At 35.4% G+C, this 63,558-nt stretch overlaps 1 protein-coding gene across 1 annotated transcript; it reads left to right on the forward strand.

Moving 5' to 3' along the window:
• Positions 1-30,057: 30,057 nt before the first annotated feature.
• Positions 30,058-43,830, forward strand: LOC124370824 (apolipoprotein D-like). Its single transcript, XM_046829124.1, has 5 exons — positions 30,058-30,189; positions 31,581-31,717; positions 33,410-33,504; positions 37,111-37,212; positions 43,680-43,830. Exons 1-5 carry the CDS (start codon positions 30,070-30,072, stop codon positions 43,826-43,828), a joined length of 603 nt encoding a protein of 200 aa, XP_046685080.1. The 5' UTR covers positions 30,058-30,069; the 3' UTR covers positions 43,829-43,830.
• Positions 43,831-63,558: the final 19,728 nt, after the last annotated feature.

Raw genomic sequence — 63,558 nt, forward strand, 5'->3', positions numbered from 1 at the left:
GAGCCCAACGAGCTATTGCAGATCAAAAAATCAAAACTGGAAGCCCCTTAATACAGTTATTGTGAAATAAAGATCCTTTACCAAAGCGCCAGTGGCGTAATTCGAGGTATGAGGCTTCTATATTTTAGACTGTTACAAAATAAAGTTAAATAAGTAAAATCACCTTCCAAGGTGTAGATACAGTTTTACGAGGTTCGATCACTGGAGTCCTGTCTGGATCAAAGTTTTATTATAAGGTTGTTGTATAATAGAACAAAACCGAATAGCTTGGTCCCTGGAATTGTTCAAGCTATTAGAAAATGTTTCAGAGATAAGCACAGTCTCTTTGGGCGGTCATTTGGCGAGGACCTTATGAGAGGCACCACAGCCAGTTCATGAACTGGCTGATGAAGGTAATTTTCCTTACTACTGGACAAGTTCTTTGTTTGAAAGTTATTTTTGGCGATGGAAGGATTGTGAAGGAAACAGGATTTTTCCGGACATTTACCATCGTTCAGTGAAACAAGAAATTAGTAACACTACGTTTTCGAGATCTGCAATCTGATCTCTTCTTCAGGTAAAGAATTAAACTAATACATAATATTACAAATTAGGTTAAAATAAACACATCATACCAAAGCGTAGTGGTTAGCCTAAGTCAGGAATCACAACCACCATGTTGTTTGTCAACTTAATTAACTCTAAAAACATGCACTTTAAAAAACCATACACAACACTAATCAGTAAAACTGAACTACAGAATACAGGTCACAATACGTCTGCATTCGTATACTATCCACCTACGACTGACCAGAGGCCACTAGCCAATGGCAATCGTCATGGCAGACAAAAACAAGATGGCGGAAACCTTTTTTTGTAAGCGTGCCACAACGCTTTCGTATGACTTTTTTTATTTTAACCTAGTTTGTAATTATATATTAGGTTAGTTCTTTAACTGAAGAAATCAGATTGCAGATCTCGAAACGTAGTGTTACTGATTTCTTGTTTCACTGAACGGGCAAATGTCCGGAAAAAAAATCCTGTTTCCTACTGGACAAGGTCAATTCAGGAAACATTTTAGGATTCACTACTGAAGGTCCTAGGAGTAGTAGCCTATTTCGTAAGCCAGAATATACTGCTAAACACAGTATTTTGGATTTTGAGAGGCTTAGGAGAAGAATCTTATTTGGACCCTCACAACCAGGTGATTCATTTGCAGACGGTATTAGGCAGACGCTCTTGGATCTTGTTGAAAGTACAGAGCTATGCAGGCTCCACTAGCGGAATTTGGGGTGCGCGGTACGCTTATATTGACGCGTTGGGAACTAAGTCCTTTATATACCCCATGTTTAATCTAATCTAATCTAACACTCTGTGAAACCCATATTCATTGCAACACCCCCAACATCGTAAGACTCGTTAATTCGACACTGGATTGTTTGTAATGATCAGCGGGTACTGTAGCTTTATACTGTATCGTATGAAGATATTTCTGTACCTCCTGATATGGATTAGGGGGCCAGCGTTAACGATGGTGAAGTCCTGGTGTGAACACTATCGGCATCTGTCAACGTGTAACCTGTAGGTGACATCTTGGAGAATCAATTCTATCATTTGGGAATACGTATACTGGCTGAAGACACCAATAAATATATTACGTAAAATGTATTATATAATATTTGAAGTAAATGTAGCAGATACTAGTACTTTGTTATACAGCCTAATAGATTGAAAACCTCTACCAAACCTGCGGTCCTGCAACGCAACTGTTACATACTGAATTTTCGTGTCCAACTTTTTGACTTAATTTGTCATGCATACTTCACACAACTCAAGGAAGTTGTATGACAGTTAGGGGTCAGGCTTCTGACACGTGGTTCTGTCACTGTCAAGTATGTAACGTCTGGTTAGATGTACTGACGCTGAAACTCTCCCACTGGAAGTTGTATGACAGTTTGGAGTCAGGCTTCTGACACGTGGTTCTGTCGCTGTCTAGTATGTAACGTCTGGTTAGATGTACTGACGCTGAAACTCTCCCACTGGAAGTTGTATGACAGTTTGGAGTCAGGCTTCTGACACGTGGTTCTGTCGCTGTCTAGTATGTAACGTCCGGTCTGTAATGTACTGACGCTGAAAGTGTCTCTCTGAAAGTTGGACATTCCATGTAAATATCTCTCAAGTTTCCTTGCCTTATTTTATTACATTCGATTCGAGTTTAAATACCTTCTGTAAGCTATTCGGAGTATACAAGTACCTTTGTATATATATTACATTAATAACAACGTGAACATGTATAATATCGAAAACAAACTGAGAGCGACGTTTACTGTAACATTTTCACTGTCCGGTTACAGTAAGAAATAGAGGTGGGTTTACTAAAGGTTTTAAATACTCTATAGCCGTTATACCGAATTAATTAATGAATAAATCTTAACCTGCAGAGCTGATAGTAACAATTTAGTATAACACTCTAATGTTAAGTGATGAGCCTCTGTCTGGGACGATTATCGCTGACAGATCCTTGTAACTGACACAACACTACGCAGGTTGTATAATACAGATGATTTAGTCTTAATATCCTTAATCCTGAACGCTTCCTTCTTAACATAGCAAATTACACAATAAAATAAAAGTTAAAAAAATACCTCGCTTTCAATTAAAGATAAATCTTGGCTCCAGGAATGCAGATATAATCTAGACTATGAAGATGCGGCCACAAATTGTTTCTGGTATGAGCCTATGTGAACTCTTAACAGAGAATAATCTGTCTAAAGCAATCAAAACTAATTATCTTTACGGCCAGACATTAATTATTAAAACAAAAAAATTATGGTTTCCTGTAAAGTCGGTTTTACGGGCAAAGATTTTACGTGACAACGTCTTTTTCTCGGTAGAATATTTATTGATATGAATATTATTAAATTGCACAATAGGAACAAAGAATTGAATGAAAATAAGAATTGCACAAATTTTAACTATAGAAATATATTTTGTTTACTAAAACATTGTACATAATTTGAAATTAATTAAAATTTGTTATTGTAAATGGTAAAGTTTGAATAAAACATTTACTAAAATTGGAATTTGAAATTCTTGCTAAACACAGTTAAATTCTAACTCCGCGCGTGGTGATTGGTCGGTTTAGTTCGTTTGTTTGGTCGCACTGTTATGACAGGTTAGAGGTTATAATTTGTTATTTTAAATGTTTGACTAGCAATACGCGCTGTTTCTTCTCAATCGACTGAATTACGATTGATTGCAGAGTGATTTAAACTAATAATTTACTTAACACTATCAACATTTGTCAATAGTATGACATAACCTATAAACTCAGTTTCTCAACTTTTGTGTCAATCTAACAATTAATCAATCAATCATAGTTTACGATAATGAAATATCAGTGTACAATTATTTACCTTTATTGTTGTAGTTGTTGTAAATGACGAATCTAAGCACTCCACATTTTCACGAATAAACATAGTTATCTGCGTTATCCCGTGCGGCGGACCCACAGTTATCTGCTTTATCCCGTGCGGATCCCGTGCGGCGGACCCACTGGACGGGCATCGTAACGTTACCGGGCGTTACACTTTTTCATGAGTGACTCCGAGCCGCAACCTAATTTAAGACGTTGTCACGTCAAAACTGCTTCACAAGAAGTTAAGCACGTAAAACATCACTACTGACGTTTTAACTATTAGAACTGGACTACTTAATTATAAATAATTTCAAAACATAATAAATTTAATAATTACAAAGAGTTCTTGGCCTGATAAATACTATAATAGGCAAAATTAAATAGTCACGGCAGGAGCTTGTGAGATTTTATTATTGCGGGTGAGACATGTCAATTTGTCTGACGGGATTCGCCACAGTTATACCGAAAACAGGGTTTAAAAAAAATCAAAAGTGGTTGATATCGTGGTGTTATCGCCACATTCTATATTATCATTTATAATAATCAATATACCATATAGATTGTATACTATTAATAGATAAATTCAAACTTTTGGATGTTGGTATGAATGTGTATTCTTATTCACACAAACACTACTAATAATAGTAAATTGAAATGTTACAAGCAGTTTGGACACTGGAATTACATACATGCACATTTAAGTTTCGAAATTGCAGTAATCTTGAAACTTCCTAGTGTTTAATTTACCATTTGTGAATATATTGGAATCTTGTGTTTCTTAATCACTACATAGAGATAAAATTAGGGCGAAATGCCCTTTTATTATATTCAATATTATTTATCCTATTCATATTAAACTATTATGACCCAATTATTTAGCAACATAAATTTAATAAGATAGAAATAGTTATATTACATAAGGTTCATACCCGACATAGTTTCACTAATAAACGTATTTACATAATTACTATCAGGAAAAGAAAACACAAATTAAATTATATAGTAAACTGAAAAAAACGAATATTTTTACGTTTTTACTAATCCTGCACACCATTATATCCACCATGCTCTCCAGGCAGTGTTTTCAGTGTCGATGTGAACCTCAGCCGGTTCAGCCGGGTTGATGAAACATGGAAGAGAGTTACTTTCTCGGTACGCTGTAAGGATGAAGGATTTATTGTGCATTGTAGTCCTGTGGTACGAGTGACGAAATATAGTCGGGCCAGAGCCGATATATCTTACGTTTCTTACAGCATTCACGAATTAATAACGGTTCAAAGTGCTGCGGAAAATTATAATTACTCGTAAGAATTGAGCGATTACAATATAACTGAGTAAGAATATATACACATATTTTGATAATTCACAAATAAGATAATTTTGAATTGATGTATGAGTTGTGGTGCGATGTGTTCAATTTTATAAATCGATTGCCAAGACATTGTTTATATAGTTAAAGTAAGGAAAAAAATAGAGCTTTACCAACAAGTGATACACGTAAGCGTGGTTTGCCGTACATGTTACACAAGACGAGTTTTCCCTCTACTGCGATTTGCCATACTAGTAGTACGCGTTAGTGAAAGTCTGACAGGTGGTGTTCTCTTGTGGAGTTCTTTTGAACTATTTTAACCTGAAACTTGTTATAATATACATCTAATTAGCCAGTCAACTCATAGTATCAGTTTTGGCTATTACTCTATATGGAAGATGATTTTACCCTCTACTGCGATTTAGTGTGTACGGTACGCGCAGTTGCAGTCTTGAGGAGTTATTGAATTTTTTTGTCCAAAAACTTGTTACATCACACTTCCAGTAAGGCCCCAGCATCAGTTCTGGAAATTTATTTGTGTGTTTTGTAGACGAAAATGAATCAGAAACAGGTTGTTGTTCAAACTTCAGTATTGAAACGCTAATCTTAGAACTTATTGTAGTCTTATAACAATAAAGTAAAAATAAACATTTATATATGTATATATATATATATATATATATATATATATATATATATACATATATAAAACCAAATAATAATGTTGCACTTTTAAAGCTACAAATTTTAAAAATACTACCGCAACAGGGCCTTTGTAAAAAGCTACAGACTTCAATTACGGTCAACGTACTGAAAAAAGCACTGTATTTTAGTTAAAGAGGAACAAAACAGTTTTTGCTTACAAGAGGCTATTAAGTTTCTAAACGAGTTCATTATAAAACGTATACCTCACTACAGTATTGTGGTGTATTTATACTCAAGTCAGTACTAACTTTATAACATAAATAGTATTCAAAATCCTGGTCTACGCAATTTATTGACAGTGTACTCACCCACTTTAGTATTGTTAACGTTGATCCCTTAATTACTATTTCATTCAAATAATAAAAATTATAGAGAACAACTATTTGATGATGCTGAACTTATGACTAAATTGTAATTATTAATGTTACTACAAAACTATATCGTTCACTACAACGTAAATAGTATTGGTCAAAGTATGGAACCTTGGGAAACACCACACATTATCTGGTTTTGATCAGACGTAGTGGTTCGTGGTGATGGGGGACGTGGGACGTGGGGGTGGTGTTTGATCAACACAAACCCCCTGCTGTCAACTACTAAGATAAGATCTCATCCAAGATATTACTGAATTTAAAGACACGTTATGTCTTATTTTGTAGGCAACAAAGCACTGTTAACAGATTCAAAAGTCTTTAGAACAATTAGCACAGTCTAAGCACAATGCGCACCAGTCTGCACCTCTTAACATGTGCATTATTGTGTGATTGTAAATGTTGAGTTACGAATTGTAAATTCGTCTCTAGCTAAGCTATGGAGCTAAGAATTTAATGTATTAATATATCTCTAGTAAAAGTTTGATACTTAAATCAACTTCTTGTACAACAATAATTACGGGATGGATTATTTAAACTAAATAAATAGAACACAGAAAACACGTGAAGGATCGCATACTCCATTCTTCATCATTAACTCTTATTTGAATCTAATATGATTAATATTGATAGCCTTTTCATGATAGAATGTTATGAAGAAAGCTCAAAATTGGAGTGATTAATGTTTTTGAGCACTATTTGTAGGAAAACCCGTAATATTGAGTGGATGTTGCATAAACGGAATGACCATTTATATTTTCTATGCAAATCCTTCGCCGACTGCTACTTATATTTGAAAGCAAGTCATAGAACAGTAATTTGTTCAGTGGAGGTCTGAAAGATTCATAAACAATGAGTTTATGGGTTCATTAATACTTGTAAATGTTACTTACGTATGTGCAAGGCCGGACGTGAGATTTGGATATGCAAAGGTTACGAACGTGTTAGAGCACGCAACGCTACAATTACTGTAATTCAAGTGCCCTTGGGAAATTAAAGTTTACGTGTTATGCTCCCATGCTTTAAGCTGTAAATAATTGTAAATAACAAATGTACGAGCAGATACTAATATTTGTATAAACAGTAGTTTTCTACTGGAAAAGTAGCAGTGCCCAACTATAAATTCCGTAACGATAATTAAGTTTGGACTTTGTAGAATAGCTTAAAGTGTATCTAAAGGAATAATTATTTTAGAATGATTACTTGTTTTAGTTATAAAAGAAACAATTTAAATGAATTTGGAAGCAATATTCTCTTAAACATGAAGTATTAATTCTGGGATGAAGAAGTCATTGATGTTTGTTAGCCTCAATGTTGTTTAAATAATATAATAAATGGGTCATTTATCTTTTTTAACAATAGCTATCTTTCGGTTATCTGTGTGATGCCCTACACCGGCCAGCACACGTGATATCAGCAAATTAGGTTAGCTATGGTAGGCCTCCAGTACTGTAGTAAAGCTATACATTTTAAAATGTTGATACGTTTTTATTTTCGTGTATGTATGCGTTTTATTTAAACGCTATTTTAACACCATTGATGACTATGCAGAGGAATTTAATGCATATTTATCCAAACAACCTGACTAATAATGTTTAAATTGAAACCGGTCTTGGCCCTAAAATAGATAAGATAACGAGAAACATGGGTTATTAAGGCAAGTCACCTCTTTATCCGAAAGTTTAGGCTCGTAGTCTAAAGTAAAGTTTATATTATTTAAAAAAAATTGCTTTAATTGTTAAAATAACAATTGGTGAAGAATGAAAGAGAGGTTAGAAATCATGTTGGAGGTTTTATTTCTCAGACAAAGAGTAAAAAACTCAAATGTCCTCGACTAATGCCCACTGCTGGCAGACAGTCACATGTGAACTAACACCTGTTTCTCCTCACAGTCTTTACGTGAGTTCTCTGCGTACACAGCGGCTCACTGCGTGTAGTGAAAAGGCATTAATAATGAGGTCGAGCGATACTGAAAATTACAATAGATCACTGTTTATCGTATTTACACGAAGGTTTATCGGGTTAACGTCACAGTCATCGGCTGATAAACGTCCCGCTTGTGATAAGCTGGTTTCCACCACACTGTGACGTCAGGGCTGATATACTGTTGTGTTGTCTGTGAACCATGGTTTGACAGCGGCGATCGAAAGTTCTATGATAAAATACGCGTATTCACTGACCTGACACGGCCCTCAGTAAATAATTGGCTGAGCGTTAGTGAAGCGTATCACAGCTGGGACTGAAAAACTTTCATTTTTTTCTGTCTATTTGTCAAAGATGTGGGGTAACGTAGCACAATACTAAAGGTCAAGAAAGTCCGAGGCTTTAGTAACAACAGAGCTCTAGATAACCGATTAATGACTTCCATAGTCCGTTAATAACGACAGTTGGTAGCATTGTACATACCTTGTTTAATTTTGAAACCTCAGATCGAGGTAGTAGAATATTATTAAAGAGAAAGTATACGGTCTGGACTAACTCCTACCCTATAAAATTACTAAAGCCTACGAGTGTTTTTCGATTCGGCTTACGACATACTTAACCTTATTTGGAAACTGCGCTGGTTAAGTCTATTCTAAATATTTATAATCTGGTATCAGTGATTTCTGTGTGGTTGGTGATAGCTCCTTCAGATTTGACTCTTTGATCACAAATTTGTTTAATTGTGTCTAGCATTAAAAATAATTTTTATTTGAATTTTGATCCCTACATATCACAAACCTTCTTAACAAGTCGCAGCTCAGTATATATTGCAATTATATGAAAGTAACGCATAAAAATTGAGTGTATTTGGCTTTTAATTTTAACAGGCATTGTGCTAGATTCACAGAGTGTGTTATGTAATTTAAAAGGCGTTATGTTGCACGTTTTTGTTTAAAATACTGTCCCCCCATTAAGCAAAAATATTTTACAATTGTATGTCATAGTTTAAAAATTGTGACTAAAACTTATAAAAATTAGTATCGTTGTGTAATTCTGTAACAACTAAATTAATTGTTGTATCCAAACACAAATAATGCATGATTTTTTAATAAAAAAGCAAGCTTAAAAAACTATACACACTCATATATTGAAATACCTTGATCGCCCCAATATGTATAAATGTTGAGATAAAAACAAACACCCACAACTTAAATAGCAAGATAGATTAATTTATAAAAGTGTAAAAATTAATGTATAAAACTTAATGTTTTATAGTGCCATAAAAATTGTAAACACTGACACGTTTTTTGGATTTAAAATTTTGTTATATACAAGAAGGTTTTAAAGTATAGCGGTTACAGATCAGTTTAATTTTTAATCCTTGGGGAAGAGTTCTTGAAAAACGTATAGATTGAAGGACATATGCAGTAAGACTGTAGTTATAAGCTGTTATTTTTGGCTGCTTTAAGGGTTATAACCTAAAAATTAACTTCTCAAGCACCAAAGAAAAGGATCTAAAGGATTAAATGGTTCTCAGCTAAAAACTAAAACAGAACACGCGTGCTACTGGCGCTGCGAGGTGAGACGACGGACACGGGTCCTTGTGTTCCTGGCTTTGTTGGTGAATTTGTGCTTTGTTCCAGAATCTCATTAGATTGCTGCTGTTGACCGTGTTGAACTACACAAGGGCCTCTTTGCGCGTAAATGTTTGAATTATCCGGGGCAACCTACTATGACCTTTGGTTTAAGTGAACCTTTGTTTAGAATTTCGGTTCTAAACATTTTTGTAAAATAAAAGTTTTATGGTTTTTGTAATAATAGTGTGTTTGATTGTTACTAGTGTCGTCGCGACATTCTGGCCTAACTATATATCAGTACAAATGCCTACGTGTCTGTTTAAAAATCGTATTTAAATACAGTTGATACCCAATTGTATGTATTTACTACAGAAATACTGTATGAGTTTAACACCATTGTATCTCTAGAGGAAAGCCAAGCCCACACAAGATATAAAGTGTACGTCTCTTCTTGTGATGTCACAGCAAGCGAATATTTGCAGCGCCACACGGCCCTCCAGCCTTCTCCTTTGTCATATCCCACCCTCTGTCTGGTTTATTATTACTTAACTAACTATTGAAAGTGTATATATATATATTTATATATATATTTTAATACGCTTTTCAAAGATAAAATACATTTGGGTGGGTGTTTGTAAATATTGCTACCTTGGAATTATGAATCGCCAACGAGAAAAACGGAGAATAAATACATTTATAAAAGAACTGAGAACAATCAAACACATTTTAACATGATTAAATTGTCTACATTATAATTCTATTTTAATCTTAGCATAAAGTATAATATATAATTAAACGTGTTTTAATACCTTTTAAATTAAATGGGGATTAGTTTTCACCAATAAAATAAGTATACATACATTATTACTCTTAAATCAAAACTGCTAACTTTCAGTATGATTTTTCTTATGTCACCTGAAATACATAGTCCTACGATTACTTCATCTCCATTTTAATTATTTATATTTTAACAAGTTTTCTTCTCAATCTCTTCCTTTCTCTGACACTCTCTATTTCGCGTCCTCCTCATGATTACCATATCCCTGTCTTTATTTTCGTTTTTGATCCTTTTCATTCTCTATCATTTATCACAATTTGAATCCAATTTAGCTCCTCTCCCTTCCCTTCAATATATCCCATTTTTCTTTCACCCATTTTCTACGCACGTTAAATAAAAAAAAGAAAGGTTCACACATAACTTATAAAATTTAAGTTTTTTTAAATTTTATGTTTTGTTAATTGTAAAAATGTTCTTTATCAAAACAAAATTATAATTTCTGTTTCGACTGAGTGACTGCTGAGAAAATTACAAATTTGTAATGCCTTTACGAATATAATAGTAGTTAACCAAACTACAAAAGTGAGAGTGTATAAATATTATTACAGTGCTCTCTATTCCCCTAACTCTCAATCCTCTGCGACCACAGAAATTTCTCAGTAACGAACAAACGACATCCATAACCTTCCATCACAGCTTGTCGCAACATGATTGGACATGTCACAGCTTGCTCAGCTCCTCTTACGTGTCACCACGTGCAGGTCGATAAACAGCGGACTATTGTCGATATTATTGTCACGCCTCCTGCTCAGCTGGGGCGAAGGGGGTGTACTCAGGAATCAAACGCAGCTCAGATTACAGCAACTTTATTAACTTAAACAAAAACACTTCCGAACCCACGGACACCACGCGTCACGACCATCACTAGGCTAAGCCCTACACTAGATCGGCCCTCAGGGAGCTCGGACGTCCGCTCGCGCCGGAGTCCTCTCACGTACACACCGCCTCGGGCGCTCACCTTGCTGACCTCCCCCTCCAGTACTTCCAGACGGCGGGAACATGGGCCCCGACGTCACACACCCCCAGCCAAATTAAGGGTGGTTGTTGGGGTGGATGCCCTCTAGGAGTTCGTCTTCTTCATTCTTCCAGGCCCTGGCAGCTGGTCCCTTGATTGTGTTCAGCTGGGCGGCTGGGTCACGTGCACAAGTTACCATGGCGTCTACCCTCACGTTTCGCCGCGTATCGCTAACAGTGTGGCTAGCGGTCGGGGTTCTCCAACAGTCAATAGTTGTCTTTAGATGTGGAGGAAACACATGGGGAACAACGACACTGCGGCAGCCACTTCTCAGGGACAGTCATTAATTACACTGGCACATAAAGTCTCTGGCGTTGGGACGGCCCGATCACACATAAAGTCTCTGAAGTTGGGACGGCTCGATCACGAGCCTCAGTCGTTCGCTCCCATCGGTACCGCTTCACTAATACATTTCCAGGGAAAGTTTATTAATTTTAATGTTATTCCAGCAACAGGCAATGAATCGTTCCTTACAAAGGTTTGCCTTCTACAAAAACATGTTGTCCTACGAGAGCCTATCTACCTACTCTAGTTAGCAATGTTTGCTATTGGTGTAATCGCATTTATTTGACAGAAACATTAGTTCATAGAAACTTACTCTTAAATACCCGCGGTGGTGTCCATTCCCTTATATTATACATTTATCCTTACGTGTAGGTATATTCGACATTTTATATTAAAAGTACATTAATCAACTTTACATGTCTTTATAATTACTTGAAGCGAGAAATTATAATTGTATATGAATAAATGAGTTCATGACACATTCCGGAACCATTCAGCTGTTCTGTGCGAGTCATACAAAACAAAATATATTAATCCTTTATATTGCCCTTTCTTATGATCTAGTACAATGACGATATTCCAACTCAAACATGATAATATTATTATTAGAACTATTTACCAAATTACTAACTAGTACATTAATCCTTATTATCTACCCATACTATAACTTACTATTGCAAAAACACTTTTTTTTATATATAATAACCTTACAAAGTGGATATTATTATAGGGACCCAAACTAAATAATTGTAATTATAAGTCCACGACAAGGCTATTCTAGATATTTGACATCTTCCTACTCATTAACATAGACAAGTGAAACAAACTATAGTAGGACATTATAAGCGTAACCATGTACTACAGGATACAGATATTTTACAGTGCAAGAGGTGGTACAAAGTTTTGTAACTGAAGTTGTGCACAGCGGCAGTGTCTACGTGACAAAAGTAGCTGTGGTCAGCAGTAGCCGTCCGGCCTCTCTGGTCACCTGACCTCTCGGGTCACCGGCCTGGCTCTGAGCTACTGGACTTCCCACCGGTGCTCTAAGACTTAGCATGAAATGACTTCGTTTTTCAGCAAAGCTCTTATCTCTTAAATTTTATTCTTTACATACATCTAACTACCTTTTAACATAACTACCTCAATACCACACAAGAATATGGTAATAGCTAACTATACCCGAACAACTTATAAGTTACTTTGTATGCATTGACAAGTTAATACTTGATTATTTTTATTCCCCAAATTACAAACAAATTACAAAAACAAATACTTATTTCTTAACATTGGTTAGCATAACCATATACAACATTTGGTTTCGTATACAGTGTTACAATCTTAGAAACTAACTTGTCAACGCTTAATTCATAATTACGTTAATGACAACTGGAAGAACAACATAAATTATTATTAACTGTTTTACATCAGTGTTATAATACAATAGGCAATTATATTTTACTAACAAATTATTATGTCATTGCGACGTACCAATCCTCTTAAACATTAAGTCTTAACCAAATCTAGGAATTCTAAAACTATTTCAAGGGTCCCCTGTATTTACAGAATAATTATGAGTTTACAATTTAATTATTATTAGTCAAAATCAACTTCTAACCATTCCACGCTGATATTGGCGTATGTATACGTACCGCTGAAAACAGAACATGTATTTCACCTAGTCAATCATAATAAACAGTTTTGAAATATAAACTCTTATATTAGCTAATACTCATATTCACTCACATTCACTCTGAGTGGCCACTCGGTTTTTTTCATTCAAACTTTCACACTCCCCACATTTTCATTCACACACTGGACTTACATGTTTACGAATTCATGATAACAATAATCTCCTGAAATAATATATTTTATACATTTTATTAATCATACACGTTCACAGTTATACAGTTTACCTCGAAGTTTACCTATGGTTACAACGATTACCTGGTATCCTTTATACCTGATCACGAACTTGGTCCCACCATTCAAGAGTGATTCTCAGCTCCTTCCCATCGACCTCCGTGATAGGTAAGTTCTTTGGCAAGCCATCGTCTCTGACGTCACGTTTGGCGGTCATCGCTATGTCGTCGCCTTTTCGTCTCGATACCTTGGATCTCCAGTTTACCCATAATCCCACGACGTACCGACAACCAATCAGAACCAATATTATTATAATGCCACAAAATAAATCCACAATAAATTGTTCCTGATTCGGGGAGAATATTTCATTTTCTGCTCTCACAAATGCTCCTATACCTAAGCCTACTAGATGGGGATTTCTCACAACAATTATGGTTAGTAAACAAAAATAAATGGAGTGCAGCACGGCTGACAGTGATGTATACATGTCCCTCTCCACTGACAAAACCTTAAGCGTCGGGCTCTCTAACTTTCTATGTTCTGAAAAAGATAAATTCCAGTGCGGCAGCTGACTAGGCCATTCGTTGTCTAAGCATTCGTCTAGTGTCTCGAAAGTGCTGGAAACATGATTAATTTTAGAGGTGATTTTCAAAGTTTTTAATTTTGACCACGAAGCTGGAAGTATGTGTGCCACATCTAACTTATCCGCTTCCTGCCTACACGGATAGCTTTCTGAAACCAAAATGTGGGAGTCAGCGACTAAGCTACAATCACACGGCACTCTCACGTGTAGTGCACCCAGGCTCTTACGCTCTGTTATCTTAACTGTAGTGTTCGAAGTGTATCTGCACACAAACTCTAAATGCTCAACAATATGGGTTAGTACATAGGTGAAGTCGTCTATCTGGGTGATAAGTGGCACGTCACCTGATACACATGAAAATACACATAGTGAGCTCAGCTCTTGTATGGTCGCACCCATAAATGTTTTTCTAGGGCAACGTGATCCGGACACAGCATCACCGGCGTATCTAGGGACATAGCATAGTGGATTAATATTCGGCTGACAGTGCTGCAAGGCTGCTCCCTGTATCACTACCATACTGTCTTCACTGTTAACCAAAAATGACGTTTCCTGCTTAATGGTACAAGTCTGGTTATTCCATGCAAAAGGTATTATTAAAGGGGTGTACAATTTCCATTGGGACGTAAGTTTCTTGATTGGAATCTGCAAATTTATTAAGATTGAGTTACCAGAAATTACACAATCAGCTATTTCTAACTTAAGGTATTTAGACACTTCCTCCACTGGTATCGCTAGGTCATAGCTGTCCGCTTTTAATGCAACTGTCAATTTTGTTAAATCCTCTCTTAGCTTATCTACAGTTATTATAGAATTCGGGATCTTCCCCTCTCGACATTGACTCAATATCTCTAGGCGTGTAACAAGTTGTAACAATTGTAACTGACGTACTGTATGGTGCGCGCTCACCTGTAACAAACTAAAACTCTTGTGATCATTTCTCTGTTCGATTGTGAATTCCTGCTTCTGAAATCGATCGATTAACTTGGTTATGTTAACGCCAACATCCACGACACGTGCGAAGGTCCTCTCTACTTCTGCACTGTAATTCTTCATACCTAAATTGACATTCTCTATTTCTGAAAAGGCTTCAGTTACTTGCTCACTTAAGCTATTTTCAAATTTTGACATTAAATATTGATTAGTGAATAAAGGTTTTAACTGTCGTTTAGTCGTTACTCCACAGCACCAATGGGCGAAATCTCCTATCACACTTAAACTCCTCTGGACTCTAGCAGACATACTATTAGACTTTACATATACATCGGGTTTCCCACTGAGGCTCGAGTTCAGCCATTTCACTTGCTGTCCTATTCTTTTATCGGCCTGAAGAATCCATGCGAACAACATACATTGAGGATCATTTAATACTCTGTTACAAAAACCATTATTCTGTGGCAGTGACAAATGAGCCATATCGACCTCTGGCAACACACTTTGATACACTAGAGGAACTGATGACTCGTACATCACCATCTCGGGTATCTCTTTCCAGTACACCCCTGTAGTTACAGATATCGGCACCCGGGTGTCGCTGTGCATCCCGGTAACTGCGACTGCAAACAAAATACACATACACGTAACTAGATACATCACCGCTATCTGGTATTCCATAGCCGCTCACCTCGTTCCTGTCTCTGTCAGGACTTAGGTACACACACAAGTAACACAATTAAACAAGAAATAAAATGTTAAACACTGTACGATAAATAGCAATTATTTGAAAATTATTAAATCAGTTCTGAGAATAAACGTACATGAATATATATAATGAACCACGATTATGGGACTCAGGTTGTCTTCAGTTCACTTATGTCCACGCGACACCGACACTAACCGAACTAATTGTCCTCAGCAAGGTCGTCACACTCTCCCCTTCCGTTCGAACTTTGATCTTGCTGACGGCACGTTCATAGTTCATTCACCGGCTATTTATTGTCGTGAAGCACACCGTCATGAGTTCCTCATTTCGTGCACTAATGTTAAGGTTTTACTACCACTCACTACAATTCACAATAAATTGGAAAGTCCAAAAATTGAACATGGTCCTACATTAATAATTATTAATCAACCTTTTACTAAATATTATTTACAACTACTTTTAGTACATTTTTTTTTTTTTTTTTTTTTTTTTTTTTTTACCATAACCCTCTCACAGTGTCCTAGGGTAGTACCGCTTCAGCCGACTAACGTGAATTGTGTCCTGGAACGGAGGATTCTTTCCTTTGGTGACTAGTATCACGTAGTTCACGTCCGATAGCTTAGCCTCGACCTGGTATGGTCCATACCATCTGTGTAGCAGCTTAGTCGATCTACCCTTCTTGCGGATGGGAGTCCACACCATTACTTGTTCCCCTGGTTCAAATTCCACATGTCGATGGGTCCTATCAAACCTCTGTTTCTGCTTCTTCTGTGTACCGCTGACTATCTTCTGTACATCTTCACGGCACTTCTGAACTCTCTCCAGCACTTCCTCGACTTGTGGGTCCTCTGACGCATGTTGGCGTAGGGACACGTCTATGGGGAGTCGTGCTTCTCGACCATACATAAGGAAAAAGGGTGTGTGTCGAGTGGTCTCTTGTACAGATGTGTTATAGCTAAAGCAAGTAAGGCTTACATACAAATCCCAGTCTCTCTGGTTAGTGCTGACATAATTCGACAGCATTTGGGCCAAAGTACCGTTTAAAATGTTCTGTCAGTCCATTACACATGGGGTGGTAGGCAGTTGTAAATACTGGTCGTATTCCCAATCCTTTTAACAATTCTTTCACCAAGGAGGATGTGAAATTCGTCCCTCTATCTGACAATATCTTCTTTGGGCATCCGAACTTACAGATTATCCTGTTTACTAGGAACCTCGCTGTTGTTTCAGCAGTCGTGGTTCTCGTTGCCTCGGCCTCTGCCCACTTTGTGGCGTAGTCTACTGCTACGATTATATACACATTCCCTTTCGCTGACCTCGGAAACGGTCCCAAGAAGTCCACTCCTATGGTCTCTAATGGCTGTCCCACGGGAATAGGTTGTAAGAGCCCTGCGGCTGCTCGTTTGGGTGTCTTGCGACTCTGGCAGTCCGGGCACGTTTTTACGTATCGTTCAACTTCCTTAACCATATTTGGCCAGTAGTATCTGCTTTTTATCTTGAAGAATGTTTTACTGAACCCCAGATGGCCGCCAGATAACGGACTGTCATGACATTCAAATAACACCTCATCTCTGATACTTTTTGGGATCACTAGTAACTTCTTGTGACCTACATGTGCGACATTCTTATTATATAGTAACCCGTCTTCAACCATAAAGCTCTTAGCCAACCGTCGATCTGCGCTAGCTGCTCCGTCGGGGTCTTGAACTGCTTCTATTATCCTCTTGCAATCGGGATCTTCTCTCTGTAGACTGGTGAGATCTTTCAGGTTAATTGCTAACATTGGGATATCATTGGTCTTGTCCTGATCCTCCGGATCGTCTACCCCTCCGTGATTCCTTGATAGACAGTCTGGTACCACGTGCAATCTCCCTTGCTTGTGTTTAATCTTGTAGTCAAATTCCATAAGTTTGAGAGCCCAACGGCCCAGTCTGCCCGATAGGTCTCTGTTCTTGTCTAACCAACATAGCGCGTGGTGGTCCACCACTATAGTAAACTTTCGGCCCCACAAGAACTGCCTAAAATGTTGCGCCGCCCAGACCACAGCGATGCACTCTTTCTCAGTTGTAGTGTATTTCTTCTCGGCGTCCGATAACCTTCGCGAACCATACGCTACTGGAAGCACTGTCTCTCCATCCTTTTGCATAAGGGCTGCGCCTACTCCTTGGTCACTCGCATCAGTGTGCAACTCAATGGGCAACTTTGGGTCAAAATGTCTCAGAATTGGAGCTGATGTTAGGCGCTCCTTCAGATCTACAAAGGCTGCCTCCTGTTCAGGACCCCAATGGAATCTTACACCCTTCCTGGTAAGATGGACTAAAGGACCAACTACCTTAGAGAAATTCGGCACAAAAGATCTGTAATAATTACACATACCAATAAAGGATCGCAGAGCTCTTAGTCGTCTTGGAGCCTCAAAGTCTTTTACTACTTGTATCTTGTCAGGGTTGGGACTTATACCCTGGGCGTTTACCGTATGTCCTAAGATCTTGACTTCGCTATACCCGAACGAACATTTGGTTGGATTAAGAGTCATAGAGGCTGATCTAAGCCTTTCCAAGATCTGCCTTAATCTGCTCAGCATGTCATCATATGCTGGTGCCATGACCAATACGTCATCGAGGTAAACCAGACAGCTCCCCCATTTCAACCCTGCTAGTACCTGGTCCATACATCTCTGGAACACCGCTGGGCTAGTCTTGAGTCCAAAGGGGGTACATTCCCACTCCCAAAGGCCGTCTGCCGTTATAAAAGCAGTTTTGTGCTTATCCTCCTCCTTAATTGGTATTTGCCAATAACCAGAGTTCATGTCGAGGGTGCAGAACCATTGACATCCGTTCAAGTATGTCAATATATCTCCAATTAATGGTAAGGGATACGCTAGATCTTGGATACATAGGTTCAATTTACGGTAATCTACACAGAACCTCCATGTGTCGTTCTTCTTCTTTACGAGTACAACTGGGGATGCGTAAGCGCTGTTACTTTTCCGGATGACTCCTTTCGTTAGCATTTCATCCACCTGCTCCCTGATAATCTCTCGCTCACGATGCGACACCCTATAGGGAGGTTGATGCACTGGGGTATCGTCAGTGAGCGGAATGGCCAGTTCACACACATTTGTTCGTCCTATTTGAGATTTCTTCCAGGCAAAGCGGTCTCTAAACTCTGTCAGCAGTTTAAGTAGGGCTTTTCTTTTCTCTGGGGATAATTGCGGATTAATATCTATGTTCGCCTCCTCAAGCTCGCTCTTTTCTTGTCTTGCTCCCTCGACTTCGCTGGTCGGTTCTTCTCGCAGTTCACAGATTTCATATACCTCCGCTAACACTTCGCCTCTTTGTAGGCACCTTTTATCATCTGCCAGATTCATCACCAATACTTGGTTAGGTGGCTCGGCGTGAGTCAATCCGTAGGGCACTAGAACAGATTTTTCTCTAAATATTCCTTCCTTTGGTTCCATAACTCCTAAAGTGGGCAACAAACCTTCGTACTTAATTTTCAGGAGTCTCTGACTTCTTGGAGGGAGTTCAGTAGAATCATCACATATTACTCTCGCCTGTATCTGTTGTCTTTCTTCAAACTGTATGTGCTTCAACCACGAGGGGTCTGGAGGTGGACGCAAATACTTGGCGTCTTTTTCCGCGCTGAGGAAATCTACTGAAATTTTTCTTCCGTTGGCGATTATAAATTGGGCTCTTCTCCTCGAGAAATCTATTGTTGTACCAAACTTCAGGTGGAAATCGTTACCCAGGATACAACAGTCACCCACTCCTTTGGCCACAAACACTGGGAACAATATCACACAGTGGCTGATTTCTAAGATAATTTCTATTCTACCCAAAATCTGTACCGGCTCATCGGTGGCTGTCTTAACATTCATTCCTTGTACTGCTTTAATCCTGTCTCTCACGTTGGCTACCAGATTCTCATCAACACAACTCACACAGGCCCCAGTATCTAATATTATTGGCATTGTCCTCTGATTTAATTTTCCTTTTATTTCCAATACTCCCACGGTTCTAACAGTACTGGCCTCGGGACGAGGGAATTCCTTGGGTATAGCGTGGGTAAAATCTCCACGGCGATACTCATGGCGTGGATTACGGTTGTATCTCCTCCATGTGTCATACCATTCTCGGCGCTCATGTTCTTGGCACAAGACGCTCATCCTCTGTTGTTGGGAGCTCATTCTAGCGGAACCACTCGCTCCCTGATTTAGTGGTTCCCTCTGTCGTTTCCCTGATTTCCTGAGCGACAGGCAACAGCATAATGACCGGGTCTATTGCACTGGTAGCATATCACTCGACCGTCACTAGTTCTTCCACGATTCGAGGTGGAGTAGGCTCCTCTTGCTCTCCCTCGGTTCCACCTTCCATATTGTTCACCATCTTGTGCTCTTCTTTCCCTCGGAACTTCGAACTGAACCCTTGGCTGTTGCTTATTGTTCTCAGTCATGCGGCCTCGTGTATCTCGATTCTTCTCCTGCTGTTCTAGAAGACGCATGCTTAACTTGGCAAATTCAGATGTTAAGTTTTCTAGTTTGCTTTCTAGCTCCTGTGTTCTTTCCGTCTTGGATGGCTGACTGGCGTTCCCTGTAGTTGTCGCCTTTGATGAGACTTCCCCCAGTAGGTGGTCTACCCGCTGTCCAGCCATGAAACGTGCGGTCTGGATCTTCCTTACGTTAGCCAGTAGGCTTTCTAGAGTGTCATTGGTCATCACCATCACTTTCTCCAATAGAGATGGCCTTAATCCTCTTAAAACATGTTTGATCTTAGTTCTCTCGTTCATTCCGGGGTCCACTTTTGAACATAAATTTAACACATCTTGTACATACGATTCTACGGGCTCCTCCTCCCCTTGCATCCGCATCCGCAGTCGGAACTCCATCTGTTCATCCCAAGCGATTGCTTGAAACGTATCCTTCATTCCATTCTTTACCCGCTCCCAGGTGATATTGGCTCCTAAAGATTGCTCTAGGTTCTCGTACCATTTCAGAGCTGCCCCTTCCAGGTAACAGGGGAGAATAACCAACATCTTATCCTCGTTCCAGCCATTGGCCTTTGCCACTCTTCCAAATTGGGCTAGATACTCCTCCACGTTGTCCTCCATTCCGCCCCTGAACTTTCCTGGAGTAATAACAGGCCCCTGGCTTCAGCCATAGCTTCTACTTCCTCTTCACCGTCAGGACCACTACCAGGTAGGGGAATTAAATCTACTTCAGCTACGGTTCTTACTTCCTCAAGATGTCTTTGGGGTTGTCCTGGGTCTTCGGGAACCTCACTAACTGATGTCAGCCTTGACTGACTTCTTGTTTTCACACTAAACTTGATGTTTGGGGACGACATACGATTGCTCCACCCTATCACGAATTAAGATTTAAATAAAAACCAAATCAGAACAAAATTAAATCAAAACAAAATCAAAATCACTATCACAATCCAAATAAAATCAACAATTTAAATATACACATTCCCCTGAACACAAGGGTTATTCAAAACACCACAACATATTAATGCCGCGACAGTCGTCGTACCAATTGGGTTTGACCTGGCCTACCCATGGACAAGCTCTCTTTTTTTTCTTTTCTTTTTTTTTTTTTAAACCACTTTATAACAACACAAACTATTTCTCAAAATTATTCTATTCACCAATAAAAAGAAACAGCTTTGTTTACATCACGGGTAGGTTGCCTCCCTTACCGGTACCTTGGTTCGACGCACTGTGGCTGCTAAGTAGGCTACTCTTACAACAACTACAAAATTATGTTCGGCTTACAAGCTACGAGAAAACAAATAAAATTATTTACTCCAAATTACACTTTGCTTTCAAAAGGTAACTACAATTATTTGGATCAAAAACTAACTTACTCTCTTGTTCTTTCAATCTACATTTTTTTTCAACTTAATCAATTTACTAAAAAAAACAATCCGAATTTTAAAAAGAAATATTCACTATTATATTATATTACTATTAAATATTATATTACTAACCTGGGATCGTTAATCCGTCTTTGGTTCTGGATCACCTCAGGATACCCGGCTGCCTCCACCAATTTGTCACGCCTCCTGCTCAGCTGGGGCGAAGGGGGTGTACTCAGGAATCAAACGCAGCTCAGATTACAGCAACTTTATTAACTTAAACAAAAACACTTCCGAACCCACGGACACCACGCGTCACGACCATCACTAGGCTAAGCCCTACACTAGATCGGCCCTCAGGGAGCTCGGACGTCCGCTCGCGCCGGAGTCCTCTCACGTACACACCGCCTCGGGCGCTCACCTTGCTGACCTCCCCCTCCAGTACTTCCAGACGGCGGGAACATGGGCCCCGACGTCACATTATATTCCGCCACTTTCCTTGTCTGTCTTTAATACATGGACTATAAGAATTACTTAATAGCTAAATTGTCCATTTATCGTATTAATACACTGTTACTGACGCTCTTCATTGCATATCTGATAGCACCTCTTGTTGAAACATTAAGCAGCATGTTGTCACTAAACATATCATCTCAATATGTATAGTCAGAACAATGAAACAATCGATTATCTTTGAGATGATATTAAGAAATTTCAGAAGTTTTCTGTTTGAAAGATTAAAACATTAAAGAAAGTTAAAAGATTCTTTTGGTTGCAGCATCATTTCATGTTTTATAAATTCAACAATTGGCAAAATATTTTAATCAGTTATTTTGAGTTGACTACTACTCAAAAATTGTTTATTAATTTTTAACATAGATTTTAGTGAAACTTTTACTGCTAAGTATAACATTATATCTTATATAATTAACATTCTTCTGTTAAGATTATATTATAGAACCCATTATAGTATTATATTTGTATGCCATTAAGCCAAAACAAAAATTAACCGATTCAGCGAAGTATTGGAAGACTCGAAAAACGTAAAAAGTGTTGTGGAGGAGAAAAACGGATTGAGCTTTGATCTTTTGACCACAAAATCAATAGCATTCTTCTTTCAATCAAACGGAATCTATGTACCAAGTCTCTGGGTTATTTCTCTCAAGGCATCGCAAAGTTTGATGGACAACGACAGGATTTTAATAATACTAATTTTAAAAATAATACAAATGAATATCATATTAGGATTCTAATTTTTTAAATAATTGGTCTTCTCAAAACATGAAACTTTATGAAAATCTCAAAATATTATATAAAATATGCTATTGATTAATAATGCAAAGTGGTATCGTGCTTAAAATTCTTAACACCAGTTATTTAATAACGGTGATAACAGTTTCAATCAGATTTATACTAATACCTAGTAATACTAATGACTAATAATACACAGCATAAATGCTTAATTAGGTATTAATATAATTCACTTTTTGCATTTAATCACAACGAGTAAAGAAAGTCTAGTCCATGGATTGATTTATGACCCCTGCAATTAATTAGTGTCCTCTTTGACTGGTACGGAGAGTAATATCAATATTCATTCATAATTCTGTTATTACGTGTTCATTCACCGACGATTGTGATGACACACGCGCTCTCTCTTTCACACACACACACACACACACACACACACACACACACACACACACACACACACACACACACACACACACACACACACACACACACACACACACACACACACACACACACACACACACACAACACACACACACACACACACACACGCACGCAACGCACGCACGCACGCACGCACACACACACACACACACACACACACACTCAAAAGATGAGTCTTCATCACAGCGAATATGTTTAAAGTCTATAAAAACAAAAACAATTTTTCAAGTACGCTCCTGATTTATTACACTGACAAGTTTTTAAATCGTAGAAACTTTACATTTTGTTAGTTAGAAAAACTGTTTTAAAACACTATTTCTCAATTAACTAATATTAAAAAATAAGAGAAACAAACAGGTAGTCGACCTGATGGTAGTTAATTAAACACGTTACAGTAACTTTAACGTAACAAGCATGTAAAATGTCTGTTTAAACAGAATTAATCCTCTGGAAAGTTATAAAACTCTTCTCTAATTAAAAGTTTTGTTCGATCTCTGCTCCTGACCTCACAATGTTCTGTTATATTGTATTTACAATAAAGGATTGCAAACCAAACTTTAGGTACAGTAAAACAAAATTATCAATTTTGTGCCCTAATTTTATTTTATGCTGTTCTGTATTTTTTTCCCTAATTGATTAATTGTTGTCCTTTGGTTCTCAAAACAATAAGTTTAGGCTACTAATTGACTAATCATCACGTGAAATTTATAGTTACATTCTGATATAAAATAAATATAATATTTATTGATGAAGAGTTTATAATAAGAGTTGTTAATTGCAATTATTTTGTATTTTTGTCATATGAAATACGAGAAGATTGCGCGACTTCCTGTATCTTTGACAGGGAAAAGTGCCTCGTATCCATATGAGAACTTTATAACAAGACTTGTGTTCGGTAAAATTAGTTCTGTACGGTGGTTTGTACATAGTGCTATCGCACTAAATCTAGAGTAGTAGTCTATCTCTACAATTCCACTAGTAATAACCTTAATTCCATAAATTGAAATTAAAATATTTGGTATTTGTTTTTAATTATTATCACAGTTTACTCAATATAACAAGTTCAAAACTATTATGAAATACAGTATGTTTATTGCCACTGTTTCTTTCGTCTGTCGCTAGATACAGTGCAACCACAATGTTTCAAGTGGAAAAAGAATTTAGTATTGTTTGAAGTATCTTCTTATTGATTGTTACATAATAAGAGCCTGTCTTTATAGCCACGGATACTGACTGAAATACTGTTAAAAAGGGGAAATAGGCTGTTTTAAATAGATTTTTTTAAAACATTTTTATTCGATTGTCCGTTTAATTCTGTTTAAGAAAATATATTTTACTTTTATATGGTTTTCATTTGATATAGTTCAGGGAAAATAAAATGCATAGGTGTGTCACCCTTTGGTGTAGCGTCTAGTGTCAAGTTCTGCGCGCTGGTTTCAACTACGGTACTTTATATAGTAAATTGGGGACATGGAACTCAATATTTTGATTTTTTTTTAGGTTTTTATTTTTTTGAAAATTATTATAGTTTGATTTGTTACAAAAAAATGATACCACTCCCACATTTCTATGACAACTATAAAACCCTTGTAGAAAAATTAAACAAAATATCTTGTCCCGTGCAATATTCAAACCGATCCGTGATGACAAGAGGTGTAAGATATCTGACTTACTTAAGGGACGGTGACTCTAAGGGTCATGCAAACTGTCAATGAATCAAAGCCTTATGGAGATATAAATATAGAAAAGGCTGAGTGTATAGGACATGTTTCCAAAAGGATGGGGTCGCGACTTCGAAAGCTGCTGTGTAAGACAACGGGAACATTGAGTGATGGTAAAGCACTTGGTGGAAAAGGTAGGCTTACTGGCCCCTGAAATAGATTACCATTCAGTCCTACTATGGTAATGCCATAAAAAAAACAACAGGGATGATTTACTTGAAATGAAAAAGGCCATATGGGCAATTTTCTACCATAAAATGTCAACAGATGCTAACCCAAAGCATACTTTATGCCCGAAGGAGAACTTTCATGGTGCGGTTTCAACCGAGCAAAAATAACACAAAAGGAGCCATATTCCCACAAGCACTCTCTTCCTGAAGTAGTTTTAAATGCCATCAAACCTGTCTTCAATGACTTATCAAACAAACACTCTTCTAAGTCGATGCACTTTAGGTCGTACCAAAAATCCAAACGAGTCATTGAATGGAGTGTTATATGGAAGAGCGCCTGCCAAAAACTGTATTTGTAGGTATGACAACCTTAAAAATAGGGAGTATATGATGCAGTTATTTAGTTTTAACAAAGGTGCTTTAGGGAAAACTAGATGTTTTACAAGCTAAACTAAAATACAGTGATAATTGCAATCTGCGCCTTCAGAAAATTGATAGAAAAGAGTGTATGAAGCTGAAAAGAAAGTTCAGGATTCACAAAAGAGGAAAAGGAAACAAAGGAGGATGGCTAAAAGGAAGATTGAAGAGAAAGATAAGTTCAAGGACTATTGAACCAGGAATGTTTTAATTCTGGTAAATTACAATTTAATTTTAAATCTAGTATAATCACTTACTTTAAACTGCGTTTAACCGAAAATTTCATTTTCACACACGTATGCCCGGTTTTTCTCAGAAACCGTTCAAGATAGAAGTTTCAAATTTTTGTCACATAATTATAATGCATATTTTTACAAATTATACCTATTATTATCTTGGTATCTGTTTTTATTGGAAATATATTAATTAAACATGTTAAAAAATAAATCTTTAAAATGGTACTTAAAAAAATTTTTTTTGAGAGGTTTTTAAAGTTGAGATATTTATTCGAAAATAGGTCTGTTTGTAAATCAAAAAGAGGTAGTACAAACTGTGAAAATTTCTTAGGTCTATCTCCAATGGCCTCTGAAAAAAAAATGGGCATACAAATAGCAAAATTAGCATTGTCGGTAAAGAGTGTACTGTGTCCCCTTAAAGCCATATACTAATGTTGTCTTTTAGTTTTGTTTGTTGGTCACCACTGTCTATTAGTTCAATTCTGTTTTTTCTGTAATATTTGTCAGTAACTTTTTTTGTGACAGCTGATGTTGACAAATGACAGTTTGTGATTGTTACATATTGTTAGATACTCCATATTACCTCACTTATTACCAGTGCTAAAGTTTCAGGTTTGTAGGATTAGTGGTTAGGGAGATAAGTGTACCTAACTATGTGTATGTTTCCCCATTTAAATAGCATGGGAGCGTTAAAAAGATGTCTAAAATATAATTTTGAATAAAAGTCACACATTTTAAGGTTATGTCTGATGTATCTGGAATGCACAGCGCTGGTCTGACTTTAACTGCGGTCACAACGCTCAAGGTGGCCGTGACCACAGCTCCTGCCAGCTGTTCCTGACTTGCACATTACAATCAGCTGATTGTGTCGATTACTGCGACCTGTTCCTCATCCTTGTCCTACTGTAGTCTCCTCGCTGTCCTGCAGCAGGTGAGTAAAACCTGTACGATTGTTGTAGTTTATTACGGTCGTGTTACTATAGTCACAATGCGTAATGTTTAAACAATTCCAACAAAATAATCACTTTGAAATTAATTTTACCGCAAACACAGGTTGGAAGGGGTTTTAAATTGAACTTTTGAATCGCCTCGATTCTCAACAGGAAGACCTGCGTTTTTTATCGTCATGTGTTTTAAAAATATAAACTGTAATATTGCTGAACTGTTAAAACTGTAAAAGTATCAAACGTTGTGAGGTAATTTCCAACAAGAAATCGCCTATTAGTGGTTACACAATTGATGCCAGTTTTATATTTCAGTGATTGTTTTACCTGAACTAAAACACAACCCATAACATTTCTCTCATGCTATTTTTAATAGGTTAAAAATACTAAAAATGCAGTAAATTTATGAAGCTATTTTAATGTATTACAACCAAAAATACTTTCAAAGTGCAAAATCTCATTAATTTCACAATTTTAACCCATGTTTAAGTGTTAAAAAAGCTCTTTAATAAAGCGAACCTTTATGAACATCAATCATATTTCCCTATATCTGTTTTCAACTCTTATATAGTTTTATTTTGCAACAGTCGACTATTGTCGACTGGTATATTTGGTGATTACACAAAAGGGTGCAGCAGAGTTAGATAGTCTGAACATGGAGAGTACATCTAAGGGACCAAGAGAGGATTTGAAATCGAACGAAATCGAAATAAAACAATGTTAACATTCTTAGATAATATGGACTTCGAACTCCCACATGTTTGCTACCACAGCGACTTACTTTATGTACTCGATTCTTCTGGATTTTTGATTAAAATCCTTGTATTAGCAAAGTTAACAGCGATAACTGGTTATTAATTTAAGTTGATGGTTAATGAATCTCCTAACGTATAGATCATGAAGTAAAATTTCTGTTGAACTATTAACGGAAAAATAAACATTTTAAATAAATAAAATTTTAAAACATTATCTTATTAATGTTATTTTTGTTTATGCTTGTAAATTAGTCAATAGGGAATTATTTGTTTACTTGTTATTTACTATAAAACCTAAATTTATAACGTAAACTTTTCTATAAACAGTAGAAACCGTCGATCTCAAATTTATTTAGAGAAAAAAATCTCTGAGTTTCACCAAATATTTCATACAAAAGAACGATCAACACGCTAAAAAGATCAATTCAAACAAAAAGCTACAACTCCGCTAATTTTAGGTTAATTTGGTATACCAAAATAATAAAATAAGCTCTCCACGTCCGTATTTTGTTGCCAATCATGACACACAGGGACATTGTTGCGTCGTCTGCCACAAGGTAAATAAACACCTGGAGCCTTGATTTGTTTGGTTTGCTTAAACGAATACCACAACACAGGGATTGCTATCTGGTAACGTTTAGTTGTGTTCTACTTTCCAGCTCTATATCGAAAAAAACGTAAAATCGATTCCTTTCTTATTCGACATTTCTGTATAGATTGATCGAAAAACTCATTTGTGTTGTACGAAAAAGACAAGCGTTAAGTAATTTTTAAAAACAATATGGAGAGGTGCATTACAATATACCTAAAATAATAGCCTAAGAATAAGATAAAATTCAATATGATAAATAAATAGATAAATTATATAAAGAACTACAAAAGACTAGTAATTATATATGTATTCACACACTAAATTAAATTAATTCCATAATATTAAATAAGCTAAAAAATTGTAAATCAATTGTAAAATGTTTTTCAAAGCTAGGGGAGGGATTAAAATTCTAATCTAAAAGTGTAAAGTTACAAACATTTGTATCGTTTAATGATATCAAAAGTTATAAAGTTTTAAAAATAAAATAGTCTGAGCCCCATGTCATGAATATAGTTATGAAGAGAGTGATATATATTCTTCAATACTGTAAAAACAGTGAGCAAAGGGAAACTCTAGAGTTTTTAATTATGGTTGGGAGATGGGTATTATTCTTGATGCAGTTGTAACTAAGGAGATTTGTTTAAAGAAGCTAGTTTTGTGAAACGGGTAATGTAGTAGAGAAGGGTTTCTAGTAAAATAAGAATGCTCATGATTCCTGCTGTAAAATAGGTCTAAGTTAAATCTCATGAAAAGCATACATTGCAGGGTAAAAATACAGTGGATGGTAAAATTTTTAAGGATTGGAAAATGTGTCTGCAAGGTTCTCTAAAGCCTGCACGAGGTATAATCCTGACTAACCCTTTTCTGGAGTAGGAATACTTAGAAGATTCACTGCGGTTGCCACAGAGTATCTGACCTGGGTGGAAGGGTTTGTGAATTTAGTGAGTAGGGAAGCAATTTTTTACGCACAAAAAAGTATCATTGATAACCAATCCAAGAAAATTTGAATAATTTACTTGAAATGAGATGGAATAAATTACGTGTATACTTTAGGAGTCTTGCAATGGTTTGAATGAAAATAGCCTTTTGAGTTCTAAGACTAGAATAACCTAATTCTATATTATGATTATATTACATGTTTACATAAAATTAAAATATAACAAACATTAAATCTATAAATTGCTCTGGATTACCAATATTCAAAATATCTTAGTAATTACCGACAAATCATATTCAAGTTAAGTGACTGTACATTTTTCTTTGATGATAGAAGTTCTTAATTTCAAACCATTGTGTCACAAACAGCATATAAGTGAATTATATCAGCTCGTAACTACCTATTCACATCCTTGACAAAAATCACAGTTATTATTGATATAATCTGTATTGATTTGGAAATGATATATGTCAAGGAAAGATATGTCATGTTTAATTTTTGTATAATTCTAGTGCTTTGAGTAAGTAGAACATAGTCTTTGTACAACTAAATCCGATGTGTCACTTACGACTGGGCAACCCAATGTATGTCCAGGAGCGGCACATCGCTAAATGCAAATGTCAAGGTATTGGGGCAAAAAGGGCTAGTCGAAGGGTCTAGTTTACTGAGGAGGATGATTTTTGGAGTGGGTGAGGCACCCTAAGTGTTAAATGCGTTTTAAAGCTTAAAGGTGAGGCACCATAGGGAAGGAGGCAAGGGTTCTCCTCTACCCCTTACTGTAAAAGAGGTTGGAATAAAGCGAACCTCCCTTTTTTCCAAGGTGACAAGCTGAGATAGTTCCCTTCATCCCTCCTCGTGACAACTCGACAGGAGGCGGTCCTCTCCTGAAGCAGCGCAAAGGTCCTTTTTAGGACCAAATATAGTGAAAGGTTTAATAATCTATTTTTCCTAAATGAACAGAACAGAACATAATGTCCTTTTAATGAAAGACAAAAAGGTTTTTCAGACGTCAAAGTACCTCACTAATATATCCACTATTGTTCAATAAACAAAAATAGTATGGTATAGTAGTAATGGTAACAACGAGTTTGCTAGATTTATATTTAACTGCTAAAAACGAAACTTTAGAAATATCAGTTTATTAGATTTCATGTGTTACATTTTTATCTACAAAAATAATTCCAATCTCCTGTGTCATGTATATTTTTGACTAATTTATCACTGTCATTCACAGTTATGATCGTCGTGTACTCTGTCCTGTGGAGCTGTCTCCAGGCTGGTCTGGCGCATGCGCAGTACATAGCAGTCGGTGGCTGTCCCAATGTCACAGTCAAACATCCCTTCAATCTTGTGGAGGTAAATGTTCCACGGCAAACTCTAGTAGAAAGTATAGGCCAGCTAGTAAACTAGTTGTAACAGTTCACTTCTGTGTTATTTTAGGCGTTAACTGAATGTATTTTGAATAAATAAATTAAGTGCCACAAGAACATTGCTTGGGGGTACTTTTCCTTGCGTAATAGAACCGTATTTGGCTAAAATTGTTGAAAAGTCCCAGTTAGACAAATAAATATATAGCCTATATATGTAGTGGATGGCCAATATTTTCGATTGTCCAGAGAAAGGACGATAGTACACTTTCTACAACTGTTGCTGCTGCTTACAGAATGAATCTCAAAAGCATGATAACCCAGCACATGAAGTCTTTGTAGAAATTTTACAAGACAAGTGAAACTGAATCAACTGCTGTGGTAAATAGAGAGGGCTCTCCTATTCAGCATAGGTATTATTGTGGAGGAAGAGCATATGGTGAATTTTCCATAAAGATATCCATGTTTTAATTCTCCTATCAGTTAACCCAAATATGTATTTTGGTGGCTTTTTTATATGTTCAAACAAATAAATGGTTCAATAATTTTAAAAAATGCAATAAATGTATACTTCCAATAACATTAAAATTACTGATCATGTGATATATTACTGCTACATGCTAGAGAATTACATTGCTTGTACCGGCAAATATTTCTTATTGCGTCATCTTGAGGTTTTCCTTCTTGTTATTTGTATATGATTCTTGGTTTTAATTTAATTTGATATTTAATCTTACGGTCTTCCAAAATAGGAATATGATTATTGATATAAAAGGAAGTCATTAAAACAGTTCTTTACGTATTTTGAAAAACATTTGTACAGATTTAGCAGATTATGCAATATTATACAATTTTAGTAACTTGTAAAAGTTTTAATTTGCCATGCAATTTATAATTGGAAACTTGGAACTTTCGCAACTGGAATCACAAAGTAATTTTATTATCAACGTATGTTCAAGGATACTTAAAAATCTGTGTCTTTTTCTATAAAACGCACACAGAAACACGAAAAAACAAATCTTTTAGATTTACGTTCCTCTATCTGATTGTTTTCTTGGATGCTCCTGAACTAATATCTAAAACAGATATTATCCGTTATAAATATTACGCTGTCTATATTATGAAGGTTCCTATCTGATGCTGCATAATATAAGTTGCATTTGCGTCATCCCTCATTCGAGGACATTGGTGATGAATTTTTATCGATTAACATATATTAAACGTGTATTACGCAAATGGTAAATATTATACATTGCTTTATGCATAATTTTGGCACTATTCAGTAATTATATTCTTAGTTGTATTCAAATTAGTTTTTTTTGATTTGTTGTATTTTATCCACGAACCATTTTTCATTTGTAATGATAGTGTGACGTTTAGTACATGGGCACGTGGTACCAGAAGGAGACGTACGGTACGGAGTTGTTCCAAGGGACTGGGAAATGTGTGACAGCGATGTACTCCCTCAACCCCAACACTGGAGTTGTGGACGTGTTCAACTCCCAGGAACCTGTTAGGTAAGTGGTTGGAGTGAAGTATTTCCAAGGGACCGGGGAATGTGTGACAGCGATGTACTCCCTCAACCCCAACAATGGAGTTGTGGACGTGTTCAACTCCCAGGAACCTGTTAGGTAAGTGGTTGGAGTGAAGTATTTCCAAGGGACCGGGGAATGTGTGACAGCGATGTACTCCCTCAACCCCGACAATGGAGTTGTGGACGTGTTCAACTCCCAGGAACCTGTTAGGTAAGTGGTTGGAGTGAAGTATTTCCAAGGGACCGGGGAATGTGTGACAGCGATGTACTCCCTCAACCCCGACAATGGAGTTGTGGACGTGTTCAACTCCCAGGAACCTCTAAAATAAGTGGTTGGAGTGAAGTTGTTCCATAGGACCGGGGAATGTGTGACAGCGATGTACTCCCTCAACCCCGACAATGGAGTTGTGGACGTGTTCAACTCCCAGGAACCTCTAAAATAAGTGTGGGGTGAGGCGAGTTGTTCCATAGGATCGGAAAATTTGTGACAGCGATGTACTTCATAAACCCCGACACTGAAGTTGTGGACGTGTTCAACTCCCAGGAACCTCTCAGGCAAGTGTGGGGGGGGGGGAGTTGTTCCAAGGGACCGGGAAATTTAAAAATAAATTTTACTGTAACCATTTACTCTTCTGTGAAATAAAATATTTTCGTTTCAATATTTGTTTTAAATGAAAATTAATTTGAGATTCCCTGAATTGTGTTTAGCAACATTATCCTTTACTACGTGTGGTTGCACTGTAAATTATTTATGATATATTTAATGAACGCGACAACAAATTTTCTGTAGTATTTGCAAAACTAGTTGCAAAAAAGATTTCTCCAAAAAATATAAGCTCAAAGGTTATAAAAACTTATCTTTGGTTTCACGCAATTTTCCGAGTAAAATGGTGAGACTAATGGATTATCTAACTCTTATTCAGTGAAGTCTATACTCTGATTTAAGTACGCCCCACCCCTTTTTAAAAAGCTTGAGTATGTTTCTGACCAAAATATGATGTATGTATTTTGTAGTCTAAACTTTTTTTAAATCATCACTAACAATTTTTTTAACTTTCACCAATTCCATTATTTAATTTATCTTGAAAAAACTTAATTACCCATTTAATATTGAACAAATTAAAAAAAAAGTTCTTTGTTTACTTCAGACAATCAAGTGATTACAAAGAGATTTATCCCTATTAACGTATAAAGATTGCTATTAGACTAGTTAATTTTATGATTAATTGTCTTAAGTAGTTAAAATTGTGCGGAAATACAAAGATAATGTACTGTAACTATGTACAATTTAACTCCTTATAACTAAATGTATATATATATATATATATATATATATATATATATATATATATATATATATTTATATAAATGTTGCTTTGTCTATATAAAATCTTCTTTGATCACTGAAGCTCGAAGATTAAAAATTTGTATAATAAAGAATTTAGATTACGAATAATATTAACACTGACACATTCTGACACTAATTGATCATCTTTAAGGAGTTAACGAGCGAATTACTTAACGCAGTTAAAGGACGATTAAAATATGATCGTTCGTTGTTCTCATCTTTTGTTATTATAATTATAGCATGGTACCAGGTACATACAACACACAATAACACATGAATACACAAATAACGAAGGTTATAAACAGTTTCTGTCCACTCATGTTCCAGCAGCTCCAGCACGGCGCGCAGCATCAATGGAACTGCGGTGCTGGAGGACTCGAACAAAATGGAGGGCAAACTGCTTGTCACTTTCCCAATTCCAAGTAAGGACGAATAATTATTATGATTACTGCCAAAACCATTACTCGTTGACGTTTTACTTAAATATGCAGTCAATTACTTGCGACTATTGCAGCCTAATACAACACACAACAGCGTGTTAACGATATACCGAAATAACAATAAATTGTCATAACAGCATGAAAGAGGGTAGATGATAAGTGAATTAATCAATGCATTTTTGTGGTACGCCTTTAAATCACCTTTCAATCTAACAGTCTCGTGTCGGGGACGGCTTAATTAATTACAAGGTAAGAGTACGTTGTACTAGATGTGGTAAAACAACCTTCGCTGAAGTTTCATTTAAGATTCCAAATCTAAATCTCAATTTGTTCTCGAGATTTCCTACAGAAGGTGGACAGACCGACAACTAAACACACAGATTAGGAATTTTGTTAGATCCCTGTGTGATATGAAAGAGTTCAAACGTTCCAGTTCATAGATTAATCCGGCTTCGCTAATGGTCTGCGCAATCCCATTCGAAGGATACCTTAATTTCACTTTTATTCAAGGGGAAGTTTCATGCATAATTCAAGTGTATAGTTTGTTTGTGCTGGAGATACTGCTAAGCAGTAAGCTTCGCTAACGTACAGCCAAATTGCACGAGGTATGATCAAACTCCATTTCGACTATGTAGAAATTTGACTTCATGCAAAATTTCAAGACTATACAAAATAGTTTTAAAGATATCATGCGGACTGATAGACTGGTGGGAGAGAACTTTTGCTAGTCCCTGAGTGATAGCCGTCTCTAACGCTTAGATTACAATCTTAATTTACTGTACCACACGCTAAAAAGTAATTGTAAATAATTCATTAAACTTACAAACAAAAAGCCAGTTCCCTTTTGCATGCGTATTTAAAAATTTAGAGAATACCACCACTTTCGGACACAAAAATGGAGATTGACCCACTCCCACTACTATTTCCCTCCTAATGAATAGAAGAATACAGTTAATCTTCATACTTAAGCCAAAAGTAGGGTAGTAGGTGAAAGGAAAAAGAAACCCTAGCTAATATCGTAAATCCAAATGTATGAGCCCATTCAAGTCAGAAAGGACATCAGAAATTCACAGTGATTTATACTGGCCTAAGTACGTATTGAAGAGGAGTTCACAGCCTGGTCTGATCACTTGCCCAGTCTTTGGACTCTGCAGAGAGAGCCTAATTGCTGGTGTGTGTTCATGTGTTTTCTGTAAAGAGTGATGGTATCACAGATACTATGTATTTTGTCCAAAGGATGTTTCACATAATAAACCAGATGAGTATGGTACAATCAAAATAGATATATAAATTATCTTATGCTTAGACTATAAATAACAATAGACAAGGACGTAGTGAGTTGGGGGAGGTGGAGTTCAAGAAGTCCGGCCCCCCATAATTTTCAATGTTTAAATTACTATTTAAGTAAACGATTTTAATTATTTAAATAATTCAGTATTACTGACATGTACTGCTGAAAGATCGTTCTCAACAAGGAGGAAACGGGTCAAGAACTTTTTAAGGAACAAAATGGAGCCTTACTCTCTGTCCACTACGAGAAAATATTAGTTGCCTGGAGCCCTCCCCCCAACAGTTATTCCTGTCTACGTTCTTGACAACAGGAATTACGTCTATTAATTCCATTAAATTAACAAATTTTATATATTATTATTAGGAATAAGGTTATCTTGAATATCATTAAACATTGAGAGGTCATTCAATGTAACTGACAAAGTACGGCTGTTGCAATGTGTACACACTAAGTGGTGGGTTTCAATGATTCTCAGCCTAGCTTCATGGTTGGATATCCACCATCATAGAGCTTATTTTTCTCTATGTAGAAATTAAGTTTCATGCAAAATTTAAGCCTACAAATGAGAAGATTTATCTCGAAATTTTAATTGAGTTAGGTTCCATAGCAGTAACTATTATATTCTATCCCTCAATTTGGCCAATGGTTCATTCTATTTCTTCCGTACCTGTTTAATCGAGGATGGATGCTGATGATCTCGAGGGGTGGTTTAAGCTATTAAAATTTTATCTTATTCTCTTTCCCAAGGTGTGGATAAGTTTTGTCTTTACCAAATTACAGAGGGAGACCAAACCCAGATGCCATATTTGAAAGAAAATATGAACATATATGTCGGATGGGATAATCAATAAATTACACTAGAGGTTGTTCTGCTCAAAGGTTGCTTCAGGCATTTATGTTTTACGCAACCTTTCAAAATTTTGTTCCACGGATGTATTGAAAACGGCTTATTTTGGTCTCATACATCCACATTTATCTTACGGCCTTAGGCTGTGGGGAAGTTGTTCTAAATACAAATTCGAAAGATTATTTAGAACAAAAAAAGAAAGCGATCAGAATGAATTCTTTCAAAACTGAATCCTAGAGAGTCGTGTAAAGGATCCTTCAGGGAGCTTGGATTGCTGACTTTACCCTGTCTCTATATTCTCGAGGTCGCCCTGTACTGTCGACTAAAATGCCAGTTGGTGCAGGGCAGGGACGTCCATCACTATGAAACAAGAGAGGCAGGGACAAACTTTCGAACCGAGCAACACAGGACAACAGCATTCGGACATTTGCCATCCCAGGTTGGCGTCACAATCATCAACAGGCTCCCTGAGGAAATTAAACATCTCGACGATCCCAAAACATTCAAATCTCGACTAAAACGCCTCTTGGTGTTAAAGGCATTTTAATCCGTTGAAGAGTTCATGATGGGCCGCTGGGATGAAAATCCTTGAAATTATCAACAAACAATTTTCCCAGTCCTGATGTTCAGTTACCATGGAATTCCAAACACTTGTTAACTGCCTTGTTTATTGACTCTCACATTTAAGTATTGTGTGTTTAATACCTCAAATGTTGACGCATGCAATGCAATTGTGAAATTGTTGTTGATGCAATAAAGAATATTATTATTATTATTATCACTAGAGACATTACACGATCTGAGGAACCCAGAAGACCGTGGTCACCTTACACTGAGTGACGTTTGGAAAATTACTCTAAGACGTATTTTAACAGTTTATACTAAAGGATGTGTGGACAGAAAAAAGTTAACCAAACGCTACTTCTCAATTTTAAACTGACATTATAGTAACGCTTAATAACTAAGAGTTGTATTTTTAATTTTAAAATTAAAAGTAACTTATGTTCAAAGTGGTGTGAGCTTAAAACATTTCATTCATTAAAAGAAATTTATCAATCATTAATCAATCGAAAACTCTTAAAATCTAGAACGTGACTCGTAGATATAAACTACCTGCGACAAAAGGGTTCTGCGCTACACGCTTCCAGAGTTCCATGTTTAATCTCATGAAAGTATTTCTGTTTAATTTAAAACAGGTGATTATTGAAAACATATGCGTTCTCTGGCTGTTATGTTCTATCCACTAACCAACTTGAAATCAGTTTATTTCTTTATGATGGTTTACATTCATGCTTACGTATGAATAGTTTTTAAGATTTAATAGTTGTAGAAACATAAACTTCAAAATTGTTTTACAGGTTTGTTTCATACGTTAAGTACGTATATTAGTACGTAATAGTGAAACTATTACTCTAATTCTAATTTCATAACTGCTATTTAATTGTTGCAGTTATTCAAAGGATTACATCGAAATACTGGGTGTTGGATACTGATTACTCCAACTGGGCAGTGGTGTGGTCTTGTTTCAGTTTAGGGTCCCTGGCACACTCAGGTAAGTACCATTATTCTGTAAATACTGGGTGTTGGATACTGATTACTCCAACTGGGCAGTGGTGTGGTCCTGTTTCAGTTTAGGGTCCCTGGCACACTCAGGTAAGTACAATTATTCTGTAAATACTGGGTGTTGGATACTGATTACTCCAACTGGGCAGTGGTGTGGTCCTGTTTCAGTTTAGGGATCCCTGGCACACTCAGGTAAGTACCATTATTCTGTAAATACTGGGTGTTGGATACTGATTACTCCAACTGGGCAGTAGTGTGGTCCTGTTTCAGTTTAGGGTCCCTGGCACACTCAGGTAAGTACCATTATTATGGTAAATACTGGGTGTTGGATACTGATTACTCCAAACTGGGGCAGTTAGTATGGCCCTGTTTCAGTTTAGGGTCCCTGGCACACTCAGGTAAGTACAATTATTCTATAAATACTGGGTGTTGGATACTGATTACTCCAACTGGGCAGTAGTATGGCCCTGTTTCAGTTTAGGGTCCCTGGCACACTCAGGGTAAGTACAATTATTCTGTAAATACTGGGTGTGTTGGATACTGATTACTCCAACTGGGCAGTAGCATGGCCCTGTTTCAGTTTAGGGTCCCTGTGCACACTCAGGTAAGTACAATTATTCTGTAAATACTGGGTGTTGGATACCGATTACTCCAACTGGGCAGTAGTGTGGTCCTGTTTTCAGATTAGGATCCCTGGCACACTCAGGTAAGTACAATTATTTTGTAAATACTGGGTGTTGGATACTGATTACTCCAACTGGGCAGTAGTAGTATGGCCCTGTTTCAGTTTAGGATCCCTGGCACACTCGGGTAAGTACAATTATTCTGTAAATACTGGGTGTTGGATACTGATTACTCCAACTGGGCAGTAGTATGGCCCTGTTTCAGTTTAGGGTCCCTGGCACACTCAGGTAAGTACAATTATTCTGTAAATACTGGGTGTTGGATACTGATTACTCCAACTGGACAGTTAGTATGGACCCCTGTTTCAGTTTAGGGTCCCTGGCACACTCAGGTAAGTACAATTATTCTGTAAATAACTGGGTGTTGGATACTGATTACTCCAACTGGGCAGTAGTGTGGTCCTGTTTCAGTTTAGGATCCCTGCCACACTCAGGTAAGTACCATTATTATGTAAATACTGGGTGTTGGATACTGATTACTCCAACTGGGCAGTAGTGTGGTCCTGTTTCAGTTTAGGGTCCCTGGCACACTCAGGTAAGTACCCATTATTATGTAAATACTGGGTGTTGGATACTGATTACTCCAACTGGGCAGTAGTATGGCCCTGTTTCAGTTTAGGGTCCCTGGCACACTCAGGGTAAGTACAATTATTCTATAAATAACTGGGTGTTGGATACTGATTACTCCAACTGGGCAGTAGTATGCCCTGTTTCAGTTTAGGGTCCCTGGCACACACTCAGGTAAGTACAGATTATTCTGTAAATACTGGGTGTTGGATACTGATTACTCCAACTGGGCAGTAGCATGGTCCTGTTTCAGTTTAGGGTCCCTGGCACACTCAGGTAAGTACAATTATTCTGTAAAATTACTGGGTGTTGGATACCGATTACTCCAACTGGGCAGTAGTGTTGGTCCTGTTTCAGATTTAGGATCCCTGGCACACTCAGGTAAGTACAATTATTTTGTAAATACTGGGTGTTGGATACTGATTACTCCAACTGGGCAGTAGTATGGCCCTGTTTCAGTTTAGGATCCCTGGCACACTCGGGTTAAGTACAATTATTCTGTAAATACTGGGTGTTGGATACTGATTACTCCAACTGGGCAGTAGTATGGCCCTGTTTCAGTTTAGGGTCCCTGGCACACTCAGGTAAGTACAATTATTCTGTAAATACTGGGTGTTGGATACTGATTACTCCAACTGGACAGTAGTATGGCCCTGTTTCAGTTTAGGGTCCCTGGCACACTCAGGTAAGTACAATTATTCTGTAAATTACTGGGTGTTGGATACTGATTACTCCAAACTGGCAGTAGTATGGCCCTGTTTCAGTTTAGGGTCCCTGGCAAACTCAGCTTAAGTACCATTATTCTGTAAATACTGGGTGTTGGATACTGATTACTCCAACTGGGCAGTAGTTTGGTCCTGTTTCAGTTTAGGGTCCCTGGCACACTCAGCTAAGTACTTTTATTCTGTAAATATGGGTGTTGGATACTGATTACTCCAACTGGGCAGTGTAGTTTGGCCCTGTTTCAGTTTAGGGTCCCTGGCACACTCAGGTAAGTACAATTATTCTGTAAATACTGGGTGTTGGATACTGATTACTCCAACTGGGCAGTAGAATGGCCCTGTTTCAGTTTAAGGTCCCTGGCACACTTAGGTAAGTACAATTATTCTGTAAATACTGGGTGTTGGATACTGATTACTCCAACTGGGCAGTAGTGTGGTCCTGTTTCAGATTTAGGATCCCTGGCACACTCAGGTAAGTACAATTTTTCTATAAAATACTGGGTATTGGATACCGATTACTCCAACTGGGCAGTGGTGTGGTCCTGTTTCAGTTTGGGGTCCCTGGCACAACTCAGATAAGTACCATTATTCTGTATATACTGGGTGTTGGATACTGATTACTCCAACTGGGCAGTGGTGTGGTCCTGTTTAAGTTTTGGATCCCTGGCACACTCAGGTAAGTACAATTATTCTATAAATACTGGGTGTTGGATACCGATTACTCCAACTGGGCAGTAGTGTGTGGTCCTGTTTCAGTTTGGGGTCCCTGGCACAACTCAGCTAAGTACCATTATTCTGTAAATACTAGGGTGTTGGATACTGATTTACTCCAACTGGGCAGTGGTGTGGTCCTGTTTCAGTTTGGGGTCCCTGGGCACACTCAGCTAAGTACCATTATTCTGTAAATACTGGGTGTTGGATACTGATTACTCCAACTGGGCAGTGGTGTGGTCCTGTTTCAGTTTGGGGTCCCTGGCACACTCAGCTAAGTACCATTATTCTGTAAAATACTGGGTGTTGGATACTGATTACTCCAACTGGGCAGTGTGTGTGTCCTGTTTTCAGTTTGGGGTCCCTGGCACTTCTCAGCTAAGTACCATTATTCTGTAAATACTGGGTGTTGGATACTGATTACTCCAACTGGGCAGTGGTGTGGTCCTGTTTCAGTTTGGGGTCCCTGGCACACTCAAATAAGTACCATTATTCTGTAAATACTGGGTGTTGGATACTGATTACTCCAACTGGGCAGTAGTGTGGTTCCTGTTTCAGTTTGGGGCCCCTGGCTCACTCAGATAAGTAACATTATTCTGTAAATACTGGGTGTTGGATACTGATTACTCCAACTGGGCAGTGGTTGTGGTCCTGTTTCAGTTTGGGTCCCTGGCACACTCAGCTAAGTACCATTATTCTGTAAATACTGGGTGTTGGATACTCATTACTCCAACTGGGCAGTAGTATGGTACTGTTTCAGCTTAAGGTCCCTTGGCACACTCAGGTATAAGTACCATTATTCTGTAAATTACTGGGTGTTGGATACTGATTACTCCAACTGGGCAGTGGTGTGTGGTCCTGTTTCAGTTTGGGGCCCCTGGCTCACTCAGATATGTACCAATTATTCTGTAAATACTGGGTGTTGGATACTGATTACTCCAACTGGGCAGTGGTGTGGTCCTGTTTCAGTTTGGGGTCCCTGGCACACTCAGCTAAGTACCATTATTCTGTAAATACTGGGTGTTGGATACTGATTACTCCAACTGGGCAGTGGTGTGGTCCTGTTTCAGTTTGGGGTCCCTGGCACACTCAGCTAAGTACCATTATTCTGTAAATACTGGGTGTTGGATACTGATTACTCCAACTGGGCAGTAGTATGGCCCTGTTTCAGTTTAAGGTCCCTGGCACACTTAGGTAAGTACAATTATTCTGTAAATACTGGGTGTTGGATACTGATTAACTCCAATCTGGGCAGTAGTGTGGTCCTGTTTCAGATTAGGATCCCTGGCACACTCAGGTAAGTACAATTTTTCTATAAATACTGGGTATTGGATACCGATTACTCCAACTGGGCAGTGGTGTGGTCCTGTTTCAGTTTGGGGTCCCTGGCACACTCAGCTAAGTACCATTATTCTGTAAATACTGGGTGTTGGATACTGATTACTCCAACTGGGCAGTGGTGTGGTCCTGTTTCAGTTTGGGGTCCCTGGCACACTCAAATTAAGTACCATTATTCTGTAAATACTGGGTGTTGGATACTGATTACTCCAACTGGGCAGTAGTGTGGTCCTGTTTCAGTTTGGGGCCCCTGGCTCACTCAGATAAGTACCATTATTCTGTAAATACTGGGTGTTGGATACTGATTACTCCAACTGGGCAGTGGTTGTGGTCCTGTTTTCAGCTTAAGGTCCCTGGCACACTCAGCTAAGTACCATTATTCTGTAAATACTGGGTGTTGGATACTGATTACTCCAACTGGGCAGTAGTGGTCCTGTTTCAGCTTAGGGCCCCTGGCACACTTAGGTTAGTGTCATAATCCTCTAAATACTGGGTGTTGGATACTGATTACTCCAACTGGGAAGTGGTGTTTGTCCTCTTTCAGTGAATGGTGCCTGGCATACTCAGGTAAGTGCTATAATACTCTACGTGTAATCATTTTACTACTTGTTTAAAAGCAGTAAGTATGATGAAAAGTACTAAATATGTAAATATATCTAAGGAAATACATAACATTTATAGGTTACACAATTGAGATAATTAATAAAATAGTTGCAATTATGTAGGAAAAACACAAAGTTTGTACTAATTATTTATTTAAAGGGTATACCTAATGCTAGTGTATATGAATAATGCGCATAGTCAAACTATTAGAGTCAATAATTCCTAACTTATAACCATATAATAGCTAAATGGAAGTGTAAAATGGATATCGATTCCAGGGCGTTTCTGGTTTTGGTTAAATCGGAAGACTGTTGAAATCCTCTTTTCTCCACCTAGACAGTTTTACAAGAATATACAATACAATAAGTTTATCTGGACGACAGGGACAGGAAGATTCAAGCATACAATGACCAAGAGTTCTTTAAAATCCAATCTCTAAATTGGTGGATATATACTTTATATACATTTTTGTGCAATGTAATAGTTTGACACGGTGCATTATTGTAAGTTATTTTAGACTGAAAAGAAATCTCGTAAAATTCGCCCTCGTTTACACGAGTAACTACAGCCCAAAATAGTAGGTGTTCAACGCTTGATGTTTTTGAATTTATCAATTCTATTTGAAACAGAATTCTTATTGTTTACTATCTTAACTTTATTTTAATTTATTTCAACGGACATATTCAATTTTACATTAATATTTAGACTTAAAACGTATTAATAACAATACTGGAACAGCTTAATAACAATAAGTAGACAACAAATAATAACAACTTTGACTTTGATGTACAATATAAAGTACTAAGCTTTATTAAAACCTCGTACTTGAAAGATATTTTACAGATATAAAGTGAACTTCCTTTAAGTCAATGACGTTTGAATAATTAAGTCAAAATGAGATTTTGATGTAATTAACTTTGTCTCTTGTAACTATAAATATGCTACTGTATTTTTTAATAAAGTATCTTAAATCATATTTCATTATACACATTGAAAGTAAACTTTGTTATTTTACTGATAAAGATTTTAAAGTATGAATAGTAAAATGTAATATACTACACGAAATTTTAGTAAATAGAACTATGATAATTGCAGAACAGCCAATCAATAACATTCTGAACAGTCTATACGTATTCTAACCTATAAAATGTAGTTATGAGTAAGTAGTTTAAATTGTATTAAAATAGTTATTGATAGTAACACTTGTATTCTTTTTACACAAGTTTTAGTGGAAACCATTTTGTTTATATAAAAAAAATGCACCACTAAAGCGTATAAAAAACCAAACTAAAGCATAATTTCACGAATCTTTTTAATTTGTTTCATTATTCCAATATGTTCTATGTTTAGTTATTAAACACAGCTTGTCGTTCTACATAATGTATACGTGATTTAATATGTGGAATTAATTTTAAGTACAGTGAGATCACTGTTACCATTTATTGTTGTGCTTGGCGTGGCGTTTGAGCTGAGTAATCTGATGTAAGCCCGGTGTGTCTAAGCCACAAAGTTTCTAGATAGCTGTGTATTGTATTGTATTGTATTACGGTTGATGTGGTTAATGGACATCCCTGACGCTGACGAAACCTTACAGTGTTGTAAAGCCTCCTTGAGGGGCATTGAACCCTGGAGTCCAGTTAGTATGGACTCTCACTACGTTAAGGTGAACTGCACATCACACATCGGAATATAATGTGATTGTTCAACTTGTTCGTATACTGCATTAATGCGCAGGAAATACATAAATTATTCGCAAATAAATTTATAATATGTGCAATGATTTGAGATCTGTTTGTGGTTCTGTTGTGTAAATAGATTTTTTTAATTTTCAGAGTCGGCGTGGATCTTGGTCCGTCATAGGGATGGTGCAAAGGAAGACAATGATAACAGAGATCTGGAAATTGATTCCGTCCTTAAACGAGAAGGCATTCCGAGAAGTCGGTTCAAAAAGACTGATCAAGAGAACTGTTTAATGCAATGATAGTTGAATTAGAAGATCTCAACATTTTATGTTTTATTTAAGGCTCAATTTTTTTAATTTGCGTTTCTTAATAATCATTGTTATATGACAGTTACTATTTGTTACTAAATTTTATGTATGTTAAAAATAAAGTCCAATTAAACAAAGTAGCTCTATACATTTATTCACCTACATGTTTAGAGGCATTACCTATAATCGCAATAGCGTGTAATGTAGAATCTTTGATTGTAAGTCAAGGTGAAGTTAGGACTAAAAAGCCCTCTCTAACACTTAACCAAGGTGACTTCCGATCTACCACCAACGGCCGGGCAGGCGGGCTGCTTGCAAGGACAGGATCGCTCAGCGGTCACCCATCCAAGCAGCAGCCACGCTCGACGTTGCTTGATTCGGTTATCTCGCGATAACCGCCGTACTCGCTACACTACGCCATTAGTATAGTGTACACACACCATGAGTGTATTAGTTATAGCTTACATGAGATATAAATGATTTATTCGACGAGTTGTGCTGGGGTCCGGGGATTAGTTCAGTTAATTCTTAAATCTTACGCTAGCATTTCGCTGAAACAACCAAGTGTGCAAGTACGGTTGTTAATAATGACTGCGCTAGGTTCTCGATTTTCTCCTTCTTACCTTAGGTCACTGATCTGTGCCATGGTTTGTCTTCAACCAAACACACAAATTATACATTTTTCCGTCTAAAAATTAAGAGATTCAAGTACGAAGGGCAGAACATTTCAGGTTGTAATCAAATAGAATAATAGGACCCTTAAAGATGCATGTTTTAGCCCTAAAGGTAATTCAATCCTAAAAATATAAAAAGGTTAGTTTTAAGAAGAAGAAATTACAGCAGTTAAGCCCATGTTCAGGGGTTATTTGTCAACTTCAACCAATGTACAGCAATAGTAATTTGGTTGAAGATTAAATGAGTCACACTTTCAGCGCCTGTACAGATTTTCAATATTAGCAGAATATGATATTGAATGCAATTTACAAATGAGAACAATATTTACTGTAATTAATAAACTTGTAAAGTATTATATTAAAGAAAAATGTCAACAATCAAAACTACAATTTTACTTAATTTTGGAGGACATAGCAATAACAAAACTGTGCGTTATCTATGACTTAAAATTCAAACTTAAATTTAAGAAGTAATGTTTCCTGGTTTATGTTAAATATATTGAGTTTGTACAGTCCTTGATAAATTATTGTAACTTCTATTCAAGACGTGTACATAAAATGTTAGTTGGTAATAGTGTTCCAAAATGGATTGTACTAAAGTATTATTTCAAAGCAGCATTACTTAGGAATTACTTTCTACATTTTTTAATGATGAGAAATAATATTTTACTGTTATTCAAATATAGTATAGAATATTATTACAATGTAAAAATGCATGTATTAATAATTTATTAAGTCTCTCTACAAGCCACACTGTAATACGATATGACGATCAATTTTGATGGACAGTAGACTTGCTGTACATGGTGACTGTATGATATCAACAACACACTTCAGACAAACGATGTGCCACAGAGGAACAGAACATTGTTGTACGTTGATGCAAGAACCGTGTCAAAGCAGGAATGTAATCTTTGACATACTCCTAACTGCTGGCTGTCTGATCTCAACAACATACTTCAGACAAACGATGTGCCACAGAGGAACAGAACATTGTTGTACGTTGATGCAAGAACCGTGTCAAAGCAGGAATGTAATCTTTGACATACTCCTAACTGCTGGCTGTCTGATCTCAACAACACACTTCAGACAAACGATGTGCCACAGAGGAACAGAACAATGTTGTACGTTGATGCAAGAACCGTGTCAAAGCAGGAATGTAATCTTTGACATACTCCTAACTGCTGGCTGTCTGATCTCAACAACACACTTCAGACAAACGATGTGCCACAGAGGAACAGAACATTGTTGTACGTTGATGCAAGAACCGTGTCAAAGCAGGAATGTAATATTTGACATACTCCTAACTGCTGGCTGTCTGATCTCAACAACACACTTCAGACAAACGATGTGCCACAGAGGAACAGAACAATGTTGTACGTTGATGCAAGAACCGTGTCAAAGCAGGAATGTAATCTTTGACATACTCCTAACTGCTGGCTGTCTGATCTCAACAACACACTTCAGACAAACGATGTGCCACAGAGGAACAGAACAGTGTTGTACGTTGATGCAAGAACCGTGTCAAAGCAGGAATGTAATATTTGACATACTCCTAACTGCTGGCTGTCTGATCTCAACAACACACTTCAGACAAACGATGTGCCACAGAGGAACAGAACATTGTTGTACGTTGATGCAAGAACCGTGTCAAAGCAGAAATGTAATCTTTGACATACTCCTAACTGCTGGCTGTCTGATCTCAACAACATACTTCAGACAAACGATGTGCCACAGAGGAACAGAACGGTGTTGTACGTTGATGCAAGAACCGTGTCAAAGCAGGAATGTAATCTTTGACATACTCCTAACTGCTGGCTGTCTGATCTCAACAACACACTTCAGACAAACGATGTGCCACAGAGGAACAGAACAGTGTTGTACGTTGATGCAAGAACCGTGTCAAAGCAGGAATGTAATCTTTGACATACCCCTAACTGAGGTTGTCAGACGTTCCAAGTTTTAGGCGATGGGCTAAGTTTGCTTTGATAGGGATACCCGAACATTGACCCAGGTTTGTAATAACTTGACTTGAACACCTGGATGCGTCATTAAGTAATCAGTCATGCATGTCTACATGTAAAAGTTTATCTGCAACCATTAAAGTTTAAACTAACGATAAAAATGATTTAATTATTAGGTCGGAAAATTTATTTTGTGATATTTTAATTTGTTGATTTAATTTTACTAAATGCAATGTACCAAATTGCTGTTTTTTCTTACATACTTTCTATAATGTACAACAATAATCAAAGGATAGTTTATTAAATATGTATAGAAAAATAAATAATATATATATTTAATATATATATATATATATATATATATATATATATATATATATATATAAATACATTGAATGCGAACGTCTCCAATGGGACCTTCCTTTGGCATTGTTTTCTGTATACGCTAAAATATTTAGAACCCAAAATGAGTTTTAAAAAACTTGAAGTTTTGCTGGAGCAGATTTTAAAGCACGAGGGACTACAATTATATTGCAACAAATATTTATGTATTTAATTTTAATTACATTTGAGGTAATCTTCAAATGTACAATTTGAATTGAAATCTTTAATTCAATATCTATTTCATTCTCAAAATACAGAAGTCTTCAGAAAGTCTATTCTATAAATTTTATGTTACACTATTATCGTAAATTTCTGTATAATATATCAACTGAAGGAATTGTTCAAAATTTTATTCATTAAAAATTGTTTTTGAGTAGATGAAGACAATTCCTTAATTCCATTACGTTCATAGTGTTTTTCAATTTAGCGTTTTGTGTTTATCAACATGTTTGGTCAATAATGTCTCATAGCTCTATAAGAAATATCTAACATATGTCCTGTCATTTTGTTAAGAAAAATGGACGTGTAACCAATGTATTACTTGTTGCAAAATATAAAGTAATTAATAATTAAAAACATTCGTGAGGACACAGTTTTTCGCTAACAGTGATGGGGATATGTTAGAACAGTTACGCTGTTTGTAATATGTCAAAAATATTAAGTTATTTTAAAACCACTTAACAATATTTGTAGTTTTTCAAACAAAGAAAAGTGCGATAGAAATTAACCAGGAGGTAAAAGAAAACTACGGAATTCAATGACAATCGACCAAAGTTCTGCATTAGTTAAAAAGTATTTGAACTCCGTTGTCTTATTATTTAGTCTGAACCATCGAAACCATTATAAAGAATATTTTTCACAGTCGGCAGCTGTGCTGAGCAACCAATCAATCATTTATTCACACCCAATTATGTGCATCAGAGCATTACCAACCGTAGGGTTAATGACTCTCGTCGCTTGTACGCATATTCAATTTTAGTGTTATTACTGAAACATTCTAGGTTTCAATGATGTCAAGTCCAAACATGGCGAACATTGTGGGATCCACAGAACGTTAAAAATGTTGAGTTTTGCTCCATTTTATTTTCCGCTCAGTGTAGAGTATGGAATCTGAAGCTGGAACAAAGTTGATTCCTGGAGTCTGGAGTCCATGCTCGTCTGAAGAAATCCAAGGTAGTCGGTGATGAAGACTTTCAAAACTAACCCTTTGCCTCGTTTTGACATCAGAGACACCTTGAATACAAAAGGGCTCTATCTGGTTTCCCAGTAGCCAAATAGTGTAATCTAGATGAAGAGGTATTCTCACTGTCTCATCAGGTGCACAGTTGTGCACTCAATGTTCCACACAATCCCAAAGCACGGCGAAGAGTTTTTGGATTTATGATAGTCAACGTAATGGGTTTTAGATTCCACCTATTCAAAGTATAAAACCACCCCAGATTTATTTATTTTTACCAAGAAAACAAACTTAACTATCTAATTTTCTTGTCCTTTAAAGTATGTAGGAATGGTAAAATACAATATTGATATAAATCAGACCAATTAACAAGACTTGATTGACTGTGTGACTATTATAATTGCTGTAGAAATCCACAAATCGTTCATTTTCAACATTTTCTTCTTTTAATTTCAACAAATTATTTTCAAGTTTGTATTTAACCGTGAACACTTTATTGTATCTCTGTTATGGTTTATTGATTATTTTATTCACATTTTATTTGTAGTAATCTATATATTTCTTATCTGGTCCATATATTATTATTTAATTCCATGGTGTAGAAACTATTTAAATATATAATAACGTATTCCACAAAATACAAATTAAGTATGAAACTTTCCAACTATGATACGCCAAGCACTTTACGCATTACCAGTTTCAGGAGACAAAATGTATGACCGCCATGACAGGCTGACACTTGTTAATGGCATTTTCTTTGCACGTCATCGAGTTTGACGGAAAACAATATCAATCAGTGTTTTTACACCTTAGTCTTTACAATATTTAATTCCACGTGAAAGCACAACGTTAGCAATAAACATAAATGGATTTGTTTCATTGAATGTATTTGATGGAAATCTTGTGTAAAAGAGTGGACACGTATATAATAAATGCCTGGTAATCATCATTCATATTTATTATTTAAACTTCCAGTAAGATGAAGTTGAATTTTTTCAATTACATATAATGTTTAGAAAGACTGGTTATTTGTTAACTTTAAATACTTTCTCGAGAATATTTGAACTCCCAGGGTTATAATGTAGCCTCTGATGTCAAAACGCTAAAATACATAGTTTACTCTTACAATGATTGGTTTACAAGTAATGCAATACTTAAAAGCAGAAGTATTACTGAAAAGTTCACAGCACCATTTGACTGCCAGACCTAGTACTACAATGGGAGACATAGTTCACCACCAGTATCTTCTGTTGTCTTCTCCTAGTAACCAAACTCAATGAGATGTCCCTTTTGTCTTTGATATGGTCTCTGATATAATTAAAATAAAACCGGTATGCCAATTTAAAGGTATAAATAATTGCAGTGCAGATTTTTAAATGCTGAACTTAATATTTTTATCTAAGTAAATCAAGCTGTAAATATTCTTACAAATGGTCCGCCATCAAGTGGTAAAAGGACGAAACTCACATTTCGGCATAAAAATATATATACAACATTTTTACTCAGATATCGTTAAGAATTAATTGTACAAAACGTGTCGAAATGGGTAACTTAGACTTTAGAAATATGTAGCTGCGTTGAACCATTGATATACGCTATTTACTATATAAAATGTGACGGAATGATTTAGCAATATTTATCAATAGTATAAAATGATAAACCGTATAAATAGCTAATAAAGCACCTTATAATGATTCCAGTTGTGACATGCAGAGGAGTGGATTTGCTATTGAAGATATCTATATAAATATAAATATGCAAATAATGACTTCTATAAACTCCAATAATATGATCCGTTTCAAGGAAGTGAATTCACCGACTAGCTCCATTACACAGTACGTTACTTGTCAAGTATACCGTCAAGTTAATATGTCAAGTAAGAAGCGTTATTACTTATCATATTAGGGATTTGTTACAATTCCAAGAATATCTTCAGTTACTTCCTTAAAGTATATAAGTGTCTTGTTAGTGGGAAATGAAATAGTAACTAAATTTTGTTTTATTATAAAAATAACGTCTTTACTTATTTTCATATTTTATTTCGGCACGTGAGTGGTAAATTAGAGCTTATGGGAATGTGATTTAGGAACAATATAACAGTAATAGGTTCAAACATCAACTTACATTGTTTACAGCATTTAATGAGTTTCATTTTGTAGATTAATATATTATCACTTATAATTGTTTGTATAATTATTTCATTTTGACATAGCTGGCCCGAGCGTACATCCTAAGATCAGCAAGTTGATAGTAAATGAGGCGAAGAATTGTGACGAAAGAATTGCCTTCAAAAGAGAACTCAACTAAAAAAAAATTATTAATAAATGCAATGAGATTAAGTCATATCCTCTCATTCGGCCTAATCCTGTAACATGTTGGAATGAGAGTTGGTTTCCCCTATCTTGAAGTGCCATTTGAAGACCTAGGTAATCATCTTGGACTCATGTCCGTATACAATTAAGACGACTTCAGGACGCCATATTTCTGTTCAAGCTTCTTCACCGTTTTATTTACTTTCCTTATCTCCTCTGTCGGATCGATTTCCGCATCCCTACTGGAAGCCTCTAGAGCCATTGGACTTAGGCAACATGATTGAAACTATGAGTACTTAGTTCTTCTGCCTCGACTCAAAAGCCTTGGCAAAGAACTATCTCCTAAATTGGACTTCTTTAAAGAAATTAGTGTACTAAATTTTAAGAAGAGGGTTCTCCATTTTTTAATTCCACTTGAATGAAGACTCCTCATTTTGATTGGATTTTTGTTGTTCAAATTGCTGCAATGTCTGCCTCTTGAGCTTGTTGTTTCACATTATTCTTGTTGTTTTTAATACTAGTATGTTTATTGTTTTTTATATATTAAAAAAATGGTTCTACCATTGACAAATAAATAAATAACAAACGCCCAGCGCTTTATTGGATTTATATGTGAAGAGCGTTAAATCTGCAGGTACTTTATATCCTTTCTGTAAAATATCACTGAAACTAAGTCCTTAGCAATAAAGAAAAGATAATCCTTGATGAATGGCTGGCTGGGATCAAACCTGTGGCGTTGAAGGAGCTTAAATAATGCAATGTTTCATAATAAAACCTTTAATACTATACCCAGTTGTTTATCAGTAAAATTTCCCCTTAAGAAAAAATGGGTTTATTTATTACACTTTTGAATTATCTGAGGAAAGACTTTGTCTTTTGAATATACTTCATTTTATAAGAAATATTTAATACATCTATTGATGTGAATTTTGTTAATGTTTTAAGTATGATTAAAAATCAATGAATTTTAATTTTAGTTGCTTATACTGCATTCTTCCGACAAATAATAAACATTGAGAAATTTTAAAATACTTTAGTTCTCTGCTAAAGTGCTGATTCAGTGGGTGACGTAACAATGAATCAATAATTTTTTCACCCTTGTAAACTATATTTAAAATACTTACATTTTGTAAAGGATCTACTTCACTTATCCTTTCTTTCTACTTCATTCTTTCTGCGTCGTAATTGGGGTACCCCAGGGATCACTGCTTGGCCCATTACTGTTTTTAATTTTTATCAATGACTTGTGTTAAACATAGCATTGCTCTTTTTTAATTATCGTTGAAATGCCGATGACTTTCAAATCCAGTTGCATTGTACTTCATCTGGCCATTTAATGTTTTTAGATAACATAAACTACGATTTAGCTTGTATTGTGAGACCAAACAAAATGGTTTAATTACTAACTACAATTATACTCAGTACTTATTCATAGGATACTATAAACTAAAATTTAAACAAAACATAAATATGTGTAATTCACCACTTATTGATATCGACGGATTTCTAATTCCTTACTGTACAATGTAAACAAATCTAAGAATGAATATGGTATTCAATGATACTTTTACCTATACTGAACAAGTATTATAAATACGTGCAATATAGTGTTTGCTATTATTGACACGTTCGTAGATCTTCACTTCTACCACCAAGGACCAAAAGATCAAAATTTATAACAAGTCTTCATTTCTATCGAAGTCTCGAGAGCCTATATACTTTAAATTTTACATTAAGCTTCTTTTCTATATGGGAAAAGTTAATAATGATATATGTCACTCCATAGGATTTGGCTGAGTGTTAGAGAAAAATGTTATATTGGTCTTATGTCTAACCATGATGGTAACGAGAAAATTTCAGAATAAATAAATTTGCAAACTAACTGAACACAATCATATGGCATAGTAACACATACACCATAGTGACACGTGATATGTAGACATACATAATAGTTAAGCAAATCTACAAAATAGTTAAGCAAATAAGCAAGTTACATTTCTGTTTCAAAATTTAGGATGACTCACTAACTTTGTCATCCAATAAAATGGTACAAAACATTGTTGAGTTCTAACAGCCTCTAACATAACAGCTGATAATCAAAACATTAATAAGAGATTGTAACGTGAGGAGAGGACAATGAAAGAAAAGAAAGGACTAAGGGAAGGATCTTGGCGGGTCGAGTACCAAATTCCTAGTATTAAGGACCTTCCTATCTAACGGTATCGCGCAGACAGACAGACAGACAGGAGTACAAACACAGGATAACCCAATTTTAAGAAGGTCCTGTTGAGTCCTTAATAGAGAGATTGGAAGTGGTCGAAAGAAATTTACAAACAGCTGACTGGTATATTACCATCATATAGTGATAGATGACTGTTCTATTTATAATAGCTTTATTTCATAAAATATGGAAAGAGAAAAAAATAAAAATATGTCCTTGTGTTGTAATTTTACAATTCTTCTTATATCTGCTATAGATTTCACAAAGATTTCTCCCAGGGATAATTTCACTAAAGTAAATTATTACAAAGGCATTCTTAATTAGCAACGTTGGTTCAATAAAGTCAAACTGTGATAAATGAATGATTTACAGCTGAATTACGGTAATAAACACGAAACAAACCCGCAGGAAAATGGATTACTGTTTGGTGTTGATTGAAGCAAAACAAACGCTGCGTTGAATACAGCAGTGGAAACCGTCGGATCGGAAATCATTATTGATGCCGACAACTACAAATCACGTCACCGATCTGAGTGTATTTCACGACACTCAATGCTGCAAGTGGCATCTAAACCCTATATCTGTTTTGTAACCAGATTGATTAGTTGATATCTACTTTTGTAAAGTTGGAGTTTATTTGCTCTAAAGTCTGTCTATAAAAAAATCTAAAGCAACGATTCTTCTAAAATATCAAATAAAAGACATTTTTATAATAAACACATTAATTTAGATGACCTGGTTTTTAAGTTTTTACATTCAAGTAAGTTTATAGATCTAGATAGTTTAAAGATAAAATTTATAAGACAAAGATTTTCAAATACTCCTTTACAAAAACTGATGGAAGTTATATTTATTACAGATGAGTTATCTGAAGGTAAGCAATTACTAGCTCTGTGGGTGGATATCTTTGATGATCTCTGAAGTATCATTTCTGCCTGGCTGGATGTCATCGATGTCAAAGAGAAAATAGAAGCGTATAAGTACGATTTTACTTTTACTTCAGCGAAAAAAAAAAATAAGTTCTACTGTAACTTTGCAGATAAACTGAAAATATAGCTCTAGTTTATGTTTAATAAAAATGTTAATACTATTTGATTTAGAAATAATCCATATTAGTATTATGTGACATAGTAAGTTAAATTTCTCAAAATTTTAGGAAAGTTAAAATTAAAACAGTAATTTGGTTCATGATGTAAGAGTTACTCTTTGAATGTATTTCAACGAAATGCAGAATATTTAATAACAAATTATATATTTTTCTATTAGAATATAAAAAATATATTTGATTAAATTTATGTTCGAGTAACCCTCCCTGGACTTTTTTTAGTAAATTCTATTTTATTTCTATTCTATTTTATGCTTTTGATAGCACAAATGTTTTGGTATAGCATTATATCAGATTTCATAGCATCTGAAAATAAACATTTTAAATGGTAGGGACAGACTATGATACAGTATTCCATCCTTGTAGCACAAATGCTTTTTACAGACGTTTCCAAAATGAGCTCTGTGCAATGATAATCAAATATTGCATAGTTATCATCAACACGTATGACTGGAAAAAGCTTTGCCATTGTATAAGAATAAAACGCCTTTCTTGTGTTTCTTAGTGAATTAAATATATTATTTTATAGGAAATGTGAAGGTTAGCTCCAGTCCACTTTCCTCTTAGAGAAGCATTTGGAATGAGTCATAGACTTGACTCATGGACTTCACCATGTTCGTCTGAAGAGATAAAACAAGGCGGAAAGAAAAGTGCACCTGATGAGACAATGAGACCTAGATTACATTTTATTTCGCAGACTGTGAGTCTCTGACATTGAAATTTTGTACACGTTTAATTTTAAGCTTCTTCGACTCCAACTTTTCTCGGATCTCTTTAGACGTACATGGCTCCAGATTCCAGGAGTCAAGTCTATGACCGCGTCACATTCCAGACACTGCACTAAGAGGAAGGTGAACTGGGACTAAGCGCAACGTTGACATTGAAAAAGTCATTTCCACCATGGGTACGTTATTTCCAGTATTACGTAACTGTGAAAACATTTTAAAAAGCAATTTTACCTAGTTCAGAAATGTAGTTTCTGAAACAATTAGTTGAACTTCCTTGCATTGCAAAGTAAAACTTTACAAACAACGGAAATCAATTTCATCTACTAAAAAGTACCTTCACATGTCTTAAGAATGGCTAATACGAATTATTCTTGAGTACTAAAACACTTGGATTTCCAGACTTTTAGAATTCTTAAGTTTCTAATTATAGTGCAACTACTTAGAAATCCATAAATCCTGTTTCCTTTACATGCATATGTAACAGTAATTAAGACAGTAATAGTAATTAAGATAGTAACAATAACTGTTATTTATATATTTCAAATCTCACTTACGTTTTTACAGTAATTTCGTCTTATAGAGAACGGTGGAGTTAAAACATCTTTTTGCCTTTGGTGGGAATGACTTCAATTCACAGTAACAATACATCATTCCACTAATGTTTACAAAGTTTACAAAAAATCTTTATTCAACAAATTTGCAAGGTTTACAATATACATCCCACGCACCACTAAAACGAGCGCGTGCGGGAACTCGTTTGTGTTTTAACATTATGCTTTTTGCAGATTTGAAGTGTTGCAGTCCCAGCTATTTTTTAAACTTATAATTACTTTGGGCACTTCTTAAACCTAAATTTTTTTAGAAAAAATTACAAAAGTTTTTCAAGTTAGCGTTAAATAAATCTCTGCGATACTATACAGGGTGGCCCATAAGTCAGTTGTCAGAAATGAAAATACAAAGTTAACAGAAAAGTACAAATACTTTATTTGTACAAAGTATTGCCTTATTAATGTAATTATTATTATTTATTTTTAATTATTAATTTAAGGAGTATATAACCTACAATAGGTGCTCAAAGTGGCTTCTACGTTGTTCTATACAAACATCGTCTTAAAAAATTGCAAGAGACAACTGACTTATGGGCCACCCTGTATATTACAAGTTAATAAACTATTAACTTGTAACTATTAACTATTATGTTTCATGGTCGATTATCAATACATTCTAACCTTTTTTGCCTTTATCCCTCAGCCTTACATAATTTTTATAAAATTGTTGGATTCTTTCTGCTACAAAGTTTTATTGTCGCATTCACAACCTGAAAAACTATTATTAGAATGAACGTTGTTACTGTACTGTTACGTCGTTACGTTGTTAATGAACGTTATTATTTTGCTAACTAAACGTTGCAAAATATTGTGTAGTATTTTTTATCAATGTATTTTTAACGGTAGGGTGATGAATTCCATTAGTGACGAAGTTTATTCAGAAAGTACATCCACTTATTTATCCCTATTTTGGGTATTGGGTAAATTCTATATTTTTTCCAACCAAATTTTATCCTTCTTTCTGTTCCTATCCGATCATGAGGAATGTATACGACTTTAATACATCATTGTACCAGTGTGAGTATCAATTAATTACTTAGTCCTGTTGCAGTATAAGAGGACAAAATTAAAGCTATGAACTGCACACAATGATTTATAACTTCCTTTTATCCTGAAGCCACAATAATTCAATCGCAGTGGTAAATCATACTCGTATATTGGGACCGAGGCCACAATCCCCATTGTGGGCATTGGTGGTCAGATAACGTATTACGACCATCTCTCGTTTTCTTCATTTCACATTCAAACACGATTTGATGTATATTATTATTGAATTTAAAGCCTTTAAATTTTAAATTTAGGTACAAGTACTGTTGCTTTAAACTGTGTACTAATTAATATTAAGCAATATTTATATTGTTATATTTATCTATTTTCTAATTTCTTCATGCCTTATATTTACTTATGTATTTAAAAAACGTAAATAAATAAATGGCATAAAATAAGTATCAAATAGACAAAATTTTTCCTTCCAAATAACCCATCGTAATAACAATTAAAAAATAATTGTATTTATGTTATGGTTAATACAAATTTTTTTAATGCAAATTAGAAAACAAAATTAAGTCATTGCTGTTTGAATTTTAAATGTACACTGTTTAAAATGTAAACTGAGTGAAGCAGTAGTTACAAATTACGTTATATGTATCCCTACCCTATATTGCATAAGGCCCCTCAGAAGAACACACATATGTACGTAAGTGTAAAGGCGGCTAAAATTGATAAATATCCTAACCTATTGACATTCTTTAGACCACCCATCTATGGAATGTCACTAGAAGCGATAAATAGTCTTATAATGTTTCTATAGATAAACGGTGTGATCCAGATAAGTTTGTTTAAATTTAATATCTAGGATTAATATTGGTAAGATAATTTTGGTTTTTTAATCGCTTATTTAATTCTTAAAAGGTACTAATAAGATTCGAGAATCTTCCAGAAAGTAGTAGGAGCAGTTTAACACTTACATTAAAAAAAATTTCAATTCTTATTTTCCTATCTAGTAAATGGAATAGTTAAATCTAAACTTAATGAGATTGCATTGTCCCTAGAGACAATACAATCTGTGGGGTCAGCCAGCAGATCACAATAGAGCCTTGACTTCTGTGGTACTCGGCGAGTACGGTATCAGATTGTGGTCCCAGCAAGGGTTGAGCTGTTCGTTATACCAGACGGACCACATTGTAATTTGGTCCAGCAGAGTTTCTGGGTCAACCACATTAAGTGATAAGAAATAAACCAAATTGAAATAAAACACCCCCTTCTCTTAAACTTACTATAGTAAAACGGAATGAGTTTAAGAATGTTTATTAAAATATTGTTTTGAACTATCCCTTCTTTCTGCAACAATTCTAAAATTTATGATCTCACGTTTTACGTAGCTTCTCGTCTGCTGATAGGCTGGAGAGCTTGACTATTAGTTGAAAGAAGAGGTTATGACGGTATAACCTCCCTTCTCTTAAAAATACCTACATTTACTTTTGTAGGTTAAATTCCAGAAAGACCCAATGTGACCCTAACTTTACCTGTACAAATAAGGAATTTTTAATTCCATACCCCTGCATTGGTATCTGTGTGATATAGACAAGGAACAAACAACATTCCGTAAATAAAAGAGTACACTTTTAAGCGTTATTTTATCGTTATTTTGAGATTGATAATCACGATGAAACTTGCTGGGGCATGATTTTAAAATTGTACTTGCTACAACTTCTATTAAATGTTTCGTGTGAAAATTTAATTATTAAGCTTGTGCATAAACGATGTTATAACCTTTTTAACACTCTTTTAACCTATTCAAAAATGTGACGTCCGGATACTCTTATTGCTGTTGTTAGAAAATATTAACGATTATTAAGTTATTGGTACTATGTAATAATGATGAAATGAAATATTTAATTGGAATCTTTGTTTTAAATAAAGTAATTTTATTAAGAAAACTACTTCAGTCATTTCCTATTTATATACTACAATATGTATAACACAACGTTTCAGGATTGAAATCTATCCTCTTCTTCAGGTGAGAAAATAATTTACTAATTACCTCGTATTTATTTTCTCTATACTTAGAGAAAAAGAAATAGGTACATTAAACTAGCAGACCAAACGCTAAGTCAACCTTGGTTTGCGATTAGGCAGCTTTAGGTTCCAATATTAAAAAAGAAGTAACTTGGTAATATAAAAAGATTTTAGCTATCAAACAAACCTCAACCACCAACAAAAGTCGCACACACACCATGACATTAAGATCTAGGACCAAACCATAGGCCCGAGACGCCTGCCTCCCCCCCCCGACCATCTCTTCCGTGTCTCATTGTTTCAGATGACACGGCACGAGGCTGCAGGAAGTGCCGACATTGATTTAGTATCCCACTTTCTCCTGTACTAGTGTAATGTGTGATAGTGCCCATACATTCTTGTGCTCGTGACTTTCATTCTGTGCATTGACAACGTCTGGCTGAACTCCAATCAGTTTTTGGGTACTATTTTTCTTTATTTTTCTATGTGCTAATTATTTGCTAGCCTGAACAAGAGGATAGATTTCAATCCTGATAATAGTATTATTTTAAATATTCCATCGGTAATAAAAAGCTTTAAACAAATAATTATCAAGGCATCAGGTCTCTTCAATATTTTACTGTCTAATACCTATTATTTGTAATACCGCGAGGGTATATAATTGACGTATGCTTTTCTTGTTTTGTGCTACAAGATTAAATGAAGAATTATTTTTTTTAGTGATGAAAAACTAGCAGATGTGTCCTGTTACATTTAATACATGCGTACATTATTTCTTGTGCCAAAATCCCTTATTCATGAAAACTTATCTAAGCTAGCATGTAATATTTTATATTTTGAGCAGTTTTCAAGAGTTTAAAAACTACCTTACTAAATTTAATCAAAGTTAACACAAATAATTTAAAACACTACGATAATTTCATTACATTACAGTGTCCGGGAGCATGTGTTCGAAGGTCACTAAGATGATGTAACACGTTTTTGTTTGGGTCATTTTTTATTTGAAAGCCATAACTCTTTGTAATTAATCATTTTAAATTTGTAATAAACAAATAATCCATTAATAGACGTATAGAAAAAACATATTTAAAAGTATTTGCTTAAAGTAAGACATATAGGTAATTTTTAAATCAAACTCAAATTAAAACGTTATTCATAAAAATCTAAATTGTTCATATATGTTTTATGAATTACATGCTTTTTAATAGTTAATTAATGAAAGATTTTTATAGTTTAAGAAAATGACGTGTGTTATAAATAAAAATGTAATATTAAATAAGAAAATTGTTGTCTTATAAATAAAATCACGTAATTATCTTTAGTTATCTCTCACATACACAGTATAAACCATTTACATTCTTGTCTTCAATAGATTTCCCTTTTAATTTGGTTACCAGATGCCCCTAAATAATACTTTAAACACGCTCAACTCATCGTGCAATCATAAACTCCTTTTATATTTTTCCTATTTTCTGAAAATATAATCTTAATAAGCAGTGATTAGAAAACAAAGTTTATCTAGACTATTTTACCGAGTGCCGATTGCGTCATCTTACTAGCGTTAAAAGATCACTAAAAAAACTGTTTTACTTACAACCACAATCTATTTTATCTATTTAAATTCGAACAAAGCTTGTGTTGACTAAACCTCTTAATGGTTTTTGACGTAATATTACGTTCACAGTGATTGTGTAAAAATGTAGGTACTACTGACGTAATATTACGTTCATAGTTATTGTGTAAAATGTACTACTGACGTAATATTACGTTCATAGTTATTTTGTAAAATGTACTACTGACGTAATATTACGTTCATAGTGATTGTGTAAAATGTACTACTGACGTAATATTACGTTCATAGTGATTGTGTAAAATGTACTACTGACGTAATATTACGTTCATAGTTATTGTGTAAAATGTACTACTGACGTAATATTATGTTCATAGTTATTGTGTAAAATGTACTACTGACGTAATATTACGTTCACAGTGATTGTGTAAAATGTACTACTGACGTACTATTACGTTCATAGTTATTGTGTAAAATGTACTACTGACGTAATATTACGTTCACAGTGATTGTGTAAAATGTACTACTGACGTAATATTACGTTCATAGTTATTGTGTAAAATGTACTACTGACGTAATATTACGTTCACAGTTATTGTGTAAAATGTACTACTGACGTAATATTACGTTCACAGTTATTGTGTAAAATGTACTACTGACGTAATATTACGCGCCGTAATATTGTTCCTGTTTTAATCTGTTCTTAGCCTAAATATTCCGCAGGTAGCGTTAATATGACCATATAATATGTTGCTTTCCTTCAGATTTCAGCACTTCCTTGGTCCTCTAGGATGATTTTTTCAGATTAGTAAATACGAGTAGCCGCACAGTGTGTACAACTGCAGCGTGGTATTCTTGCATGACACCTGTCCTGAATTTTATGGTTTTTATTTCTAGTGTTTATTGTACCATAGACTGTCTGACGTACAAATAGACGATTAGCTTCGTTTGGGTGATGACACTTACACGAATAGTGAAAAGGACTAGTGGACAGTATATAACACTATCAACAATTTGAATAAGACACTAAAAGTAACTTTTTTTTGCATAAACCTGCATCTGTAAGAAAAATAAAAAGTAAAGAAAAATATAATTTTATCTATCTAAAATAAGGTAAAGAGGTTAACTAGTCCAAGTGTTATCGACAGTTTTCTGTTTGCTACTGATTTACTACTAAAGCAACATAAATATAAATATAAGATGTGAGGTACATAGAAAATGATATTTCACTTCTTGATGTTTACTCTTTAACATATAAAGAGCTTGACTAGTGACTTTTGATATTGCATTAATTTGTTTACTCCAGAGTTCCAAGGACGTATCATATACAAATGTCAGATCACTCACTGTTCGGTATTTCTGATCCACCGAATATTGCTGTATTTTTATTGTTTCTATATGTTGTTTATCTGGGTTTTAGAATCCAAAGGAAGCAAGCACCGTATCATGTTTCATTACTATATTGTTTGTGCAAGGAAATAGGGAATTGTTTGTTAGGATTGTTTAGTTGTTTATAGTTTATAGTTTCAGTATATAGACTACCTCATTGTACGTATATTCTTCTTTATAAAACTTAATAAAGAATGTTTTCAAAGTGATGCTTTGAGCAGTGAGTATTTAATCCCTTATTGTTATCATATAAGTTATTGAAAATAAATTAAATATGTTTCATTTACAGCTATGGTAAATATTAAAAAGTCCTCTCCACCACCTAACCACTAAAACTATTTTGGTACTCAAAGCTGCCATAAAGTAGGCTAATAAAATTTAAATAATAAACAGATAAACACAAAATTTCAAATGTTAAATAAAGAAATATCAGGGAAGAAATCATGAAAATAGCAAATAAATTAAGCTTATTTTCGAAAATTCAAATCTATTAAAAAAGTAATATTATATGTATATATAATAATAATAAAAATAACGGTCACCGTAGTTCTACAAAAGCGAGGTTTTTTTTTAATGTGAGCGCATTACCGTTGATTATATTAGCTACACAAGAGATAATTTATCAAATGTTGTAAGTTGAGTTAAGTGAAACGCTCGGGCTGCCCTCTATGGACTAAGTGGCTCTGGCTCTAGTAGTAAATATTTGAACTGTAACGTGGCGCACCCTAGCGTCGGTTCTCAGAACTAACTGAAATAACTTTCGTGGATCTTAGCACACCTTGGCGGCGTGCCGTGAATGATTTATCTTCCCTGTACAAATAATACAACCAAAGATAACGTATAGTTATTTGGTATGTCGCTAATTTTAGGAGTTCCACTTACTCTGTGATGTCTATTGAGTTGTTAGGAACATAACTGTCCGGAACACGCGCGCTGTATTGTCAGCTTTTTATAAAATAAAATAACATCTGGGGGCTTGCATACTTTGTTTACTTTTGCCCGTCAGTAAGATTTAACTATTTGTCACTGTACTGTTTTTTGTCTAAATAATGTAAACATAATTAGTTTTTTTTCTTTACATTTTAAAACTTTGTTAATTTTTTTTTTCCAAAAAGAGCGATAGGTGTTTTGAAATACTTATAATTAACTTTCATTATAATGTAATCAACCAAAATCTTGTATCATAAACCTTTAGCGACTCCAGTGCTACAAAACCACTTTCATACACATAGTGTAAAACATTCACATTATTATACTCAACAGTTTATATTTGGGTCTGATCATTTGATCCTAAACACTATTACATATGCACACAACTCCTCGTGAAAATATTTATTTTCAAATATTTTATCCTGCCTGCAGGCTAATGTTAATCATGTTAAAAGTATTGGGTACCGAAAGTAGTAGATCGCTTTTATTTTATAACCTATTTTAAGACAAAATTTCATATAATATACAAGTAATGAATTTTATATTTTATGCCAATTAATTTAAAAGATTCGCCAAATCGTCGCAAATATTTGAGCATTTACACCTTTTTTTGATTTTCCCTATTTATAAAGAAAAAGTGAAGTCAAGAAAAGATACAAAATATCTTTAATTACAGAAATGGACATCACCATACGTTTTGGATATTTTTGTTTGTAATAAAGTTTGGAGTAGTTATTTTATTTACAGACTGAATTAGTTTTAATCCAGGGCAATAAAGCCATAAAAAGTCTAAACTGTTTTGTACATAAGATCATTATTTATTTGATTTTATTATTCCGATCCTGTTTATATACCCCTACCATTTACTGATGGCAGTGTAAAACCCCTTTCATTTATACATACACAAATAAATACATACAAAAATATTTAAAACATTTTACAAGTTGAGTGTGCAAAACTTGAGGAACGGAGTTTAAAGATAAGCTTAATTTTAGATTAAAAATTGAGTTTGTATTCTGCAGAAGAAAGTGAAGAAGAGTAATCTTCATAGCTGTTTAATCATAGTCGCTAGGCACTAGCTAACTTTTTTGTTGGATTATTGTTTCATTAAAAAGAAACTCTGAAGCCAAAACAGTCAAAGTTACTGACGAAATCTCTTATGATTCGTTTTATTAAAATTTTTAAGAAATATAACAAAGTTTTTCCTCGTATAATAATAGTTATTTACTTTAGTAAGTTTTCATTTCATGATTTAAAAATAATCAACATCTCGGTAAAAAAGCGATAGTCTTATTCACTCTTTAGGAGTTTTGTATATAAAACACAACGTATATAACAGACTAAATCTTTGAATACTAGGGAAGGGATTTTCTGTAGAATAAAATATTTTAACTTAACAAATTCATGCCTATGGCTTTGAGAGTTAATATTTTTGAACACACCCTTGGACTTTACGAGAGGACAATACCTGTCACATCCATACAAGCAGAAAGTTAGTTCTGATTAGTAAGATGGTGTTTGCCATGCTTAAGAATCAGGATTTTATTTAGAATTAGGATCGATTAAGATCTTCTAGGAATGTTCTCATTTAATGAATTAAATTTATTCCTTTGGCGAAATAATGTTTAAGGTTCATCCTAA

The sequence above is a fragment of the Homalodisca vitripennis genome, unplaced genomic scaffold, assembly GCF_021130785.1.
Source record: "Homalodisca vitripennis isolate AUS2020 unplaced genomic scaffold, UT_GWSS_2.1 ScUCBcl_531;HRSCAF=2766, whole genome shotgun sequence".
In the NCBI taxonomy this organism is placed as follows: domain Eukaryota; kingdom Metazoa; phylum Arthropoda; class Insecta; order Hemiptera; family Cicadellidae; genus Homalodisca; species Homalodisca vitripennis.

What these genes read in the sequence shown, in the direction of transcription:
- LOC124370824 (XM_046829124.1), top strand. Translation starts at nt 30,070, where the DNA reads ATGATCGTCGTGTACTCTGTCCTGTGGAGCTGTCTCCAGGCTGGTCTG. An exon ending in TGTCACTTTCCCAATTCCAA is followed by an intron (nt 33,505 to 37,110) that starts GTAAGGACGAAT and finishes TAATTGTTGCAG; the next exon opens with TTATTCAAAGGATTACATCG. An exon ending in AGGGTCCCTGGCACACTCAG is followed by an intron (nt 37,213 to 43,679) that starts GTAAGTACCATT and finishes TTTAATTTTCAG; the next exon opens with AGTCGGCGTGGATCTTGGTC.